The following is a 72,089-nucleotide window of genomic DNA, read 5'->3' as shown; positions in this document are numbered from 1 at the left end:
GTAGTTATTTTCACTTACCTTTGCTACCGGTTTGGGACTGTGAGCGTGCATTAGCGCATGCTCGCTTCGCTTGTGGTGCTTCTGAGCATGTGCAGTACCTTCTGTGCATGCGCAGCGCGTCCGTGATGACATCCGGGCGGGTGGGCAGAGCCTCCCACCTCCTCCCACTGCCACCACTACAGGTTTGCCTGAACCGGGGCGAACCAGTAGAAACCCACCACTGGCCTGAATGTTATGATAATATAATATAGTATACTATAATGTTAATATAATAATACAATACAAAATAAATTTTTGAGGATGTATTGGGAAATCCTCAGTAAGTTTAGCACACAAGGAACAAACGCACACTTTGTAAGCAGCAAAAGGAAACACAATGGCTACAAACTACGAGTCCAAGATCCGAATAACTGAGTGGGTGTTACTCTTAAGAACAGAATGCATGGGTAATTCCACCAGAAATGCATGTAATTCTAGACTAGTCCATAATGTCAACCTTGTAATTTTGTAGAAATGGAAGTTAAATAGCTTCTGAAAGCTATTTTAGCTTTTAGAAAACAACAAGTGTTGTTGTTGTTTTAAAAAGCATTTCTAAAAAGCTGCTTGCTTGTCTTCCAAGAGCTGTACAAGTTACGATATTTTATTTTATTTTATTTATTTTAATTTATTTTATTTATTTATTTATTTCATCAAGCATGTATTAGATAACAGATATAAGTATAAACATGACTATGTATGCATGAAATAGATATGAATCAAAGGGGACATTAGTACAGGGATGGTAGGCACATTGGTGCGCTTATGCACGCCCCTTACAGACCTCTTAGGAATGGGGTGAGGTCAACAGTAGACAGTTTAAGGTTAAAGTTTTGGGGGTTTGGGGAAGAAACCACTGAGTCAGGTAGTGCATTCCAGGCGCTGACCACTCTGTTACTGAAGTCATATTTTTTGCAATCGAATTTGGAACGGTTTACCTTGAGTTTGTATCTATTATTTGCTCGTGTATTGTTGTGGTTGAAGCTGAAGTAGTCATTGTAGCAGATAATTTTATGTACTACACTTAGGTCAGACTGAAGACGGTGTAGTTCTAAGTTGTCTAAGCCCAAAATTTCAAGTCTGGTGGCATAAAGGTATTCTGTTGCAAGTAGAGGAGTGGAGGACTCTTGTGTAATATCTCTGGACTCTCTCAATTGTATTAATTCTGATATGCAGTGCGGGTCCCAGACAGATGAGCTGTATTCGAGAATTGGTCTAACAAAGGTTTTGTATGCCCTAGTTTGCAGTGCATTATTACTGGAGAAGAAGCTACGCAAGATTAGGTTAACAACTCTTATTATCATAAAAATCTATGATATCTATGATATCAATGTACCAGAATCTTTTTTGCAGTTTTCCAAAGCTACAATCAGCAAGTCAAGGGGATTTTGGCAGCCTGTATGCAAGATTGCAACTCAAGGTTTTATCATGAATTTTTTTGCAATTAGGGTAGTCCAATGAAGCTTTTATTTTCTTCAGGAAGGCCCTCATGTCAGATATAAATTTCCAAGTATTACTTTGGAAAACAAATGGCAAAAGGGATCAATGTAATAAAAAGTGAAGTTTGATAAAAAAAAAAAAAGGAATGATTGATTTACAAAGTTACAGCCAAATGGAAATATTTCCAATTATCACATTTGCTGGTTTGCTCTTAATGTAGAAACATCAGGAAGAACAGGTAATCCACACTAAAGTTATAAGATGAATAGTATAATATACAATATTCAGAGAAACAGTTGAAGGGAAACAATAATAAGGATATGATAAATAATACTAGAATATGATATACTGGTATACTAGATTCTGTAACCATTAGGTTCCTGTAATACATATTATTCCTTTCTATTTGTATCTCCTGTTACAAACATATTGTTATTAGGCCTCTGTAATGTATCTGGTATTTGTCAAACATATGTCCCTGCCATTTGACCTGAACTCATATCAATCTATCTAAAAGCATGGTACGTGTCTCAGTTGAAGCTACAGCCATCAACAAAGGGATAATTTACACCTCAGCCCTAATTTATGTTTGATCTGGATAAACTCCTGTCTTCCAGAGCCAGGGGGCTAAGTGGCCAATTGAGTAAACAAAGAAATGCTCAAGATGACTAGTTGGGAAGTTTCTATTCCCCCTTGCAGGGCAACAAGGAATACACAAACCTAAATTAGGAGGCCAGAATTGGGTACTAAGCTGATGTCTCTGAGGGTATAAAACGACACCATACTTTCCCCAAGGTGTGGCTATCTCCTCGCATGCATTGTATCTGTATGTTCTGGATATAGTCCCACCCAGTATTTTGTTTTTGGCCATAAATAAAATCTGCTCAAGCCTCATCTTGAGTCTCTCTCTTTTGCATTCTGGTGACTCAAGTATATTTTGGGACCTTACACAGTGACTAATGTTGCCTTGACTGCAGCCTTGACTAAATGCTTCTGTGTGGTTGCATATATGTTAATGCCCAGATCTAATGATGACCCTGGTATTTTCCCCCAAGCCATGGTGCACTGAATATTTGTATGCAGGGCACTGATATCTGTATAGAAATTTTATCTGCATCCAAACAGACACATTTTTAAAAATGCCTCTTTGTGATTTTACACTGGAGTTCTTTGGGTAGATATGTTTTTTTTACATGTATCTAGTGCTTTATTTAGAAAGAATCAAGGGCGATTAAATACAATTAGAATTAGTTAAAAGGTGAAAGGAGGGCTTTCAGGATTAATCAGCCCCATAGCTGTATTCTCCTCCATGCAAGGTCACATGTTTTAACTCCTTTTTGGAAGGCCAGGAAAGCGGGGCCTACCTTACCTCCTGGAGAAGAATATTCTTCAAGTAGAGGCCACAGCAGAGAAAGCTCTCTTCCTAGATTCTACCAGTTGAAGTCCTTTAACTGACAGGATCTTCAACATACCTTCCCTATTTTTTTAAAATCATGTATTTGCTTCTAGTACCAGAATTCCCTTCAGTTTCTATGTCACTTTAGGAGTAGTTTAGTCTACAATAGAGGGGGAAAACATGCAAACACCAATTAGCCCAAAGAGTTAAATTAAGGGAAAATATTTGGGGATTTTTGGGGAAAAAAGTATTTCTGAGAAGGAATATGCTTCTTTTGCCTCCCTCGTATGATTGTGATTTGCTTCCTCGTTGATCAGATTTGTTTCTGTGCTCTCATATCAGGTGAACCTCATCTTCACTGGAAGATACTAACCTGGCGAATCAGTCAAGGGCAATAATTCAGTTCTTAGGAGTTTGATTGTCATAGTTATCCGTTCCTGAAAAAGATCTGATGGAAAGCTTAGCACAGAAGACAAGATAAAAGGATGTGACCCACATAGGAACAGACACACAAAGCTGCTCATAGCCACATTTTGAGATCAAAATAATTCTCCATGAAATTTAACCACATCTAGAGAAAGATGATAGTCTCTTTGGATGTTATATGAAACATACTTCATAGAATCCTCAGGTTAGAAGGACAAGCCCCAACCCCTTCTTTGTGCAGATGCAAATATCTATGTAGATATTTGTTTTCTGAGGTTTTCGCGGGTGTTTGTATGTAGGTCTTTGGTTATTCGGGTTTTCTCCCGCGTAGAATTGGAAGTGTCTTGGCGACGTTTCGACGAAGTCTCATTCGTCATCTTCAGACTGGTGTTTTCGGCTTCGTGCTTGTGCTCCTAGAAGCACGAAGCCGAAAACACCAGCCTGAAGATGACGAATGAGACTTCGTCAAAACGTCGCCAAGACACTTCCAATTTTACGCGGGAGAAAACCCGAATAACCAAAGACCTACACACACACACACACACACACACACACACACACACACACATACACACACTTGTTTTCTGAGGTTTTTGCGGGTGTTTGTATGTAGGTCTTTGGTTATTCTGGTTTTCTCCTGTGTAAAATTGGAGGTTTCTTGGCAACGTTCATGGTTCACCCCCCACTGGCAGTTAAAAGGAAGAAACAGCTGTGATCACACACATTGCTCCTAGAAGCACGAAGCCGAGAACACCAGCCTGAAGATGACGAATGAGACTTGGTCGAAACGTTGCGAAGAAACCTCCAATTTTACGAATAACCAAAGACCTACATATATACATACATACACACACACACACACACACACACACACACACACACACACATATATATGAAATTGACCAAATATATTGGCTCTGTGTTTGGTAGGTAGACTTTCATAATTAACTGTTGGCTATCCTGAATAGAGGCGAGTATGGATTTGGAAGAGAAGGTGGCTTGGACCATCCATTTCCATAAGATTTAGAGGGACTTACCAAAGATCTCCCGAAAGAGTTGTTAATTAGATAACCTGGACACTAAGACTTTATGCCTGTAAAGAAAGCACTTAGTAATTTCCTGTTCCCATCATTTACTGAATTAAAAGCAACTTGAGATGTCTCAAGCTTTAAAATTAAAAGCAACTTGAGATTTCTCAAGCTTTGTGCTAATTTCTAGAAAAGCTGAATGATTGCAGCCTGGAAAGTCACAAGGCTGTTGGCATTTTAATAGTGTTTACTTTTGTGCACTTTAAATCTCAGTGTATTTATGAAGCCCTGCTCTATCGCTTCTGAGTGATTTAAAAGTATCTGTACAGGATGTTTTTAAAAAAATTTTCTTTAGATCTATAGTATATTTTGTTTTGGTTGCACTGAATGAATAATTTTTTCCTCATACATAATTATCAGTTATTCGAATGGTAAGGAATTAATTATGGTACATTTTCTCTAAAGCGGGAGTGTCAAACTCAATTTCACTGAGGGCCGCATCAGGGTTGTATTTGACCTCGGTAGGGCCAGGGGCCGGGGTGAGTTCTATTTACTTTTACTACCGGTTTGCAACGGGAGCGCGCACGCTTCTGCACATGCACAGATTGTCATTTATGATGTCCGGGCGGGTGGGCGGAGCCTCCCACTGCTTTTATTACCGGTTCTAAAGAACCGGACAGAAACGGGAGCAACCCACCACTGGCCGGAGTGTGGGTGGCCAGCTCAGCGTAACTTGTGTCAGAGGCACCTGTTCTGGCTTGTGGGGATGTGATGGTCTCCTACAGCCATCTGCCAGTGAAAATGGAGCTCGGAAGGGAGGCCCTCCCAAGCTCTGTTTTTGCTGGCAGAGGCACCGTGGGCCGGTCCTTTCCTGTTTCCAGGGTGGCCCAGATCTAAGCACCCAACGGGCCGGATCTAGCCCACAGGCCTAGAGTTTGACTCCTCTGCTATAAAGAATTTGATTGAAAAATTAGAAATTACCAAGGTATTCTTCCTAGATAGAGAGGAAGAACATCTACATTAGAAAGCATCCAGCAGTTCCAGAGATTTATGTGGTATCAGTGGAGCTGTGGTGGCACAGTGGCTAGAATGCTGTATCGCATGCTAATTCTGCTGACTGCCAGGAGTTCGATTCTGGCCGGCTCAAGGTTGACTCAGCCTTCCATCCTTCTGAGGTTGGTAAAATGAGGATCCAGATTGTTGGGGGCAATATGCTGACTCTGTAAACCGCTTAGAGAGGGCTGTAAAGCACTAGGAAGCAGTATACAAGTCTAAGTGCTACTGCTATTGCTATCAAAGGCAATAGCATTGTAAGCCGCCCTGAATCTTCGGAGAAGGGCGGCATATAAATTAAAGCAAAAAAAAAAAAAAAAAAAAAGGCAATATGTTGTATGTGTCATTTATGATTTCATCTTTTAAAAATGTCTATTCCTCTTTCAGCATAAATTTGAAACAATGCTAACAATGCTTAAAATTCTATCTTTTTCTGTGACACACCCACACCCCTCCCCCACACAAAGTTTCCCTAAGAAATATAAGAACCAAGTCCCTAGCTCTAATTCTTACCTACCTTAGTTTTGGGGACATTGTGAAGAAAATGTGATTACCAACCATTTAACCATTGTGTCACCTTCACCCACCAAATTGTTATGCTGAAGAACAGAGGATGGATCACATGGTGTATTACTTTCTCTCTCTTTTCTGCTACTCTTATATACATAAAAAGGTTAAGATTAGAATAAGCAAAGGCCGCTCTCTTTGTGAGTGTCCATGCTAATTATCCACAGGACTGTTTCCAACTGCTCTGGAAAGTTCTGTGCCTTTTAATACAAAAAGGAGACAGACAGGTAATAAATTCTTGTTATTGAGTTTTCTGCTGCCTTATTATTTCCCTGTTGTTCCTGTGTCTTTCTCTTCTCCCTCCGTTTCCCTGGGTTTTTGTCCCATTTTACCAGTTAACTGCTTTTAATGTTTGCTAATGTTTAATAAATAAACCTCAAGCTATATTTTTTGCTAGCTGAACTGCTCGGATCTGAATAGAGGGACTGACTGGGTGAAAACTAAACTGGAAATTACCCTCACTAATTTTCCAACAATAAAAACGAACAAACATGTTATTTATAATGTATCCCTTGGGTTACAGTGCAACCATATATATATATATATATATTAAAAATCAACAAGAATAAAGCATCCGTTAAAATTGTAGGAAAGGAAATTGAAATTGTATGTTTAGATAATTTTAAAAAATCTATCCACCAGCTACCTTTACTACTTAGATCTATCGTATTTTCAGCTTTTTCTCATAAGCACCTGTGCACAACATTCTGCTTTACTGGGAAAATCTATATCGTACTAAATCTCCTGTTGTCATGACCTTTAAAGGACAAAATGGTGCATTATAGGACAACAAATTTTGAATTAAGGGACCTCAAATGGCCTAACTTACAAAATATGTTCAAAATCTGGAAACTAGGACTCCCAAGGGTTAGAGTGTCTAGAAGGTTTTAAATCCTTTTTAAATGTGTCCAAGGCCATTAAGAAAAGGTGGCTTATATAACGATTCACCTTCTGATGCTTCAGATATTTATTGTACTGCAGCTGCTAAAAAACCCAATGCAATCTTACGATACATCAATAGATGGATAGCACCGAGATCACAAGAAGAAATCGTACCACTCTATATTGCACTAGTAAGGCCACACTTGGAATAAAATGTTCAGTTCTGTTCACCACAATACAAAAAAGATGCCAGAAAGCGTACAGAGAAGAGTAACAACGATGATAAGAGATCTGGAGGCTAAATTCTTTGATGAACAGTTGAGGGAGCTAGGCATGTATAGCCTATCAAAGAGAAAGATTATGGGTGTCATGATAGGTATCTTCCAATACTTGAGGGGCTGTTACAGAGAAGAATGGAGTTGACTTATTCTCCAAAACACCTGAGGACAGGACAAGAAATAAGGGATAGAAGCTTGTTAAAGAGAGCTCCAACTAAGATCTAAAGAGAAATTTCCTAACAGTGAGAACAATCAATCAGTGGAACAGCTTGCCTCCAAAAGTTGTGAATGCTCTATCACTGGAGATTTTCAAGAAGTAATTGGGCAAACATTTGTCCAGAATGGTATAGGATGTCCTGCTTGAGCAGGGAGTTGGAACTAGAAGACTTCCAAGGTCCCTTCTATGTAGTTTACTGTATATTCTAACTCTGTTCAAAAATAGAATATCTCCAAATAAGCAATGCAGGTATTTGATTGGATGGATGCATCTTGGTATGCATGAGCTTCTGTGTGCTGTAACAGTTTACGTGCTGGATAGGTGTTTTTACCATAATCACAGTCTAGCAAAAAATTAGTATATAACAAAACTTGCAACCAGTTCAACAAGGAGAAACTTAGCTTTAAAATAAGACCAGACAAAACATTATAAAACCAGAACACAGTAAAAACAAGATTACATTAAATGCAATAACATAAAAGTAAAATTTAACAAGCTACATTATCAAGAGTAATAAAAATATAGAATATAAAAAAGGCAACCAGCTAGCTTAAATTTAGCAAATCACAACATTAGTCAGACTGGTATAAGGCAAAAAGACAAAATGCTAAAATTAATAACATCAAGTAGCAGATAACGTTAATGCTTATCGGTCTGCTCTGTTCAGGTTTTCGAAGCAATGTTGAGGTCTTGAACTAGGAATGGGGAGGCCAGAATTGCAGCTCATCCTCAGTCGTGCAAGCTGTCTGGCTTTAGAGGATATAAGGTATACCCTTGAAGAGCAGGGCCCACATGGCATTGGTTTCTTAGTCTGGTCTACTTTGTAGGGCTGACACTGGATTATTCTGGGCTAGTTGCTGTGATTCAGACCAAGAGGTAATGTGTTATAGTGGTTGAGCTGTTAAATTGGTAGTAAGGCAACCCTGTATCAAGGCTGATTCACCTACATTTTTGCTTCACTCACAGCTTGATAGTAACAGGGTGGGTGGATGGATGGAATGCAAGGGTGGGCAAATGGTATCTAAGCAACTGTTGGCTTCCGTGAGACATTGCTGGCATTTCAAGGACACACCAAGCAGATGTCCCAGCATGGCTGGATGTTTCCCATAACAAAATGAACAGAAGTGATTGGTAGATGTATTCAACAGTGGGTGGCCAATACGCAGGGAAAGGGGAGGAATTAATTATGCTTGCTTTTGTGCGGAAAACCCAGAGCTGGTTTTGCTTCTTCTGTGCCAATGTGGTTTTTTTTCAATAAAGCTTTATACTCTTGCTAAAATAATGTCCTAGGAGTTTCTTTTTCTGGATTCATCAACTGGACAGTTGGCATCCTGGTTCCAGTCCATATTCATTCATGGAAGCTTACTGTGTAGCTTAGGCCAGTTACTTTAGCACAATCTACCTTCTTGTTGTGAGGGAAACTAGGAGGAGGGAGTGCTATGTACATGGCTTTGAGCTCTTAGCAGAAAGGTAGAATCTAAACCTAAAGAATAAATAAATTGCCCTAACTTTTATGTAGCAAAATTGACTGCATTTTAGAGAAACAAAGAGATTTCAAATGAGTGTGGAGCAGTAGTGGGTTTCAATTTTGGCCGCTACCAGTTCGCTCTGCGCAGGTGGGCAGAGCCTCCTGCTGCTGCCGCTACCAGTTCACCTGAACCGGGGTGGACCAGTAGCAACCCACCACTGGTGTGGAGAGAATTCTATGTACTTCACATCCTCACATTACAAGCAACAGCATTCACAGCATTTCTCCTTTCTTTGGTTATCGTGCCAACAAGTCAACCAAGCCAGCTCTCCAACTTGCCTCCCTGAATTCGGTAAAGGTAAGACTGTGATGGAATCTGCACCTGGAGAAGCAGTGGAGGAGAGTCTTGGCAGCACAGAGTTGTCCGAGGGAGGAGGCAGTGCCTTCCACCAGAGAGAAACCCAAATTAAGAGATGGATCAGTCCTGAACTGAGTGGATGGGGGTGGGAGAGGTTCAAGGTATCCATGCCCTAGAACAGGGTGGTCAAACTCAAGGCCCGCAAGCCAAATCCGGCCCACATGGTGCTTAGATCTGGCCCGTGGGACCACCCCAGAAACGGCAAAGTGCTGCAGTGCTTCTGCCAGGGAAAATGGAGCTCACGAGGACTGCGGGAGGACCCCCTGAGCTCTGTTTTTTGCTGGCAGAGGATTGCAAAAGGCAGTTGCAGCCGAAAACGGTGCCTGGGAGCTTGTTTTCACTGGATGACCATTCGGGCCACCACTGGTGCCCCCAACATAAATGATGTCAATCTGGCCATGCCTACCCTGGCCACATCCACTCACTCTCCAAGGTCAGACACAACCTTGATGCGGCCCTCAATGAAATCGAGTTTGACATCCCTGCCCTAGAAACTCTCAGGATTTATCTATTAGGGTAGAAAGTTATAGCTTTAGTCTGGCAATATTCTGTCCATTAGGTCTAACCAAATAAAGGATTGGACTTGATTGGATTTCATTGTATCATCCTTGGACATGGGCTTTCTGAAGATGGACGCTGTAGAGTAATAGAAATGAAACAACTCCCTTTAAGGAAAATCTAAGATGAATATCAACCTCCTTGAAAATACTCTATATGACTCCAATGTTGGTTGTTACTATACTTAGCAGTCTAGCTTGTTCTCTTGACCTGCTGGAACGCACAAACCCCAAACGGGCTTAAAATACTATCAACAATCTCATCAAATACAGGGTGACTAATGATTGCTGACAGCTGACAGCATGATTCCACTGAGGAGAGATTGCTCAGCAGATTAGAGGTTCATATATCCTAAATACAACCCTTCTGTTTGGATAGGAGGTCATTTCTGGAGATGATTCATTGCCCATCTCATCAGATAGACCAGACAGGAATATAAGTTAATTCTACTTTATTGTAAAGCTATACTAACAGAATCTTTTAAGTCTGAAAGTATAATTCTCTCTCTTGTATAGTTTGCAAAACTAGGGAGGGTCTCTTCTGGGCCTCTTCCCAATCTGTTACCCAGCTACAGGCTATGCCGTCTCTTATTTGTTTGTTTTCAATTGAGCTCATGAAGATAGCTTACATAGATAATGCAAAGCAAACTGTATTTGCAACTTGGAATTTTCAAAGGTGTCCCCCTTTCATCCAGAGGTGGGTTTCACATACTTTTATGTGCTCCAAAAATGTGAGCGTGCCTTCCGCACATGCGCTTTGTTCACACGCGGCTTCCATGCATGCGTGCCAGTGGTGGGTTGCTACCGGTTTGTCCTGGATCAGGCGAACTGATGACAATGGCGGAGGGAAGCTCTGCCCACCTGCCCGGATGCTTCTGCGCAGGCCACGAGCAAACCAGTAGTGACGGGATTTGCAACCCACTACTGATGTGCGCAGCTTAGAAAATGTGGGTAAATAGGATGGCCTAGTGCTGGGGCGGGTGGGCGGGGCGCAGGTCAACATTACAGGTTCGCCCAAACCTGTCCAAACCGGCTGAATACCACCACTGCTTTCATCTCATGGTAAAGATGATGTTGTGTGTAGGGGAAGTCAGTGTGATGAGCTGTTGGTTCTGTCTCATTGTCTCCTGTTTCTGTATTTAATTTATAATATGCCCACTATATTTCTTCACACTTTCTCCTGGCCACATTAAGAATGTAAATTGGACCTATATCATTTATTCCATAATGAAATCAGTTATTTCAAGAGAATTTAAGATTCTTCTGCCCAATTTCAAAGCCAAGTCCAATATACACAGTCTCTGATTTTATTTTTCAGTTTAGCTATCTATTTTGGTTCAATAAGTATATGATTTCAATACCTACATGTCTCCCAGAAGAATAGTTAAAGTTGAGACTCTAGAAAGAGTGCAGAGAAGAGCAACAAAGATGATTAGGGGACTGGAGGCTAAAGCATATGAAGAACGGTGGCAGGAATTGGGTATGTCTAGTTTAATGAAAAGAAGGACTAGGGGAGACATAATAGCAATGTTTCAATATCTCAGGGGCTGCCACAAAGAAGAGGGAGTCAAACTATTTTTCAAAGCACCTGAGGGTAGAACAAGAAGCAATGGGTGGAAACTAATCAAGGAGAGAAACAACTTAGAACTAAGGAGAAATTTCCTGACAGTGAGAACAATTAATGAGTGGAACAACTTGCCTGCAGAAGTTGTGAATGCTCCAACACTAGAATTTTTTAAGAAGATGTTGGCTAACCATTTGTCTGAAGTGGTGTAGGGTTTCCTGCCTGGGCAGGGGGTTGGACTAGAAGACCTCCAAGGTTCCTTCCAACTCTTCTCTTCTCTTCTCTTCTCTTCTCTTCTCTTCTCTTCTCTTCTCTTCTCTTCTCTTCTCTTCTCTTCTCTTCTCTTCTCTTCCCTTCCCTTCCCTTCCCTTCCCTTCCCTTCCCTTCCCTTCCCTTAGAATTCATGTTCTCAAATGGAGATCTGCAAATGGAGATCTGCAATATATTCATGTTTAAATTTTCCAAATGAAAATCTTTGGATACTAAATCTCTTACGGCAAAGTGAAAAATTTCCATACCACCCTCATTTTGTCTAATACAGTCTGAAGCTCATCTCCACTTGTCTTCATTGCTGCTGAAGTCAATGGGCTAACAACAAGCAAAGAACAGCATAAAGCATTTGGTGCTTATCTCCAACTGACCATCCATAAATGTTCACTAATCAGAATTTGTCCCTCTGAGTTACCATAGATCCTGGACTTCTATCACAGCCCAAACAACCCCCCCCATCTCTTTTTCCAAAAGAAAAATAAACTTAATTGCTATCCAACCAGTGGTGGGTTGCTACCAGTTCGCCTTGGATCGGGCAAACTGGTAGCGGCAGCAGCGGGAGGCTCCGCCCACATGCCCGGATGCTTTTGTGCATGCGCAGAAGCATCGTGTGTGCGTGCACGTGTGAGCACCCACGAGCAAACCGGTAGTGACAGGTTTTGAAACCCGCTCCGTCTCCAACCCCTGAGTTTACACTATGTATGTTTGCCTAGTTATTTGCAGGAAAAAGAAAGGAAGTCTGTTGTTGCTATGGAAAAGGAGTTATGGAGATGGAAAAATAGCATGTAAATAGTTTTGCAATGAGGCATTTTTAATGCTTCTAACCGTTCACACAGCTACAGTGGCTGAGATGCAAAGGGTGGGGAAAATACATTTAAATGTTACTTCCAGACAGGCACAGAAACTCAGTGGTAGGAAAAAATAGAATCCTTGCCACTGGGAAAATTAATCCCCCACAAGCTCTACAGAGCTATATATTGCAAAATAAAAGTTCAGTGAGACTGAATAATCATTCCTCCTTCTCCTCTGCCAACAAAGGCATGAGAACTGGCCTGGAACTGATTCTGAACAGAATCAAACATCTCACATGGAAGTGCCCTTAGCATTGCAAACAGTAAGAGCATTTAATTTCACAACATATATATTTAACCATAGTTTCAATTGGGAAAATGTGACCATCTTAGACCAAACCAAATCCAAAAATGCCAGGGAATTTTAGAAGCTTGGCACTCTGACAAATCAGCCATCAACAGACACATAGACATTAACAACATTTACAGACTATGCAAAGGAGACAATCAACCAGCCCAAAAGACAAAAAGACTCCAGCATCTCTCCATCAATATTCAGCACTTGGATCAGCATAGATTAACTCCAGGATTAACATCAGACCAACAATCAAGTAAACTGTCAACTCGCAAAGCATCCTTGGCCTGCTCTCGAGTTGCCATAGGCAAGGGGGATGGGAAACCAACGAAGCAGCTGGCAGCCAAAGACAGGAATGCATTCCAGAATACCTTTCTCAAGGCTGCCTTCCAGGGTTACCCACAGTGGCTGGAGGGGAGTGGTTTCTACAACCAGTAAAATTGTTCCATTGATGACACATCCTGGGGGAAGGGGGGAAACAGGGTCATGATTAGGGCCATAAATTATGTGGGGTCAGAGTTGGCTTCATTTGGGAACATGCTGACATGGAGCTCCTAATAAATAACTGGATTTCTTTTGAAGCTTGGCTCGAGGCTCATGATTTAATTAGGGCATCTGTGGGAACCCTGACAGTAAACAATACCCCAATCAAGAAACTGCCAAAGAAACCAACCACAAACACCCAACTAAAGAACCTCTAAGACCACTCCCACCAACACTGACAGGCAAGCCACCAGAATATAAACTGAGAGCAAAGGCCATTCCTACCAACACTGATGATGTTATCTATTTTGGATAATGAAATGTCTGCAAGAAAGAAAAAAAGGAAGCTCAGAGAGCACCAAGGATCCCTCATATCAACCCTGAGCTACAAATATTCTCCTTTAGTAATCATCTTAACTAAGAACCAGTTAAAAGCCCTGGACTAGAAATAGGAGAGTGTGAGTTCTAATCCTGCCTTATGCATAAAGCCAGCTGGGTGATTTTGAGCCAGCCACTCTCTCTCAGCCTTAGAAAGCAGAATGGAAAACCACTTTTGAAATCTTGCCAAGAAAACTGCAGGGGCTTGTCAGGCAGTCACTAGGAGTCAAGAATAACTTGAAGGCAGAAAAACAAACAAATAAACAAATACAGGTAGTCCTCATCTTACAGTAGTTCATTTAGTGACCTTTCACGGTTACAACGTCACTGAAAAAAAGTGAGTTATGATCGTTTTTCATACTTACAACCTCGTCGTGGAGGATACGGCGCATATAATTTTTGAATGTAGGTTGTATGAGGAAGTAAGAAAACCAGTGGTGGGTTCCTCCCGGTTCGGTCCGGTTCGGCCGAGCCGGTAGCGGTGACGATATGACATCACTGAATCGGTTCTCCCCCCCGCCCTCCCACCCCCACCCCCCCACGTTATTCTTACTTTTTATTTGGTCCCACCCCCAATCCATTGCTGCCTCCTGAGTCCCAGCTGATGACTAGAGGGAAAAAAACTGTTTAAACTCTTGCCGCGGGGTTTCAAAGGGCCGCCCTACAGCTGATCAGTGTGAAAAGCAAACAAATGAGTCAAGGACTGGTTGTAAGTGCGAGGACCTTCCAGAAATGACTCTGACCAGCTACCCACGCCCACCTAGTCACATGACCTCCAAGCCACACCCACAAAATAAGCCACGCCCACAGAACCGGTAGTAAAAAAAGTTTAGAACCCACCCCTGAAGAAAACAATATCTGTCCCCAATTATAAATAAATTTCCCCACTGGAATGTAAGGCATAAATTATCATTTCTATTGAAGGTAGACTCTCCTCCCCTGGTAAGGGCTATCACTCGCTATCTTAAAAGGGTGACAGCAATACGAGCCAGTTATATCGAAAAGAACTTCATTGATTGTAAGAAAGATGAGCTGAGTTAGAGAGGAGCTATCTTATTTGGGTTATCTAGTTTTGGAAATTTAGTTATTGAACTTCAGTATTGTTAAATTTTAAATGTCATATATCATATATTTTTAGACTGTTATTTCTGTAACTGTTTGTTTTATCTTTATCTTTTTCTTTTTGAAAAGGCCTTCGGGCTATTCAATTAAAGTATCCTATCATACCTACAGCCACTGCATCATCCCCATGGTCACATGATCAAAATTCAGATGCTTGACAACTGACTCATATTTATGACAATTGCGGTGTCCTGAGGTCAAGTAAAACACCTTTGGGACCTTCGGACAAGCAAGCAAAGTCAATGGGGAAGCCAGATTCAATTCACTCATTTAACAGCTGCAGTGATTCGCTTAACAACCCTGGCAAGAAAGATTGTAAAAGGGGGCTAACTTCACTTAACGAATATCTCGCTTAGCAATGGAAATTTTGGTCTCAATTGTGGTCATAAGTCAAGGACCACTTTAGTCTGAGAGCTTGTTAATTGTCCGGAATGCATTGCCAAAAGCTTTGGTGTTTTTTGGTTGACTGAGACCACAGTACATGTACTATATTGCTTTGTAAAACACGTTTATTTTAAAATCAGTGGGACCAAAGGCATTGGGATTAAGAGCATTGTAAAATCTGGGGGAAAGGGAGAACTAATTTCAGAAATAGAGGTTGACATCTATTTCTTGAACTTTGGGAGAAAATATCTGGAAAAACCTGTGAAAAACTTTTTCCTTCTTAGATTTGGATTGTTAATAAATTAATACCAGGAATTACACCTGCAAATTATACCCGACTGCTCTTTAGAAGGCCAGATTCTGCAGATGAAACTCAAATACTTTGGCCACCTAATGTGAAGGAAGCACTCACTGGAGAAGAGCCTAATGCTGGGAAAGATTGAGGGCAAAAGAAGAAGGGGATGACAGAGAACGAGGTGGCTGGATGGAGTCACTGAAGCACTGAAGCAGTAGGTGTGAGCTTAAATGGACTCCACAGGATGGTAGAGGATAGGAAGGCCTGGAGGAACGTTGTCCATGGGGTCACGAGGGGTCAGACTCGATTTCACAACTAACAACTACACCTGCGAAAAGCACCTGCATTTTGCCATGATGACGAATGGCTTACCTCCAGCTGTTTCAGTTTCATAGCCCTGAACTATCTCTCGAAAAGAAGTAGAGCTGAGAACTAAGCGAATTTGTCCTTCAGAAATAGAATGACCTCCTGTTTTTCAAAACCACTTCTATGGAGCTCCGAAATATAGTCAATGTAAGGCGCTCCCTTTAAAAGCTTTGCACAACCCTGTTAGAGATGCGAGGCTCAACCTACATCTAGTCTATGACTAACATCCCGGATTATTTTTTTAAAAAAAATATTACTCCATTTGGTTAATATTAATACACGGAATAAAATTCAAATGACCAAGAAATTGACTTTTCTTGTTATTTGCAGAGATTTCCAGTGCAGGCAGTGTTGTTTTCTCCTGTGCTTGTTTCTTGTTTCAAATACTGGATATGTTTTCTTTCATAAATGTTTGAGTGGACTCTGTTTATGCCTGCCTCTTTGTGTTAATTCTCTTCCATTGAAGTCCTCCACACCGTTAAATAATATCCACATCAATGGTCACATCTGTTGCTGCTACCTCAAGAAACAGCTTTTCTTCCAAACCTCTCTGAAGATGAAGGTAGCTTTGGAGACTGTGAATCCTAACTAATAGTCTAATTAAGCTTTACTCTTCAGCCAAGGGTTGGCTTGGGCCTAGTAAATATTAGAAAACCAGGTTCAACAAGGGCCCTCTTAGATGCATTAGGCTGAAAATTGCCCATCTGTGCTGAAGTCCAACCAGATGTTTAAAAAGATAATGCAGTAGGTTTGACTCACTTCCAGTTCTGGGACAGACTTTTTCTTAGGATTTTAATGAGGTTGCAGCCTGGTTTATGATGTATGTGCATGAATATCTCTCTCTCTCTCTCTCTCTCTCTCCCCCCCCTCCAGAAAAATTAACTATATCCAGCAAATTGCAGGCTAACTTGAATCTTATAATGACTGTCATTTTTAATAGCACTTTTAATTTGCAAATTGCATTTCAGTTGTGGCCCCCAACCACTCGGTAAGGTACACTGATATTATTCACTAAGAAAACTGAAAATTGCTTTTCTTTGCTCTCTAATAATAATAATAATATGCTCCTGCTCTTCCATGCCCAGAGTATTTAAGGCAATATAGAGAGTTAATGGTCCCTCTTTCTTTGCTGAGTGGCAATAATAGCATGTCAAAATTAGAATACTGTAAAATGCTTTACTCCCTTTCTATTCATTGTTTTTTATCCATCATTCCCTCAAACTGTCCTTCAGATTTTCTACTATATATATATATAGTGTCTGCATTTATATATATATATATATATATATATATATATATATATATGTGTGTGTGTGTGTGTGTGTGTGTGTGTGTGTGTGTGTGTTCACCCCTCACATTTTGTAAATATTTAGGTATACCTTTTCATGTGACAACACTGAAGAAATGACACTTGGCTACAATGTAAAGTAGTGAGTATATAGCTTGTATAACAGTGTAAATGTGGTGTCCCCTCAAAATAATGCAACACACAGCCATTAATGTCTAAACTGCTGGCAACAAAAGTGAGTACACCTCTAAGTCAGTGGTGAAATCCAATTTTTTTTACTACTGGTTCTGTGGGTGTGGCTTGGTGGGCGTGGCAGGGGAAGGATACTGCAAAATTTCCATTCCCACCCTATTCCAGGGGAAGGATACTGCAAAATCTCCATTCCCACCCCACTCTGGGGCCAGCCAGAGATGGTATTTGCTCGTTCTCCGAACTACTCAAAATTTCCTCTACCAGTTCTCTGACCTACTCAAAATTTCCGCTACCAGTTCTCCAGAACCTGTCAGAACCTGCTGGATTTCACCCCTGCCCTAAGTGATAATGTTCAAATGTCCAAGTGGCTAGAGTACTGCAGGCTACTTCTGCTGACTGCCGGCTGCCTGCAATTTGGCAGTTCAAATTTCATCAGGCTCAAGGTTGACTCAGCCTTCCATCCTTCCGAGGTGGGTAAAATGAGGACCCAAATTGTTGGGGGCAATATGTGACTCTGTAAACCACTTAAGAGGGCTGTTAAGCACTGTAAAGAATCTAAGTGCTATTGCTATTGTGGGTGTGTTTGTGTATCAGTCTCCGAAGACATACAGAAGAATTCAAACTTTTTGGTACAATCAGATATAAAAATATGTAGACTATAACTGTGGTATATAATCCTGCTCACAACAATATTTATCCCTATAAAGTATAGTATGTTTTCTCTCTTCCTTTCTTTCAGATTTCCTGTTTTAATCAATATATTGATTAAAGAAATCTATTGCTGCTTTCTTTGAAATGCTACCTGTTTCAAAAATCGTGCCTTTATTGAATATTATATCTTGGGAATGGCATTTATGCAAGAATTATGACATCTAACTGATACTGTGGACCTTCTAAAAACTGAGGTTGGAGTTAGTTAATCACAAGACAGGAAACTACCAGGAATATAGAAAAGCCTAGGAATTTGAAGTCTTAGAAGAATGCAATGGCAAATGACTTCCATCTTGTTCAGGTGGTTCTAAGGATCTATGGACATTCTCAATCATCCAGATCATCGTTGTGCCAAAGGTGTTTTCTAAAAGGCAACTGGACTTTTTTTTTCCTTTGAAGACTTTTGCTTCTCATCCAAGAAGCTTCTTCAGTGAAGAAGTTTTTTGGATGAGAAGTGAAATGGTGAAAAAAACCCAAGTAAGTCCAGTTGCCTTTTGGAAAAGCATCTTTGGATCAGGGGTGAAATGGTCTGAAGTCTGGAACTGGTTCGCTGCACGGAGACATGCACGGTGCATGCCAAATGCGCGCTTTGCACACATGCACACCACAGGCGCTACCGCACAGCGCTGAAAAAGAAGGCTTAAGAAGCCTTTTCTAAGGTAAGTAGGATAGTGAGGAGGGGGCGGGAAACAGCTGTGCCACACAATTTAGATTTGCTAAAAAGCAGGATTTTCTGCTTTCTAGTGAATATAAATTGCGCGGATAGCTGATCGTCGGAAATACCCATTCGTCTGAACTGGTAGCATTTTTTTTAACTACTGGTTTGCCCAACCTGTTAGCTTTCATTACTATCAGTTCGGGCGAACCGGTCTGAACCGGTAGCATTTCACCCCTACTTTGGATGATTCTAAAGAGAAAAGCTTGATGTTTGGGGACACACTGCTTTTGAAACTTTTTTTTTTTTTTGGCTTGGGAATGTGCTTTATGTAAACCTGGGAGAGAATATTATAACAGTTTCAGGCTGGTTTTCTCTGGAGATGTTGAATTTCAACTCTCTGGTCAACTTCCCAGAGGGCTCCGAGTTCACTTTAATATTCAAACTATTCTTAAAACATTCTGGGCTTAGAAGCAAAGCTGTTCTCGTTACATAAAAATATACTTGTTTACATGTGCCACACTCATCTTCTGGAATAAAGTAAGAAGATGGCTATTAATGGACACTGTGATTAGGAGCTGACTGTTTTGGGGTTTTTTTTTTTGCTTCTAGCAATAAAATATACCTTGCTGATTCAGATTCCAGGCCTGCAGAAATGTATTAATTCTATATATCACTTGCTACAAAACCCATTTTTGTTCATTGTTAGATAAAATAATTCACGGGAGTAATTTAGCACTCTTATTTCTTAAATCCATGTGCATACAACACATTATAATGCTTTTCCCCCTGCTTTATGTTCACAATTAATAGAAAACAATATTTCTGCACTAAGAAAGCATATTGTTTATTAATAATATTATAATGTCCTAAAAGTGCATTTTTTGGTTTTCTATAGAGATTATCAACTACGCTGTTAATTTAAAAAAGAACCTATAATCATGAATAAATATAGGCCTTTGTTGAAAGCTTATAACCTATTGAAGATGAGACAGGCACAGATGAGACATTTTAAGGAGCAAAAAACAAAGAAAGAGCAAAAATCCAGTGCATGGGAACTATGGACATTCCTATTTTCTTCTTGGAGTCCTAGTGGACGATCACTTAAATATGAGCCAGCAGTGTGTGGCAGCAGCCAAAAAAGCTAATACAATCCTTGGTATAGGGATAGACTCAAAACCTAGTAGAAGTATTAGTACTGATTTACAAATCCTTAGTAAGACCACACCTGGAGTACTGCATCCAGTTTTGGTCACCGCGTTGCTAAAAAGATGTTGAGACTTTGGAAAAAGAGCAAAGAAGAGCAACTAAGATGATTAAAAGCCTGGAGACAAAAACATATGAAGAATGGTGGCAAGAATTGGATATGGTTAGTCTAGAGCTGTGATGGTGAACCTATGGCACATGTGCCACAGGTGGCATGTGGAGCCATATCTGTGGGCACGTGAGCGTTGCCTTAGCTCAGCTCCAGTGTGCATGCGCGTGCCGGCCAGCTGATTTTTGGGCCTTCCTGGCCCACCGGAAGTTGAGAAATGGGCTGTTTCCAGCGTCCGGAGGGCCTCTGGGGGGTTGGGAAAGGCTGTTTTCACTCTCCTCAGGCTCCTAGAAAGCCTCTGGAGCCTGGGGAGAGTGAAAAATGGGCCTTCTGGGCCTACTGGAAATTGGGAAAGGGGCAATTTCTGGCCTCCGGAGGGCCTCTGGGGGGTTGGGAAAGGCTGTTTTACTCTCCCCAGGCTCCTAGAAAGCCTCTGGAGCCTGGGGAGAGTGAAAAATGGGCCTTCTGGGCCTACTGGAAGTTAGGAAAGGGGCAATTTCTGACCTCTGGAGGGCCTCTGGGGGTGGGTGGGGAAGGCCATTTTCACCCTCCCCAGGCTCCAAGAAAGCCTCTGGAGCCTGGGGAGGGCGAAAAACAGGCCTACTGGGCCCACCGTGACATCATGTGCCAAAAGCAGAGGGAGCGCAGGGGTCGCACGTGCATGCGCAGGGGGGCGGGATGGCATTGAATTATGGGTGTGAGCATGTGCGCATGCGACCCCCGCACTTCCCCTGCTTTTGGCACACAACGGCAAAAAGGTTAGCCATCACTGGTCTAGAGAAAAGAAGGTCTAGGGGTGACATGATAGCAGCATTCCAGGATTTGAGGGGCTGCCAGAAAGAAGAGGGAATCAACTTATTTTCCAAAGCACCAGAAGGTAAGACAAGAAACAATGGATGGAAACTACTCAAGGAGAGAAACAATCTGGAATTAAGGTGAAAATTCCTAATAGTGAGAACAATTAACCAGTGGAACAGCTTGTCTTCAGAAGTTGTAGATGCTTCATCACTGGAGGTTTTTAAGAAAAGATTGGGTAGCCACCTGTCCGAAATGGTATTGGTCTCCTTGAGTTTGAGCAGGGGATTGGATTTAGAAGACCTCCAAGGTCCCTTCCAACTCTATTCTGATTCTATTCTGATACTGATGTTGCAAGGTGACAGTCAACATTGGGACCAAACCAGCTTATTATTTTGTTATTTATTTGTCAGGACCTTTGAGGTAACTGGCTTAAATTAGAAGCTGCAGAAGCTAGGACCTGACATAGGAGAAACAGCAGTATTGGTATGTTGGCTGAGCAAAGGAATAGCAATAACTTCCACACAGCTTTCCCAACTTCTGAGATTTAAACTGGGCCAATATAGGGACTTCTGAATGCTTGCTAATCATAGGGGGGAAAATTGCAATTCCTGAACAAAACTAGTCCAGCATAATCATGATTGTTCATTAGCTCCAATCTAAGCCTATTTGTTCTGAACTGAAACTCAAATCTAGCTTGATAACCACACTTCCCTTCCTGCCACCTGAACAACATTGCAAGAAATACTATTTAACATTCACTCCGTGCAGATTCTGTGAGGATACACCAAAGTTTGTTTTGATAGCATCGTGTCACATTGACACATTTTGCAATCTAAGATTAGCACTTTCAGTTTGTTATTATAGTGCATTGTGCTTGGGTTATTATGATTGTGTTTTGATTTCTGCAACTCAAAATACCTAGGTATGATGAGCAATACTGAAGCTTTAAAAGAGTAACAGTGGAAGCTTGTTAAGAGTTTAGATCAGTCTTTTTGAAGCTGTTCAATATATTTTTCAGGGGAATTAGAAAGATGCTAATAAAGAAAGCTGAATCACAGGGAGCTTTCATTTAAGGTTTATACACCACAGTTTCTATCATTATGTCTTGCATCCTTGTAATGCTGTGGCTAAGACACTGAGCTTGTCAGTCGAAAGGTCGGAAGTTCAGCGGTTCGAATCCCTAGTGCCGTGTAATGGGGTGAGCTCCCGTTACTTGTCCCAGCTTCTGCCAACCTAGCAGTTCGAAAGCACATAAAAAATGCAAGTAGAAAAATAGGGACCACCTATTGGTGGGAAGGTAACAGCGTTCCGTGCGCCTTTGGCATTTAGTCATGCTAGCCACATGACCATGGAGATGACTTCGGACAGTGCTGGCTCTTCAGCTTTAAAACGGAGATGAGCACCACCCCCTAGAGTCGGGAACGACTAGCACATATGTGCGAGGGGAACCTTTACCTTTAACAACTATTAGAAACACTTCCTACCATTGTGTAGTTTGTCCTTTGGAGAAATCAGTAAGACAAGAAGCCAGGGGGAGGGGTATGGGAGGAGCCAGGGGGAGAGGTGTGGGAAGAGAAGAGAGGCACCAGATCACTACTTCCATTAATTTTAGTTTGAATAGATTTATCAGTTCTGTTGGGTGGAAATAGTCTGTTTTACTTAAAATGCCTAGATTACCAAATTTAGATAATCACAGAATTTTAGTCACAGAACATCAGCAACACTGAACCATTCCTTTTGCTTACCTATAGAATTATCAATTTACAGGTACAGTATGTCAGTGAACAAGGTATTCACTGCACCTAGTTTTTTCATATATGCACATTTGCATATTTTCCAAAGTTCAACCATTGATTAGTAGTATGAAATCAAGTTTGATTTGTTCCAATCCCATAGATCCAGTTTATAAATTAAGAAATTACATAGGACCATGCAATAGTTTCAAACATAGTACCTCCTTTATGCTTGTCCTAAGATCGAGTCACGGACAGTGGCGGCATCTAGAACAAATGTTTCAAACTTTTTTAGGCCATGGAAGCTGCTAATTAAAGAAAACTCACAGAGCCTGGTGGCGCAGCAGACTAATAGCCTGTTATTAACATTCTGTTGCCTGCAATTACTGCAAGTTCGAATCTCCCCAGGCTCAAGGTTGACTCCGCCTTCCATCCTTTCTAAGGTAGGTAAATTGAGGACCCAGTTTGTGGGGGCAATAAGCTGACTTTGTATAAAATATACAAAAGAATGAAGGCTATTGCTTAATGCATTGTAAGCTGCCCTGAGTCTCCGGAGAAGGGCGGCATATAAATCAAATTAAAAAAAACCCAAAAACCCAGAATTCCTCAAAACATTAAGAGACGAGGTGGCGCAGTGGTTAGGGTGCAGTACTGCAGCTACTTCAGCTGACTGCTAGTTCAGCAGATCAGCGGATCAAATCTCACCGGCTCAAGGTTGACTCAGCCTTCCATCCTTCTGAGGTGGGTAAAATGAGGACCCAGATTGTTGGGGGCAATATGCTATTTAGTATACTGTCTTTGCTGTAAGCCACCCAGAGTCCTTGGAGAGTGGGCGGCATAGAAATATGAATAATAATAATAATAAAATAATAAAATAAATAATTGAGTTACTACAAGTACTTGTTTTTAATGGTCAGCTGATAAGCCCTGCCCTTTTTTATGTACCTTAGAAAATCGCTCATGGACACCTCTGCATTTTCTCCTTCAGTTTTCTCATGGAAACTCATCAAGTTTGCACAGAGTCCTAACGTCCTGTGGAACGTGGTTTGAAAAATCCTGAACAAGGTTTTCTTGGCTGTTCTTGGAAAAAATGAGTTAGACCTACCGTGTTTTCCCAAAAATAAGACCCTGTCTTATATTTTTTTGAACCCTGAAATAAGTGCTTGGCCTTATTGCGCTCAAAAGCCCGATTGGGCTTATTATCAGGGGGTGTCTTATTTTGGGGGAAACAGGGTAGTTGTTATTGGGATGAGAAATCAATAGGCAGCGGTGGTATTCAGCCAGTTCAGACCGGTTCAAGCGAACCGGTAGTGGCGATCTGCTGGTGGGCCCACCCACCAGTCCTGGCACTATGCCGTCCTATTTGCCACGTTTTCTAAGCCACACACATGTGTGCAAGCCACGCGCACAAGCAAAGCGCATGCACATGCTCACATTTTCAATGCGCAGTGAACCAGTGTTAAAATTATGCGAAATCCACCTCTGTCAATAGGGAATTCCTATTCTCTGTGTTAAACCTTTCTGGCAAAAGGTTGCAATGGCAAATCGTTTTTGTATTGTTCACAAAGAAAACTGCATGGAAGTTTGAATCAATATTTGCTAGTAAAGTTTGTCTTTCAAAACGACGGCAACCGTGTTCAGCATTTGTGCCAGTTTTAGGCAAACTCAAGAGTTTCCTTTTTAAAGACATCGCTAACAGAAAATGAGTAATTCCGAATGTTGCAAAAGCAGTCTCTGACAAAGTCCCTGTGTATATGTCCATGATGGCGAACCTATGGCACGTGTGCCACAGGTGGCACGTGGAGCCATATCTGTGGGCACGTGAGCATTGCCCTAGCTCAGCTCTAGCGCACATGTGTATGCCGGCCAGCTGATTTTCGGGCATTCGGGGTCCACCGGAAGTCGGGAAACAGGCTGTTTCTGGCCTCCGGAGGCCTCTGGTGGGATGAGGAAAGCCGTTTTCGCCCTCCCCAGGCTCCTAGAAAGCCTCTGGCGCCTGATGAGAGTGAAAAACAGGCCTTCCGGTCCCACCGGAAGTCGGGAAATGGGTCGTTTCCAGCCTCTGGAAGGCCTCCGTGGGGTGGGAAAGGCCGTTTTCACCCTCCCCTGGTTCCAAGAAAGCCTCTGGAGCCTGGGGAGGGCAAAAAATGGGCGTACCGGGCCCACTGTGCCATTGTGTGCCAAAACCGGGGGTCACATGGGGTGTCACACATACATGCACGGGGGGCGGGCGCATTGAATTATGGATGTGGGCACACATGCGTACGACCCCCCTGCTCTCCCCCCATTATTGGCACACGACGGCAAAAAGGTTAGCCATCACTGGTATATGTCATATAACATGTATTTGTTAGTGGATTTTTACATTTTAATTAGAAAATTTGCAGATTGCAAACTATGTGAATTGTCCCATTTCTATAAGAAAAAGAAGTTCTTATTGCACACCTTTTTTTTAACAAAAGCAGGTGTCTGGATTATAAAGGGAGATGCATTCATGAAGACATTCACATTTTATTCCTATATCCCTATATGAATGTATGGAAGAAAGAAAAAAGAGATGGCCAGATTGATTCAGTATGAATTTTCGGAAAGAATTGACATTCTACTATTCTTTAATGGATCTCCCATATATATATACTACCTAAAAAATGAACTGGACCTCCCTTTAAATATATTTATAGCAACATTGTTACAAATGTAAGTCTAAAAATTGGTTTCCAGATTAATAAATGACTTGGCGATAATTCCAGCTGCAAGTTTCAATGACTCACCTCTTTGCTGGATCACAGGGAGGCTGCTAGAAAGGAACTCCCTAAAATAATGCACATAGTGATAACTTGGTTATTAACTGAAAATAGTTTAGTTGCTGGAATTCTTCTAACCCCATCCTTTTTATTTCAATAGATTTTACTAAAGAGAATTGTATAAGAATCATGCTGGCAAATAAATTACTTTTAGCTTTAGGCAGCTTGAAAGTAAGGCTTTTTTTTTTATGTTGACTAGTAATTTGTGAATTCAGAATAACAATAACAGAGTTGGAAGGAACTTTGGAGATCTTCTGATCCAATCCCCTGCTCAAGTAGGAAACTCTATACCATTTCAGACAAATTGTTGTCCAATCTCTTCTTAAAAACCTCCAGTGTTGGACCATTCACAACTTCTGGAGGCAAGACCAGCTGCCTGCAATTACTGCAGGTTCAAATCTCGCCAGTCTCAAGGTTGACTCAGCCTTCCATCCTTTCTAAGGTAGGTAAATTGAGGACCCAGTTGTGGGGGCAATAAGCTGACTTTGTATAAATATACAAAAGGATGAAGGCTATTGCTTAGCACATTGTAAGCCGCCCTGAGTCTCCGGAGAAGGGCGGCATATAAATCAAATTAAAAAAAAAAAAGTTGTTCCACTCATTCATTGTTCTAACTGTCACAAATGTTTTCCTTAGTTCTAGGTTGCTTCTCTCCTTGCTTAGTGTCATTGCTTCTTGTCCTGCCTTCTGGGGTTTTGGAGAATAGGTTGACCTCCTCTTCCTTGTGGGGGTCAATTCAGTAGAGGAATTTGAATAGCTGTCTTCATGTCACCACAAAGACAACATTTTACTCATATTTGCATATCCCGTTGGCTTGATTTCTATTATCTTACATTTTAATTAAAAACTATAAAGGTATGAATTTGTCTTTTTGGACATTCTTCAGGTTATCTTCCACACACATTTTCAGAAAAAAAAAGAAATCCTTGAGCAGCTTAACCAGAATCTAACATGTTTCTCACAATTCTTTTCTAGAAGATTCTACATGGATGATGAACTGGTTCTTGGCCTCTGCTATTCCTTATTTAAATTGCCAGTAAAGGCAATAATATGCAGTTGCTGAAAACAGACAACCAGAAAGGAGGGAAGGTATTGCAATTATACAAAATTAATATTTTGTACATTTTCCCATCCTTACAGAGGACGATGTTTTGACATATTTGCAGTTTTTCAAGCAGAGGGTCAAATTTTGGTGGAATGTGTGCAAGTACATGTTTACACACCAAATATAGAGTGAATCTAGAGCAGGGGTGTCAGACTCAAGGCCCGTGGGTCGAATCTGGCATGTGAGGTGCTTAGATCTGGCCCGTGGGGCCGTCCTGAAAACAGTGAAGGATTGGCCCGCGGTGCCTCTGCCAGTGAAAGTGGAGCTTGGGAGGGCCACAAGCGGCCCTCTCGAGCTCCGTTTTCACTGGCAGAGGTTTGCAGGAGGCCATCAGGGCCGAAAATGGAGCTTGGGAGTCCCTTTTCACTGGCAGAGTGCTTAACCCGCCACAGGCACCCCCAACATGAGTGATGTTGAGCTGGCCATGCCCATCAGAGCCATAACCTGGCCCCCGAGGTCAAACCCAACCCTGATGCGGCCCTCAATGAAATCGAGTTACCCTGATCTAGGGTATAACGGTACCTCCTTCAAAGTTAACATCAGCCAATAAAAGGTGCTGAGTTTAAAAGTGGGGTGTATTTTCTATGACTAGACACAGTATAGAAAATTGTGATATGTTCTGCAATAATTTGTAGCTTTGCGACACCCTAGGAAGACTAGGAGGCTAGCAAACTGAGATAAGAAGCAATTTGAAACAGGAAAACCCTCATTTGGAAGAGACAATGGAAAAGCAGAGGTATAAGTTCCCCCTACAGAAGGTGAGATAATAAAAGCAACAAGCCACAAAGGGACCGAAATATTGAAGAATTTGAAGTAGTGAAACTTTATCAAAGTAATAGTACAGGTAGTCCTCGACTTACAACAGTTTGCTTACTGACGGTTCAAAGTTACAATGGCACTGAAAAAAAGTGACTTATGAGCATTTTTCACAGTTACAATCTTTGCAGCATCTCCATGATTGCGTGATCAAAATTCAGATGCTTGGCAACGGGTTCATGCTTACGACCGTTGCAGCATCCCAGGGTCATGTGATCACTTTTTGCAACCCAATGAGGAAGGCAGATTCACTTAACAACCATGTTACTAACTTATCAACTGCAGTGATTCACTTAAGAACTGTGGCAAGAAATGTCCTAAAATGGGGAAAGCTCACTTAACAAATTCTCACTTGACAATATAAATTTGGGGCTCACTTGGGTTCGTAAGCCAAGGACTATCTGTAGTAACTATTATTGGCTATGAATTAGACATTATTAGCACTGTAATAATACACATTACGGGTCCCTAATGTATGAACTTGCCAAAGGTGTGCTACTTAGTTATGTGATGAAGATGTGGACATTGCTATTAACCCTTTCCCCCCTGATTCAAAAGAACTTTTAAATGTGACTGAGCTACAAATTAGACAAGGGCAGTAATCATAAACCCTTTGGGCTTGGCATGTCAAAAATTCAGAAAATGCCTACCTTGATTTTGCTGGTCCCACTGATTCTCACCCAGGGGTGAAATGTTCCTGGTTCGGACCGAATTGCCTGATCCGGTAGTGATGGCAGCGGGTGGTTCGGAGAACTGGTAGCAAAAATCCCTGCCCCCTCCCCCTCCATGCCCAGCTGAGCCATGCAATCATCAGAGGCTTTTTTTTTTACTTTTAAAAGCATTTTTTCTTCGGCCGAAAAAATCCTTTTAGAAGTAAAAAAAAAAGCCTCTGATGATCGCACGGCTCAGCTGGGATTGTCAGAGCCTTTTAAAAGCATTTTTTCTACAACCTGTTCGGCCAAAGAGGTTGTAGAAAAAATGTTTTTAAAAGCCTCTGATGATCCCAGCTGAGTTGCCTGATCGTCAGAGCCTTTTAAAAGCATTTTTTACAACCTTTTCAGCCAAAGAGAGAGCCAAGGTGGTGCAGTGGTTAGAGTACAGTACTGCAGCTACTTCAGCTGACTGCTAGTTCAGCAGATCAGCAAATCAAATCTACCAGCTCAAGGTTGACTCAGCCTTCCATCCTTCCGAGGTGGGTAAAATGAGGACCCAGATTGTTGGGGGCAATATGCTATTTAGTATACTGTCTTTGGTGTAAGCCGCCAAAAGAGTCCTCGGAGAGTGGGCGGCATAGAAATATGACTAATAAAAATAAAAATAAATAAATAAAAAAAGAGGTTGTAGAAAAAATGCTTTTAAAAGTAAAAAAAAAAAAGTGGGCCACGCCCATCCAGTCACATTACACCCCCCGCACCAAGTCATGCCCACAGAACCAGTAGTAACAAATTTTACATTTCACCACTGCTCTCACCTACAAACAAGTGCACACAGGAGGAAAGAGAAACAATTCATAACAGAGAGTAATGAATTAAATTTAAATTTATTGTTTAATTAACAAATACTTACAATGGGTTTTTTTTGAAAGACCTATGCAGGATAGTTCCGGGTCTCACAAGGTGTGGAAACTTTGGAAAATGCTCTTGCTCAGCCTTGCAGCCTCTGAAAAGAGCAGGACAGCATACTTCTGTGATGACCAGGGACAAGGCTGAGAGTTCAAACTCCCCTTTAATGCTCCAAATTTGCCCCCAAATGCTCCCACATTCTTGGCAAGTCCCAGAGCAAAGTGTGTACGCACACACATACACAGCAGCCTCTGGCTGCTCCCAGTCCAGCAAAACAAAGGAACATGGAAATGAATCCACGAAACAAGGAACAAACAACGAGTCCATGAACCAAGGAACAAAGAATAAGTCCACAAAGTAAGGAACAAGACACTGAGTCCACGAAATAAGGAAGCAAGCAAGCAGCCCTGCAAACTCCAAATCAGAGGTGGGTTTCAGCAGGTTCTGACCAGTTATGGAGAACTGGTAGCGGAAATTTTGAGTAGTTCGGAGAACCACTAAATACCACCTCTGACTGGCCCCGCCCCCATCTATTCTCTGCCTCCTGAGTCCCAGTTGATCAGGAGGAAATGGGGATTTTGCAGTATCCTTCCCCTACCATGCCCACCAAACCATGCCCACCAAAGCATGCCACGCCCACCAAGCTATGCCCACAGAACCGGTAGTAAAAAAATTTGAAACCCACCACTGCTCCAAATATCTGTACTGGCACACGAAACTCTAACAATTCACCATTTGTTCCCAACAAATGCCCCTTCCCACAGTGTCTCCTTAAATCTCAGTCCCCAGGTGTGCCTTGTGAAGAGGGGTGGGGCACTCTCCTCCTGAGTTGTCAGGTCGGCTTGCGCTGTTCCTGCCTTCTCTCCACTCTCCGTGATCGGAGATCAAGAGGGGAAGGTCTTTGCTCATCACCTGAGCTCCGTCATCCTGCCCCCATTCCTCCCTGCTAATAAGCCTTCCCAATTCTGAGGAGCCCTGGGCTGTCTCGGCTGCTCGTCCCCACATTCCAACGAAGCTGCCCCCTCAATCTCCATCGGCTCCAGCTCTGGCTCATCCTCCTCTGCAGATTCAGGCTCCGACAGGGCGTGACACTCCATTCCCACTTGATTTTTGGAAGCTCCAGAGGCCACACGAGAGCAGAGCCCCCTTGCATGACTTCCAGGGGGTTCAGAGGCTTGGTGTGTTACCAAAAATGACATGTCATCTCACCTGTGACACATGTATCACACATACATTCTCTCTCGCTGTAGTAGGATAATTCTCTCTGAAGGATTGCTAGAGGTTATTAAAGGTTCACCCTCATTTTAGGAGGATAATTCTCGCTGAAGCCTTCCTAGAGATGATTAAAGGTTCTAAAATCTCAGTGGATAGTGAATGCCAGCTTTAGTCATTCTTCCCCTCAACCTTCCTTATGTTCTTCTACTGCTACAGCCTCCTCTTGCTCCTTTATTCCTCTGCTGCCTGCCTGGGGAAAACTAATAAAGCTCTCACAGCCACTTGTATCTCATTATCATTCCTCATGAAAAAGTTGCTCCTAAAGGGAATCTGAATTATTCAGCACTGTGCAACTCTGCATAGACAATGCTTTTGTGAATGATTCAGGTAGTATTTATACTCCATTGGCTTGTACTGCCAGTGGCACTCTTATGGGGATAGTTCTCAAGCCCTAGAAAACAGCTCTGGAATTACTCAATTCTGCAGCTAAAGGAAACTGGTGAAACACATAGGTGTCCCTCTTTATTTCTGGACATCATTTCTCTTCATTTCTGGGGGAAGAAATGGGAAGCTGAAGATGGTTCTGGCAAATGTGGAGCCACCGAGCGCAATGGAATGAGGAGCTGGTGAGTACCGTATTTTTCAGAGTATAAGATGCATCGGAGTATAAGACGCACCTTAGTTTTTGGGGAGGAAAATAAGAAAAAAGCTGATTGGCAGGTGGATCGGCTTCCCGGAATACCCCCAATCAGCTGTTCCCAGAGGTGAATTTTAGCAACAGGTTCCTTGGTTGTGAGCTCTGTGCTTGCTTTTTTTGCTTTTGCTTACTTCTGAAACTCTGTTTCAGAAAAAACTTTTTTTCTTGCCTCTGAAAGCCTCCGAAATAGTGCTTCAGAAAAAAAAAGCCTCTGAAGCTTTTTTGGGGCTTTTGGGGGCTTTTTTTCTGAAGCTCTGTTTGGAGGTTTCTTTTCTGAAGCTTTGTTTCTGATGCTTTTTTCAGCCTCTGAAACTTCTGTTTGAGTAGCCGGGCGGGGCTACATTCGGAGTATAAGACACACCCAGATTTTTATCCTCTTTTTTTGGGGAAAAAGGTGCATCTTATACTCTGAAAAATACGGTAAATCTGCTCTTTGCAATTCCTCTCAGGTTTTTAGTCTTCTGAGAAATGAAGGAATAGACAATTAGACATCTTGCTCCAACCCTGGTCAGCACCTTTAAGGACATTGGGTTCCCTTGCTTCCTTTTTTAATCACTTTTGGAAATTACTTGTTAAATGCTTTTCAGATATAAAGAAGCTTTGGATGGACAGGTTTTACAGCATTGGGGTAAGTTTCCTTCAATCCTTAATGAAAGAAGTTTTAAATGTAAGTTTAAGGACTTTATTTTTTTTCCTGAATTAAACAGCAAAATAATAATTAGCACAAGTTGATTGGATTGGCCTCCCGACTCTCAGCTGTTTTGCTCTCAGCTGTTTTGCGGGGACCTCTGCTGCTTGCTGTAAGGACAAAAATTGCTGGAGCAGATTTTTTCCCCCTTGTGCCAATCAAGCTATGCTGAAAACGAAAATGAAAGTAAAGCAGGCTGTTTGCTGTTTGCTGCAATGAGGCAAAATTGCTCAGAGGCAGAGGCAGAGGGAGATTTCCTTTTCTTCTTTTCCTCACCAAAAAAGGTAGGTGCGTCTTATAATCCAGTCCGTTTTATACTCCGAAAAATACGGTATGTTTAAAAGATGATATGGAACAGGAACATGTTTTATCAGAGAAAGACTGGGACTAATCTGAAAGTGAATTTAATGACAAGCTACAACAATGATATGAAAAAAGATGCGGGACAATACAAAAGAAATCAGCTGTTGTCTTAATAATCAAAAGGAATATCACAAACCAAGAGAGTGTCCTAAATCATTTTCCTATATTGAATCTAAAAAAGAGACTTGTTAAAGCTTTGAAGAATTTTGTGAGGGCAAGGAAAAAAGAAAATAACTCAAGTTCTAAGACTGTTTGAAGGGACTAAAGATCAAGATTATAAAAAAAAGGAAGGAATATAAAGTTAATTTATTTGATCATGCTTAAAATAAGTACGTTCTTTTCTCTTGTAATCCTTACTGAATTTTAGCTGATTTTTTTCTTTACCACATTCTTATTTTTCTTCTTATCTATTTTTCCTCTATTTTCATTTTTTCCTGAACCTTCTATTTTAGTTTAATTAGTTTACTTGTATTCATTTTTTAAAATCATTGCAGTTGTATTTTTTTTTTTTAAAAAAATAAAATTAATAGTTTTTTAAAAAGGAATACTCTGCTGGTCAAAACATGTTGGTCAAAACATATCCCATTTTCTCATGATCATAGCTGCTGGTTGAATTTTTCTGGAACTCAGAAATTGCTATTTATTGAAAGGTTGCACTGCTTATCTTTGAATGAAATGTCTTCAGGAACCTTGTAGTGTCATGGAATGTTGTTCATTTTGTTACACATGTGGTTCCTCTTGGTAACATAGATCTCTTTTAACTGGCATTTTCCCCCAACAGATTTAGGATATTTGTTGTCTTCCTTGTTCTTAGGCTCCTTGTGAGAAATTATATGTTTGTATACCTGTGTGTATAAATAATTATACTACTTTTATTTTGTGTCTCAGAGGCTATTTATTTACAGATGTATACATCTATCTACTATTTATAGAATACATGTATTCTATGTATCCATGTAACACCTCTCCTGCGCGAGCTGCACTGGCTCCCGGTGGTCTTCCGGGTGCGCTTCAAGGTTTTGGTTACCACCTTTAAAGCGCTCCATGGCTTAGGACCTGGTTATCTACGGGACCGCCTACTACCACCAATAGCCTCCCACCGGCCAGTACGCTCTCATAGAGAGGGACTCCTCCGGGTGCCGTCAGCCAAACAGTGTTGACTGGCGGCCCCTAGGGGGAGAGCCTTCTCTGTGGGGGCACCTACCATCTGGAATGAGCTCCCCCCAGAGATACAGAGGATCCCGGATCTGCGCACCTTCCGCCGCGCTGTGAAGACCTTTTTATTCCATCAGGCGGGCTTGGCCTAATCTCTTCCCTTTTTTAAATATGTAAATTTTAATCTGTTTTTAAATTATTGGGGTGTTTTAATCTGTCCGGGCCAAAATGATTTAATTTGATTTTATCTGGTTTTTAAATTTTTTATATCTATGTATTTTATTGTTTGGCTGTTCACCGCTCTGAGTCCTTCGGGAGTAGGGCGGTATACAAATCAAATAAACTAACTAACTAAACTAACAATAGATTAGAATTCTTTATTGGTCAAGTGTGATTGGACACACAAGGAATTTGTCTTTGGTGCATAGGCTCTCAGTCTACATAAAGAGACAAGATACGTTTGTCAAGAATCATAAGGTACAACACTTAGTGATAGTCATAGGGTACAAATAAGCAATCAGGAAACAATCAATATCAATATAAATCGTAAGGATACAAGCAACAAAGTTGCACTCATACAGTCATAACTGGGAGGAGATGAGTGACAGGAACAATGAGAAGATTAATAGTAATAGTAATGCATAGCAATGACAGTGTTGAGGGAATTATTTGTTTAGCAGAGTGATGGCGTTTGGGAAAAAACTGTTCTTGTGTCTAGTTGTTCTGGTGTGCAGTGCTCTATAGCGTCGTTTTGACGGTAGGAGTTGAAATAATTTATGTCCAGGATGCGAGAGCTCTGTAAATATTTTCACAGCCTATCTATCTATCTATCTATCTATCTATCTATCTATCTATCTATCATCTATCTATCTATCTATCTATCTATCTATCTATCTATCTATCTATTCATCCATCCATCCATCCATCCATCCAATCCATCATCTCTCTCTCTCCCTCCCTCCCTCTCTCCCTCCCTCCCTCCCTCCCTCTGTCATCTAGCCTATGAAAGTTATATCATTAGAAAAGCTGATTTAAAAAAAAATCCCTGAAGTGTAGTGGTTGAGCAAACTTTTGAGACTACCTTAGATTGTTAAAAAATAAAGGAGAAAAAAAAATGAGATAATACTAGATGACCAGACCAGACAGTTCACTGGAAGCATTAATAATGAAGCTAATGCTTAAACACTTTGGCAACATAATGGGAAGACAAAAATCACTGGAAGAGATTTTGATGCTTGGAACAAACGAGGACAATTGGGAGAGGGGAAAAAAAAGGCCAACAGAAGAGAAGGTGGCTAAATGTCATCACTTATGACATCAACATTAGCCTGAGGGTATCTGCCTGATGTATGAAGCAGGGTAAGGTGTGACGGGAGGCTCCAACTCCATTCTTTCAAATATAATCTAGCAAGATCTAGCAAGAAGCATGTCTTCTTACTAGTAGCCCTGCCCTGTGGAAAACCCTTCCCCCACTTCCTAGCCTTCCAGAAGGCCATAAAAAGCTGGAGTACAGTATTAGAATAGGGAGAAGCTGGAGTACAGTGAGTGTGATTTTTAATGTACTGTTTTTGGGACTCTCGGAAATGGGTTTCACTGGTTTTGAGAGATGGTGTTTGCATTGTTTCTTTGCATTCTTATCATTGTTGCTGTGAACTGTCCCCTGTTATAGCACCTAAGATGGGTGGCCACATCAGTTTCATAAATAAATAACTACAGAAGAGGGATGCGTGACTCAGTGGCTAAGACGCTGAGCTTGTCGATCGAAAGATCGGCAGTTCAGCGGTTCGAATCTCTAGTGTCGCGTAATGGGGTGAGCTCCTGTTACTTGTCCCAGCTTCTGCCAACCTAGCAGTTCGAAAGCATGTAATAAATGCAAGTAGAAAAATAGGGGCCACCTTTGGTGGGAAGATAACAGCATTCCGTGTGCCACTGGCCTTTAGTCATGCCGGCCACATGACCACGGAGATGTCTTCGGACAGTGCTGGCTCTTCAGCTTTGAAACGGAGATGAGCACCGCCCCCTAGAGTCGGGAATGACTAGCACATATGTGCGAGGGGAACCTTCACCTTTACCTTACAGAAACAGAAGAAACAGTTTCAGACCACCCTAAAAAACCAAGAATCTAATAGATTCAGCAGTTTGGTCCAAACATTTTCTACTATAATTTGATGAGCTCTTGGACTGAGCTATCTTCTTTATCTCTATGGTGCCAAGACTCTTGAACAAATATAGCTGAGGTGGCAAATATTGGACAATTGACAAGGCTAGGTCCACAAGACGCATTATTAAGTCTTTCTATAGAACATTTTGCTACATTATTAATCGGTACTCTTTTCTAGAGTAAAGCCTGCTCTAAGTTAAACAAATCAGGATCAGAGGATTTTCTAGTTCCCAGTGATAGACATTTCAGATCAAAAAGTCAGTGCTCACTGCATTGAATTTGTGTGTGAGGGAGGAAGCTACTTGGATTTGAGGTTAGTCTAGTTTTCTTCATTACAACTTTTGTTTTGGGCACAATAGACTTGTCTGCAGACTCCCTGAAATGATAGGGATTATGGGGAGGGTGGGTGGGGGGAATCTGATGGTACATCATTGAGTTCATACATTACAGTAACACTTTTTGGTTCAGTCAAGTATCTGAATCTGTCCGAACAATGTGGCAAACAATGTTTAAATAACTGAACATTTGAAGGATCATTGGCTGTTATATTAGATTTCTGAAGGCACATTCACACACCATTTCACTAGGACACTGCACTGTAACCAAATGATGAACTTTCATGTGTGAACAAACCCTATTCATTGCCTTGTTGTAAATGGATGTGGAACATAAAGAAAATTCTGCCAAACGGGATGGATGAGGTTTAATTGTGCTTACAGCAGGGCAATTAAAATCAATGAAACAAGCTAACCAGAAATAATTTAGCACCCATTGATTTCAACAGAGCCACTTGAAACACGACTCAGCTTGGATTCAATTTAATGCTGGTCAAAACATACCCCGTTTTCTCATCATAGCTGCTGGTTGAATTCTTCTGGAATTCAGAATTTGCTATTTATTGAACAGTTGTGATGCTTATCTTTGAGTGAAATGTCTTCAGAAACCTTGTAGTGTCATGGAATGTTGTCCATTTTGTGATGTGTGTGGTTTATTATCATTGGCATCCTTCAGTTTCAAGAGACTATGGTATCGTGCTCTGGAAAGAGGTCCTAAAACAGCATCTAGTGTGACTAAAAAGGCCAATTCGAGAGTGGCAATCCCTTCCACACTGAGGGCAGATACATTCTGTCCCCTGCCCAGCCCCCAGATTTCACTGGTTCCGGGACTGCCTCTTTGCCTCAGCCTGCCGAACAAGTGTCTCTTCGAATTGGAGAAGGCCATGCTGTGTTTTTAGCCTCCAAGCTGAACAATTGGAGGTCAAGGATTCCCAGTTGTTAATGTCCATTCCCAGGGCCTTTAGGTCCCTCTTGCAGATATCCTTATATCGCAGCTGTGGTCTCCCTCTGAGGCACTTTCCCTGCACTAATTCTCCATACAGGAGATCTTTCGGAATCCGACCATCAGCCATTCTCAGCCAGCATAGACGTTGCTGTTTCCTGAAACAGTGAACAGGTTTATTATATTTCAAAGTTATTCCAAATGACCACAGAAAGGGATCTTGTGCCCGCCCACATCCAGAATCACTTTCTTGGTGACTCTACATATGCAGATGTCTGTAGAGATTCTCAGTCATCCAGGTCATGGTTGTCCCAAAGGTGCTTTTTTGGGAGACGACTGGACTTTCTTGTTTTTTTTTCTTTTGAAAAAATGAAAAGCACTTGGAGCACTTGAAGCACCAGGTGCTTCAATGACCCTCTAAAAGGATGCAAATGACCAGCTGTCTGCAAGGAATATCAATCCTTCCTTTCCCACTATCATGTCAGAGCTGAAGAAGCTTCTTGGATGAGAGGTGAAATATCTTCAAAAGAAAAAAAACAAGGATGTCCAGTTGCTTCCTGAAAAAGCACCTTTGGGACTGCTTATGCAGATGTTTTAGTGACATTATAGAAATGGAAAATACGCAGAAAAATGCAAGACTTGGCCCTCTTGATCTTAGCAATGAAATTAATCTGAATTTAAATTGGATTCTTGGGTCACTATGATACAAAACAGGTGTTGAAACTCTGGAAAGATGACATGATAGCATCATCTGTCACAAAGCTGTCACAAAGAAGAGGTAGCAATCTTCCAATATTTGAGAGGCTGTCACAAAGAAGAGGGGGACAAGTTATTGTCCAAAGTACCTGAGGACAACACAAGAAGTAATGGATGGAAACTTATCAAAGAGAGATCCAACCTAGAATTGAGAGAAGTTGCCTGACCGGGAGAACAATTAATCAGTGGAACATCTTGCCTCCAGAAGTTGTGAGTGCCCCATCACTGCAGGTTTTAAGAAGAGATGGTTGCTGAATATGCTATTAAGGAAAGATAAACTTGCATATGTTGAGTTGAATGTTTGATCCTTGAATCCCAATTAAAATATTTTAAGTAAACTTTTTTTACTGAGCTGTATTAGTTGAAAAGAAATCTGGCAACAGCAGGATAGATAAAGGAGAGTGTGAAAAATTAGGCAGTGGCACAGAATATTTGTAGAAATCATGCCTCCATTTGTAATTATAATCTGTCACTGGAAAACTGAAGGTGAAAACTGAATTTACCCAGTCAGCTTAATGTCTGTGTTTGGGCAGGTGAATTAGTGCAGTTCATATTGCTAGCCTTGGATATACACAAAATGTCACTTGGGCTTTCCACAGATCAAGTCTTCAAGGAGGAAGGAAGGCAGCAGAAAATAAAACATTAAACTCAAGAGAATGAATTCCTGATTTTGCCTTGTTTCATCACATAAGATGATAATATAACTCCATGTTTTCTTTCTAGAAAATCAAGAATGAGTTGTAGATGAGTTAAAATTATACGTACCGTATTTTCCAGCGTATAAGACGACTGGGCGTATAAGACGACCCCCAACTTTTCCTGTTAAAATATAGGGTTTGGGCTATACTCATCATATAAGACTACCCCTCTTCCAATGCACACCAAATAAAAATTAAAAAACATCAGATTTGATTTCAATATGGTAATTTTAATTCAAATGCTTATGACATGCAGGTACTTAGCAGGAAAACTGTCACTTATAAACATAAGGTTGTTTGTCATCAAACATGTAAACATAAAACAGTGCAATTGGATTAAACTTTTCCTAATTCACTCTAAAGCTGAAAGGAAGGATAAAACAATAAACCCATGCGAGTTGCCATGCTGTTTGTTTTCTAAGCTGTCAACCAAACTGGAACTGATGATGATAGGAGGAAGATAACAAACAATAGAGAGAGAGCAAGTGCCGGGCAAGTCCCTGACACTTTACACACACACAACACAACACAACTGGCTCACCCACAATGTAAAAGCAGCTGTGCTAGACCCAAAATGGCCCCTGCAACAAGCAGGAACCTCACACAGCCACAAAAAGCCCAAAAAAACCAACTTTCACACTTTACACACACAAAATTCCACATACAGCTTTGTGAGATTTTATGTGTTTGTGTAGTTAGAGTGAAACACTACAGAAACACACTAAATCTCAGAAAGCTGCACAAATATTATTTTATTTTATTTTATTTTTATTTTTATATGAAAGCAGCTAAATTTAAAACTTCCTAAACTTTAAATGGCTAGGTCTAAAAAAAGAACAACTAAAAAAAACCCCAATTAACTATCTTTTTTAAAGCTCCCAAAGGGGAAAAAAACTTACCCAATAGAACAGGGGTCTCCAACCTTGGCAACTTTAAGATTTGTAGACGTCAACTCCCAGAATTCCTCAGCCTTTTCTGCTGAGGAATTCTGGGAGTTGAAGTCCACAACTCCCTGCCTGCTTGATTGCAGGCAGGGAGATTCAGTTGCTTGCTGATGCAATGGATTGCAGGCAAGCGAAGCAAGGCAAATGTTGCGACAAGCAGCTAAGGTAAGCAAGCTGGAGCGGGGGGATTTTAAATGGCTTTTTTCTTTAAATGATTTTTAAATGGCTCTGACGATCCAAGCTGAGTTGCCTGATTAGCAGGCAACTCAGCTGGGATGGTCAGAGCTTGGCTCGTCAGAGCCTTTCGAGCTGGTCTGCCTGGTTACAGGAGAATAACACCCGGCGTATAAGACGACCCCCGAATTTGAGAAGATTTTCATGTGTTAAAAAGTCGTCTTATACGTCGGAAAATACGGTAAATATACTTATACGTCACTAAATGACAATGACACTCCATTGATTTAAAATATCTTGCACCCTCACTATTAATAGCTTCTTACTCATATAGCAAATCATTCATTTCTACCCACTGTTTCGCCTCAAAGAAAGCAAATGTTCAGTTATATGCGGGCAAATAACACTGATAGATTCCATTCTTCTATATCAGGGGTGTCAAACTCAAGGCCTGCGGGCCTGATCCAGCCTGCAAGGTGCTTAGATCTGGCCCATGGGGCTGCCTGGAAACAGCAAAGGACCAGCCCACAGTGCTTCTGCCAATGAAAAAGAAAAGCACTGTGGGCTGCATATCAGTGGTGAAATCCAAATATTTTTACTACCGGTTCTGTGGGCGTGGCTTGGTGGGCTTGGTGTGGCTTGGTGGACGTGGCTTGGTGGGCACGGCAGGGGAAGGATATTATAAAATCTCCATTCTCACCCCACTCCAGGGGAAGGATACTGCAAAATCCCCATTCCCTCTCCACTCCTGGGGGAAGGATATTGCAAAATCTCCATTCCCACCTCACTTTGGGGCCAGCCAGAGGTGGTATTTGCCGGTTCTCTGAACTACTCAAAATTTCTGCTACCGATTCTCCAGAACCTGTCAGAACCTGTTGGATTTCACCCTGCCGCACATGGCCCATCCAAGCTCCGTTTTCAGCTGCAATGGCCTCCTGCAGCCCTCTGTCAGTGAAAATGGAGCTTGCTCTGTTTTCGCTGGCAGAGCGCTCGGGCCACCACAGGTGCCTCTGACTCAAGTGATATCAAGCTGGTCATGCCCACCTTGGCCATGCCCACCTTGGCCACACACCCCGGCCCCCTGAGGTCCCAGATGCGGCCCTCAATTAAATCGAGTTTGACACCCCTGTTCTATATAGTATCCTTCTACAGCCTGATTGGTGTGTGTGTGTGTGTGTGTGTGTGTGTGTGTGTGTGTGTGTGTGAGCTGGTTTAGGGTGAGGTGAATAGTTGTCCAATACATCTCGAGGGTGCCAACTTTAGGGTCTAAGACATTATGCTAGCTGGAAAAATTTCTCTAGGCATTAGAGTTCTAGACTGAGAAAGTAAATAAGCAAGCAAATCTTGGTATTTTGGCATTGCCTGATTTTTTAAAAATTCAATACTGTCTGTGATGTGCTGCTGGTTTATGAAGTAGTACAAATGTATAACTTATTTATTTATACCAATTTGCATGCAGCCTACTCATCAGTTCTCATATTTCACTGATGAAAGGATCTTATTAAATTGCAAATGTGCAGCCAGCTTCACTTTCCATGCTATATATGGTGTTTGGAAGTACAGTAATTCAATCGTTATACATTGAATTATATCTTAGAGATGGTTTTGTTCAAGAATATGATTGGCAAGAGGTGGTTCCTAAACTGATAAAGATTCAGGAAACTAACTGCACACTTATCTATTGTCAGTGAAAAAAAACTCACCTCCACATTGTATGAACAGAAAGAAGAGTGAAAATTCCTGCCCTAATTTAACTTATAAGATATTGATTCTAAATGGGAGACAGTCCAGTTGTTGGAACTCTTTTGAATGTCATCATTTTCTTCTCCATCTTGCTGAACACAAGAGAGATTTCTCCAGTAATTCTTTTAAATACCGTATTTTTTAGAGTATAAGACGCACCTTTCCCCCCCAAAAAAGAGAGTGAAAATCTGGGTGTGTCTTATACTCCAAATGTAGCCCCGCCCAGCCTCGCAAACGGAGGTTTCAGAGGCTGAAAGAAGCTTCTTTCAGAGTATTCCGCGAGGCCGATCCACCCACCAATCAGCTTTTTTCTTATTTTCCTCCCCAAAAACTAAGGTGTGTCTTATACTCCGGTGCGTCCTATACTCTGAAAAATACGGTATTTCAGATACTCCCTTTGTGTTCATGTAGGAACTTGCACAGACGTTGACTTGCATATTCTTTTTAAAAAGTAAAAGATTATGATTGGCGAAAAAAATATATAATACATTAGAAGAAATATGGATGTGGATGAGTGTGTATATGTGCATGGAACAAGGTAGTCACCAGACTAGCTCTTTATTTATTCTAATTAATCCGCAGGGCATCTTAGACATGAATTGTCCAACGTATCTTAACAGCAATCACAGGAAGTCCTTGTTTAGTGACTGCCTCGTATAATGATTGTTTGCAGTTACGATGTTGATGAAAAAGTAACTATGTTATAGGTGGCATTTACTACCGGCAAGACTAGCAAAAATGTTTAAAAATATGTCCATCAAGTGTTGGAAATGTAATAAAAAACCGGGCACATACTACCACCTGTGGTGGACGTGCCCAAAAGCAAAAAGATTTTGGCCAAAAATGCATATGTGGTTAGAAAAAATGTTAAAACAGCATATAGATTTTAAGCCAGAACTATTTTTGTTAGGCATAATACCAGAAAAATATGACAAAGAGAATGTACTGTATATTTGATATTACATGTTTTAACAGCAGCAAGAATTGTATTTGCACAACACTGCAAAAGCGAGGAAACACCTACAGAAGATGTAATTAACAAAAATATTGGACTGTTCAGAAATGGACAGATTAACAATGAAGATAAAAGAAAAATAAGACACAGAATACTTTTGAATTTGGGACTTATTTTATCAATGGTTGGACAGTAGAGGTAGAAATTAGGAGTTTAAGATGTAAACGAATTGACCCAGATATTACACTGTTCTTTAAGCATATATTGTATGCAAAGAAAAAACCAATCATTTACAACCTTTGCAGGTCTGTAAAGCAAAGAAAAACTGAAGGAAGTTCATAAACCCGGTCACTGTTTCACTCAGTGACCACTTCAATTAATAGGATCCCCAATTCAGCTGGAATTGATTATGACTTTGGCTATCGCTCGCAGGCACTCCAAACCTGGTATCTGGCACTTCTGTTTATTTCTTTGCTCCTGCACTTGAGACTGATGGCACTGTAAAGGGTTCAGAGCAGGGGTGGGCTGCTGGGGGTTCGCAGGGGTTTGGGAGAACCTCTAGCTAAGATTCTGTGCAGTTTGGAGAACCCCCGAATCCCACTCCTGGCTGGGCCCTTCCACCCTGCCCCTCCCAGGAGTCCTCACACGGCCCGTTTTGGATGCAGGTAAGTGCAGGGCGCATGCAGAGACTCAGGGAGGGCGAAAAACGGGCCTACCAGACGTTCAGGAAGTCTGGCCTCCAGAGGGCCTCCAGAGCCTGGGTAGGCCATTTTTGCCTACTGGAGGCTTGAGGAAAGCCTCCGGAGCCTGGGGAGGGCAAAAATGCCCCCCCCCCATGGTGCAGGAGGCCGACTAGGCCATGCCCAACATGGCCACGCCCACCCAGCAACTGGGCAGAGAAACCCTTGTTAAAATTTTTGAAGCCCACCCCTGGTTCAGAGCTATACAGTATGAATATGTCTTAGAGACTATGCTTCACCTTAAAGATCAGAGACCCCATCACAACAGGCAACCGAGGCTTCTCATTGCCTTCCTCTGTTTTAAAAATCCAAGGCAGTCATTAAACAGTTTTCATCCAAAGGGACAACAGAACCTGCAAGAATAGGACAACTGAATCTTTGTAGGGGAAAGAGGAAGGAAGAAATGGTTGGAGCCCAAGAACTTGCAAAACTTTAGCAGGACCTTCCTTATAAAATCTGAAAATATTTCAATGTAGAAAGAAAAGAGAGTTCAGTACGATACATTTTCCAATAATCCCGAATAAAATAGAATAGAATAAAAAAATCAATTAACACAACCTTTGTAAACAGATGACATCTTGAGAACAAATGGATCAAAAGCTCATTTTAAAGAATATTTTTTGTGCCAGATTGAATGATGAAATAGTGTACAGTTTGTTGCCTATAAACTCTTCCTTATTTGAAACCGGCTTTTAATATATAATTTATTAAAGTAGTGTATATAGTACTGTGTAAATTATATACTAGGGACGCGGTGGCTCAGTGGCTAAGATGCTGAGCTTGTCGATCAAAAGGTCGGCAGTTCAGCAGTTCAAATCCCTAGTGCCGCGTAATGGGGTAAGCTCCCGTTACTTGTCCCAGCTTCTGCCAACCTAGTAGTTCGAAAGCACATAAAAAATGCAAGTAGAAAAATAGGGACCACTTTAGTGGACTATGCCTTTGGCATTTAGTCATGCCAGCCACATGACCACGGTGATGTCTTTGGACAGCGCTGGCTCTTTGGCTTTGAAACGGAGATGAGCATCACCCCTAGAGTCGGGAACGACTAGCACATATATGTGAGGGGAACCGTTACCTTTACCTAATAATTGCTGGATTCAGTCATGTGAAATGGTATTCGTTGATCCAAAAAGCAGATCCTGCCCCTGTGGGAAAACACTAGAAGAAGAATCAGTATTTTAACTGGATCCACTTCGTTATCTTTACGTATGGACTGTGGGTGTTTCTAATGTTGCAATCCCAAGCAATTTTATTTGCTTCAGCTGATCAGAATCCTGTTCTGGATGAGCTTCTTGCTTAATTCCATCAGCTATTATACTCTTTCAATGCAAATAACCCATTAATATTTGGGATAACTCACCTTTTCAACCTTGGACGGTTCAGTGGGAATGCATGGAGCTAGGGAACTGTAAGGTAATTTATTTCTAATCATTTACAAGTCAGCAGCAGCAAGAATCTATATTTCAAGCTCCATAATTATATTATTAAAGGATTAGACAATATTGTGCATTAAAACCCCTTCTAATTATATATTGCATTAACTGATGTCAGTGTCTGCTGAAACAGAGCAATTCTAATTTATTTTACTGAGAAAGTATTTAATTAATACTGAAACATGCATTTTTTTTTTGATAATTTTGGGGATGTTGTTCATGAGAAAAAATTGGTACCTGAGCAGATTGAACGGGTGTGCCACCAAATGTAGAAATGTCTATAGTCTTAAGAGGCTTAATATATTAATAATATATCGTGTCTAATACAGTAAGTGCATAATACACTAATACCTATCTTTTTGAAGTACAATTAACTTCACTGATTATTATAGAAAGATCATAAGTGTAAGGAAGCACATAGATATCTTAATGTCTTACTACAGAGGTGTTGTTTGTCATATCAAGTTAATCTTCTTGTATGGTATTCAGCTCTTGAAAAATGTAAAATGATAAATTAAATTAGGGGCTCACTCAGTTCTTAATATCGTATTTTTAGTACCTGTACTACTGATAATAATTTTCAGTACAGGTAGTCCTCAACTTATGACCACGATTGAGCCCAAAATTTCTGTTGTTAAGTGAGACGTTTATTAAGTGAGTTTTTGCCCGAATTTTTATGACCTTTCTTGCCGCAGTTGTTAAGTGAATCACTGCAGATAATAAATTAGTAACCCGGTTGTTAAGTGAATCTGTCTTCCCCATTGACTTTGCTTGTCAAAAGGTCACAAAAGGGACACAGCAATGGTCATAAGAAGTATGAACCAGTTGCCAAGCATCTGAATTTTGATCACATGATCATGGGGATGCTACAAAAGTTGTGAAAAATGGTTATAAGTCACTTTTTTCATTGACATAACTTTGAACAATCACTAAATGAACTGTTGTAAATTGAGGACTACCTTTACTTTAATACAACAAATCCAACAGGACCAAAAAAAAAAAAAAATGCTCCAAGAAATAATTTTTAAGCCAAGTTTCCATCGACAGTAGAATATTCATAGTTTAACAGATTAACAGAGTTGGAAGGCACCTTGTAGGTCATCTAGTCCAATGTTTCTCAACCTTGGTAGCTTGAAGATGGGTGGACTTCAACTCCCAGAATCCCCCAGCCAGCAGTGCTGGCTGGGGGATTCCGGGAGTTGAAGTCCACCCATCTTCAAGCTTCCAAGGTTGAGAAACACTGATCTAGTCCAACACCCTGCCCAAGCAGGAGACGCTTCACCATTTATGGCAGTCTAGTCTCTTCTTGAAAGCTTCCAGTCATGAAGCACCCACAACTTCCGAAGGCAGCTTCTGTTCCATGGGTTGATTGTTCTCACTGTCAGAAAATGCCACCTAATTTTCAGGTTGAATCTCTCCTTGTTCAGTTTCCATCCATTATTCCTTGTCTGGCCTTCGGGTGCTTTGGCAAATAGTTTGACCCAGGGGTGGGCTCAGTGGTGGGATTCAGCCAGTTCTCACCACTTCAGGAGAACTGGTTGTTAACTTTCTGAGCAGTTTGGCAAACTAGTTGTTGGAAGAAATCATTAGAGCAGAGAACCGGTTGTTAAATTACTTGAATCCCACCACTTGGTTGGCTTTAAAAAACGGTTCTCTGCCCAGTTGCTGGGTGGGCGTGGCCATGGTGGACGTGGCCTAGTTGGCCTCCTGCACTATGGTGGTGATGGGGCAAAAATGACCCCCAGGCTCTGGAGGCCTTCCCGAACTTCTGATAGGCCCATTTTTCACCTTCCCTGAGCCTGCGTGCAGGCCCTGCACTTACCTGCATTCAAAACGGGCCATGTGGGGACTCCTGGGCAGGGCAGGGTGGGGTGGGCGGTGCCAGCCAAGAGTGGGATTTGGAGATTCTCTGAACAGCACAGAATCTTAGTTAGAGGTTCTCCCGAACCCCTTCGAACCCCCAGCAGCCCACCTTTGGTTTGACTTCCTCCTCTCTGTGGCAGCCCCTCAAATATTGGAACACTGCTATCATGTCTCCTCTGGTCCTTCTCTTTACTAGACTAGCCATGCCCAGTTCCTGCAACTGTTCATCGTAGTTATTACAAAGCAATCTCAGAACAACAGTTTCTGTAGAGGGGCTACTGTTTACAATAGCATGTCTTCTGCTCTAGCGAAGAGATGGCTTCGCTAGAATGGCTAAAATAGGTCACTCTTAATCACATCCCCAACTTTTTCTGAATCAGTGATGTGAAACATAAAAATAGTGTGAGAAGCCAAATGCGCCCACTTTCTATGCTCCAGGCAGACGACTGGGCTATTCTCTCTCTTGTTCATCTGTCAGAATAGACTTTCCTTGCATTTGAGATCCAGTTCTCAAGTCATGTCCATCTGAATGGTTCTATTAAGAAACGGAGATGGAGGTCTTTGGAACATACTTACAAATATATTTCTGTTCTTAGATTTTTTCAGATGTGTTTCTTGTCAATAGATTTCTTCACAAGAAGAAGATTACGATAATTCTATGTCAGGATTGGTAAACAAATCAATCCAAATTGGAAAATTTTGGCCTACAGTGGAGATCAGTGCACAATTCTCCACTGTTCACTTTTCAGAATTTTAGCTGATTTAAATTATTAGATCATATTTTTCTTTGAATATAAGAACAGGTTAGAGAGAGATATGAAAAACAGAATTTATTCTAAATTTTTTAAGCTGGGCCAGAAAATATATAGATCCAATGTAATGAATACTAAAATAATACTACTAATAATAAATAATACAACAGTAAATACTAAAAAATATTAAATAGTACTAAACATAAATTACGGTACCTGTATTTATTTATTTATTTATTTTCTTTCTTTCTTTCTTTCTTTCTTTCTTTCTTTCTTTCTTTCTTTCTTTCTTTCTTTCTTTCTCCCTCCCTCCCTCCCTCCCTCCCTCCCTCCCTCCCTTCCTTCCTTCCTTCCTTCCTTTTTTAAGACATTAGCTTCATGAGAATAACATACATATGAATATTTGACTTGTTATGTAATTTAAACTTCTTTGGATTAGATTAAATTGATTGTCTTTTGATTCTGTATGGCATTGTAAACTTGGTTGACAATTATTTTGCTAGAATGTTTTCCTATATTGTAAAAATATTACGGTAGGCACATATTCCAAGAAAGGAGTTCCCAAACTGATTTTGTCTTATAAAATATCCATTATTTGTGGTTTCCACTAATTCCTCTCTCCTAAAACTTTTGACATGGATGGAGAATTGAGAGAAATGAAACCTCACTTGATATAGAACTGTGATGGCAAACCTATGGCATGCGTGCCACAAGTTGCACACGTAGCCATATCAGTGGGCACGCAAACTGGCCATTTTCGTCCTCTGGAGGGCCTCCGGGAGAGGGAGGCCATTTTCACCCTCCCCAGACTCCTAGAAAGGCTCTGGAGGCTGGGAAGAGCAAAAAACGAGCCTACCATGCCATCATGTGCTGGGAGCGTGGGGAGCAGGGGTGTGTGTGTCATGCATGCATGCACAAGGGCAGGGCGCATAGAATTATGGGTGTGGGCATTAGCATGCATGACCCCCCCCTGCTCCTGGCATGAGATGGCAAAAAGATTAGCCATTACTGATCTAGAAGGTTGGGACTAATGCCATTCTTTCTATCAATGGGAACTCCAAGATACAGTTCTATTGGTTGGCCGTCCATATCTTCCAGGCCAATAACTGATAAACGTATCCAGTATCCAACAGAGGGACAACTATTGAAGGGAAAATACTTAAAATGGCAGGAAGGCCATTAAGCTACCTTTTCAATAGATTAAAAGCACTGAACTCATTCTAAAAGCATTGCATGGAAGAAGAACTAGAAGAAAGAACAAAAATAGAATCAAATATTTGCAGGAAAAAAAAACCCTCTCCCTGTATGTTTCTTTTATTATGTTGACAATAGAAGGAATTATGAATACATATGAAGAACAGATCCCACCAGTTTCTCACGTGAATGGCTCAATAAATATAAATAGGACATGGCAGAGGCATTAAAACCATATAAATTCCTTAAGCCACCTTGATCCAAGGCTGGTGCAGTTTTATTTGAGTTCAGCAAGCGGGATTATTCTGACAGGCTAAAGTCTATTTCTAAACGGAGGCGCTGCATAATATAATACATCAGCCAGCTTAAGCAATGTGTCTTGGCACTTTGGATAAATAAATACAGAAAGCCATGTGCTTAATGGGCAGGTAGTAAAAGGTAATAAGCCATGCATTTCCCAGGTGGTGGAAGCCCAGAAGTCCCTTTCGGGTTCTCTAAAGAGGTTCATCCTTTGGGAAAGTGGGGCAGCAGAAATGGGGGATTGACATGATATCCCCTATTGAAAATAGCCAGCTGGATTTGATTCCAATTTCCAGGGAGGCTGTGAGCCTAGATGCAGATGTGGTGCAATTCAGATGCAAAGGTGTTTGGCTCAATCTCTGTACAAGCTGTGCCATGTGAATAGAATAGAATAGAATAGAATAGAATAGAATAGAATAGAGTAGAGTAGAGTAGAGTAGAGTAGAGTAGAGTAGAGTAGAGTAGAACAGAACAGAACAGAACAGAACAGAACTTTTTTGTCACTTTAAATGTACACTAATCAGCATACATTAAAATTAAATTTTGTTGCATTCAGCTCTCAGAGGATAACCATTATGCATGGGTGGGCTGTTGGGTGGGTTCTGGGGGTTCGCAGGGGTTCGGGAGAACCTCTAGCTAAGATTCTGTGCAGTTCAGAGAAAACCCAAATCTCACTCCTGGCTGGCCCCTCCCATCCCACCCCACCCCTCCCCTCCCACATGGCCCATTTTGGATGCAAGTAAGTGCAGGGCGCACGCGGAGGCTTGGGGAGGGCAAAAAACAGGCCTACCGGAAGTTCTGGAAGACTGGAAACGGGCCCGTTTCCTGCCTCCAGAGGGCCTCTGGAGCCTGGGGAGGCCATTTTCACCCTCCTGGAGGCTCGAGGAAAGACTCCGGAGCCCAGGGAGGGCAAAAACGCCCCCCTGCCGTTGTGCAGGAGGCCGACTAGGCCACGCCCACCATGGCCACGCCCACCCAGCAACCAGGCAGAGAACCCTTTGCTAAAATTTTTGAACCACACCATGTGCATATACCCACATTCACGGACATCTGTGACACAGATAAACATCACACTCTAGTTCAAATGCATACCTATACATGGTGGGGGAAAAAAGAATCCTGCGAATTTACAAGACAGATGGCATAAGGAGCAAAGCTGTTACAGAATGTAGTAGTCCTGCTATAAATACTTTGAAAACTCCTCCCAGAGGAGAGCAACAGAAACCAACCGTATGTGGGGGGTCTCTAAAAATGCTTTGAGCAGTAAGCACATAGCGCTTATAAGCAGTATCCTGAATAATGGGAAGCGAGCTTCCTATAATCTTCTCAGCTGTCCTTACCACTCTCTGTTTGGACTTTCTATCTGAGGCACTACTACCACACAGAGATTCAATTTGTTAAAACTCTCTTAATCGTGCCTCTGTAAAAAGTGCCCAAGACATAGGGAGAAGGTTGTGATCTCCTCATCTGATGCAGGAAATGCAAACACTGGTTTGCAAGCTTCATTAAAGATAACTTATGAAAAGACCAAGTCGGTGAAAAGGGCCTTAAACTGAAATGATTGGAACTATCTTTCTTTTTTTTTCTTTTTGGATAAATATATTACGTTTATGCTGAGCTACAAGGCGAGAGAGCTATGGATTTGGGGCACGCAGACGATCTGGCTGTTACCCTATTACGGTGGTTGGAATTAATTATTTGGATAAAAGACACCTCTATAGACACTATATGGAATACAAATATAAAGTCACTCGGGTGGTTGTTGGTTTTTTGTTTTTTTTTTGAAGATATTCGCTATTGATGGGGGCAGATGGTAATCGAAGATACCGAACATACTGTTGGAATTAGGATGTGATGTTACCCTAACATGGGTGATGGAGTCAACAATCCAGCTGAAAGACATTACAGAAGATATCATATGGACTACAAGCTTAAAGTCTTTTTTAAGAGGATTTTATTTACATAAGGGAATATTTTTTAGTGGTGTAGGCAGAAGAATAAAGATATTACGAATTATTAAGTATGGTAGTCTTGTAGGAAAGTGGGTGGAGACAGGTTAGTTTATTGATTGTTTAGTTTAAGAAAAGGGATATCACGTTTAGATATGAATATATGTAAAATATTTGAGTTAAGAGACATATCGATGGGGGTGAAGGAAATGGGTAGACTATGAATTGAATAAATGTTAAATTAGGATTTATTATATAGTTTTATAGCGGAAGGTTGCTTTGAAATGTTATATTAATATACATAAAAGATTTGATTTAAGAGATATATGTATGGGGGGATAGAAAAAGGGTAGATTATGAGCAGAAATAGCTAAACTGGGAGATATAATAATATTATTATGCTAAATTAGGAGTTATTAAATGTTATAGTAGAATGTCATTTTGAAATGTATAATATAAGGGGGATATAATAATATTATTAGAAAGAAAGGGTCAGTATATGGGGATGGAGTAAGGGGATGGTAAAGTATTATATAATCTGTTATGAATTTGGGTTTTACTATGAAGAAGCCACAGGGGGGAGGGGATGGTGAGGGGGGGTTAGGGAGGAGGGGGGAAAAAAAGGGGGAAAAATTTGTATTTGAAAAACTTTTTCAATAAAAAAAAATCATGTAATTTGGTTCTAGAATACTGAAATGTTAATTAATACTCAGCTTTCAAAGATGAGGTTTTGGGCAGTAGTGATGTAAATAAAAGCTCTTTAACTATTATGGTGGGAAAAAAAAAAAAGACCAAGTCAGATTGTTAAGTTATCTACACCCCCAGATACCTAATACTGTTGACCACCTCTATAGCTGCATCCTTGATACAAAGTGGAGTATGACTATGCTGACTCTTTCTAAAATCAATAGTGATCTCCTTTGTTTTATTAACAATCAAAACCAGGTTATTTTCGTTGCACCAGTCCACCAAAGCCTTCCCCTCCTCCCTATAAGAATCTTCATTGTCATCCTGGATAAGACCCACCGCTGCCGTGTCATCTGCATTCTTCACAATATGATTTGGAGTAGGGGTGGTATTCACTTACCTTCACTACCAGTTTGCAAATGGGACTGTACATGGCATCTCTGTGCATGTGCAAGACCTTCTGCACATGTGCAGGGCATCAAAAATGGACGTGATGACATCCGGGTGGGTGGGCGGAGCTTCCCACAGCCGCCACTACCAGTTTGCCTGAACCGGATAGAACTGACTGAATAACACTGCTGATTTGGAGCCTGTGAGCCTTTCCCTTTCTGGACTACTACTCACTTTTAACTCTGACATGAACTGGACTTTATGCTTGTTGAAGATAGCCCCAACAGCTACAGCTTTGATATACCAATTAAATGTTAATTTGTTTATTGTCATTACGATTGATAGACTGATTGATTGCACTGGGCTTAGACTCTGCACCAGCTGCAAATGATTGCGAATGGTGGATAATTCAACCACACTTAATCTGGGTTTTAAACAGAAGTACAATAAAAAGCAAAGCATATCATCATCACAATCTATTCAAACTCATGTAATTCTGTTCCACTTGGCACTGATTTGGACAAGTTCTTTGCCTTATAATGGATTTGTGATTTAGCAGGGGATGAAAGATTGCCATGGTTAAACCTTTCTATTTCCAAAATATTCAAGTAGATTATTGCAATCTTCAAATGACTACCACTATTATAAACCCACAATAGTATCATGTTTTGTGTGTGTGTGTGGGGGGGGGGAATCTCTGTATTTCATTGATTGACAATCTGACAAAATGTTGTTCAGGTTACCCATTACTTTTCATGCAACTCTCTAGAGTTATTTCAAAAGTACTCTGGTTGTACTATTTTAAAAAAATGTACAATGTATTATATCTTTAAGGAAGCACAGATTCTGGTATTTTTGTTGGCTCCAACCCAAACATAGAATATATGAAGCCTTCAAATAATAGTCAAGGGAAGTTGTAGCATGATACACAGTAGTGGTAAAAATTGTGGAAACCTTTTGGAAAAAGTGTATTTTTGAGGTTTGATGGCTAATAACACTGCTTTTTTTTTGGGAGGGGAGTTTCAGGATAATCCTATTCCACTGCTAGAATGGCCTGGGAATAGCCCAGACCTTAACCCAATTGAAAATCTATGGAGCCGACTAAAGAAACTTGTTAGTCAGAAGCGACCGAGCAATAAATCCCAGTTAATAGAAGCCATCATTCAATCTTGGTTTCACATTATAACAGCTGCAGAACTAAAAGACTTGGTTCACTCCATGGGAAGACGTTGTAAGGCCGTCATTCATGCTAAAGGTTACCCAACTAAGTATTAACTGACATAATAACTTTTGTATATCTTGTTTTTTCCTATGGTGATAATTTTTTGTATCTCATTTTTCCTATGTGTTTCACTTTTCTTCTTTATACTATAACTCCTATTCCAATAGTAAATCCTTCATAAAAGTTATTGCATTACATTCTTGATTATATTATCTTTCCATTGATATATAATTTTATGGTACTACTCCAAAAAAAAAAAAAAAAGGGGTGTTATTAGCTGGTTTTAGAAAATACACTTTTCCCAAAAGGTTTCCACAATTGTGGCCTCTACTGTATCTTGTTTATGGTGGCAAACAGACATTTCTCCAGAAGGAAATGTCCTACTGATATTTTGCATGATATTCTTTTGGATCTCCATCAAGATGGGACTGAACAAGACAGAAATGGAAGTCCTTCTTTCTATGTGAAAGATATTCCTCTCCCTCCCCCCCAGAACAATATTGCAGTATAGAAAATATGCCAATATACCCAGTTCTTCACTTATGACCAAAGGTGAGCCCAAAATTTATGCTACTAAGCAAGGCAGTTACTAAGTAGGTCATGTCCCATTTTACAACCTTTTTTGCTATGGTTGTTAAGTGAATAACTAGAGTTGTCATGTGAATCATGCAGTCATTAAGTGAATTTGGCTCACCCTCATTGACTTTGGTTGTCTAAAGCTCTCTAGGAAAGTTGCAAATGACAATCACAGCACCTCGGAACACTGCAATCGTTCTAAATATATGGTGGTTGCCAAGAACCCCAAATCTGATCATATAACTCTGGAGATACTGCAATGGTTATAAATGTGAGGACTGGTCATATTGGTCATGAAACGACTGGACTTTAAGTGAATGGTTGTAAATCAAGGACTATCTGCAATCATTTATAATCTGCTTGTAAATTCAAAATATACTGTAATATTGTGGGTGGCTTTGGGATAAATGCAAACAGTGGCACACCTGTTAATGTTCAATCCGATGCTTTGAGAATATCTTCCCATAACAATCTTCAATTGATTTTACCCAGTGGTGAAATCTAAAATTTGTTACTACCGGATCTGTGGGCGTGGCTTGGTGGTGGTGGTGGGTAATATGACTGGGTGGGCGTGGCCAATTTTTTTTTAACCTTTAAAACCATTTTTCTACAACCTCTTCAGCAAAGAGGTTGTAAAAAAAATGCTTTCAAAAGGCTCTGACGATCCCAGCTGAGTTGCCTGATCGTCAGAGGCTTTTTTTTTCTTTTAAATGCCTCTGACGATCAGCAACTCAGCTGGGATCGTCAGGCATCGTCTTGGATGGTCAGCTTGGATTGTCAAACTCAGCTTGACGATCAGGCAATTCAGCTTGGATTGTCAGAGGTGACGATCCAAGCTGAGTTGCCTAATCATCAGAGGCTTTTTTCCTTTTAAATGCCTCTGACGATCCAAGCTGAGTTGCCTGATCGGCAGAGGCTTTTTAAAAAAAGGCAACTCAGCTTGGATCGTCAGAGGCATTTAAAAGAAAAAAAAGCCTCTGATGATTGTGTGGCTCAGCTGGGCATGGGAGGGGGGGCAGGGGTTTTTGCTACTGGTTCTCCGAACCACCCACCTCCATTGCTACCGGATCGGACGATCCGGTCCGAACCGGGAGCATTTCACCCCTGATTTTACCACTATTGAACTTTAATTAAATGCATTTCTAGTCTTTCCTCTGGCTCCATGATAATCTCTCTTCTGTATTCATACCAATGAAATAACATGTTCCTGATAGGGTGCGTTAATGAGTAGCCTCTCTTCTTCTTTCAAATATGCAGGAGTCATTTGCCACTGCTGCTTTTTTCCATCATCAGAACGAGTTTTTCTTTTGCCAGAGCCAAGAAATCTTCTGGGCTTCTTTTCATCAGAAGTTACAAGGATGGATAGCAGAGGAGAGGACTGCCTGATGTAAGATTGTAAGTGCACCATGAGCAAATCTCAATAGCTTTTCTTTTTTTCCTACCCATTCCCTTTTCTGTCTTCATTATCCTTCTTACGCTTGTGTTCAGACTTCGTCAGTGTCATTTCTGCAGAGATTATCCTTCTCAATTTGCAGAGGCCATCTCTTTTTGAAAGAGGAGGGGGACTGCTGTTTGACTTTCATTTTGCTCAGAATCCATCCTATTTGCATTTCAGCATTTGCCCATCCCAGAATTTACGAATGTAATTAGCTGTCAGTGTGTGCACAGTGTTACAACATGAGACACCCCAGGAGAAATAACCTCAAACAGAGTTTTGTAAGAAATAGTGGCTTTATCTACAAAAGAATATATACTATACAGTGGTGGGTTGCCCCTGGTTCGCACCGGTTCTATAGAACTGGTAGTAAAACCGGCAGGAGGCTCCGCCCACCGACCCTGACGTCATCAAAATGCGCAGAAGAGCACGCGCGTGGCCTCGCTGCGAACCGGTAGTAAAGGTAAGTAGAACCCACCCAATACTATACATACACATGCTTTAAGCCAAACAATCAGTGAACACACAGGGAGAGGTGGACAGGGGGGAGAGGGGAGAGGGGGAAAGGGAGAGGGAGAGAGAGGAAGGGAGAGAGAAGGGGGGAACACCTTAACAGGGCCTCTTCTTATTATATAGGCTCTTAAAGGGATAACAGTAGATATCTACAGCTTTGAGAACTGTATGCAATGTAATTTAATTTTAATGTATGCCGATTAGTGTACATTCAAAGTGACAATAAAGTATTCTATTCTATTCTATTCTATTCTATTCTATTCTATTCTATTCTATTCTATTCTATTCTATTCTATTCTATTCTATTCTATTCTATTCTATGGTGAAATCTACTTACCTTCCCTACCGGTTCGGAAGTGCACGCTCCGTGTGTGCTCACTCAAAATATAGCAATATATAGTAATATATAGTAATAGTAATATGGTAATAGTAATATATAGCAATAGTAATAGGTCAAATCAATAGTAAAAGAGCCGTAGTGACGCAGTGGTTAGAATGTAGTACTGCAGGCTACTTCTGTTGACTGCCGGCTGCCTCCAATTTGGCAGTTCGAATCTCACCAGGCTCAAGATTGATTCAGCCTTCCATCCTTCTGAGGTGGGTAAAATGAGGACCCAGATTTTTGGGGGCAATAGGCTGACTCTGTAAAACTGCTTAGAGAGGACTGTAAAGCACTGTAAAGCGGGATATAAGTCTAAGTGCTATTGCTAAAAGAAAAAATAGTGATAGTGATCATCAAAATTTATTTATTTATTTATTTATTTTATTTCTATACCGCCCTTCTCCCGAAGGACTCAGGGCGGTGAACAGCCTGATTAAAAGCACAAAGACAGACAAAATTTAAAAATAATTAAAATTATTAAATAATTGGCTCAATTATAAAACCCCCAAATTTAAAATCCCATATTTAAAACCAATTAAAATCTTTACATTGATAGCCTGGCCTGGCGGAACAACAAGGTTTTGAGGGCACAGCGAAATACACGGAGATCGGAGATCTTACGCATTTCTGGGGGCAGTTCATTCCAAAGGGCAGGGGCTCCCACAGAGAAGGCCCTCCCCCTGGGTGTCGCCAGCCGACATAATTTGGCTGATAGCACTCTGAGGAGACCCTCTCTGTGGGAGTGGACTGGCTAGTGGGAGGCTACTGGTGGCAGAAGATGGTCTCGAAGGTACCCAGGTCCAATGCCATGGAGCGCTTTAAAGGTGGTAACCAACACCTTGAATTGCACCCGGAAGACCACTGGGAGCCAGTGCAACTCGCGCAGGAGGGGTGTCACGTGGGCACAAAATGATATCACCAGTGTTTTTAAATTCTACTGCCAAATGTTAGATGCAAGTCCTCTACTGCGGCATATCCATATAATTTAACCCTTAGCAAATATACCAGTAGATAGTCCTTTTTCAGAACCCGCTGATGACCTCCCTTCAGCATGGAAGATTGGCGAGAAGATTTCATGGAAATCCTTATTTACTCACAAGCTTTGCCTTTGAAGATCCATGCACATAGAGAAACTCTTGCCCATGTCCTCATATGGTATCCTTTTTATGATACCCCCCAGATCTGCTTTGATCTCCCCAGCCATTTCTAATTTTGAGTTTCATACTGATACATTTTATGTTTATTATTTTTTAAGGGATGCTAACTCTAACCACATACCATGTGGCCAAACATATTCATCCAGTCATAGAATTGCCCCCCAAATTAATTAGATGTGCTGTTTTATTATCTTATTGTTTTCTTCTGCTCCCTGATAATGAATTGCTGTAGCAACTATTTCCCTTTTCTTATTGTGGAGGCTTATCAAAGACTGTAATAAAGACATTGCATTTTAAAAATCTAAATATGTTTAGCCAGGCATGTGATACAAAAGTTGATGTGGGAATTATCAAATATTTGAATGGTTATACAGTTGATAAAGCACCTATTTTTAAATTGTAATGTTTTACGGTGTATAGGGCTTAAACCAATGTGAATCAATAAACAAATTTATAAAGGATTTTAATAATGTATTAGGAAGAATTGCCTGAAAATGAAATAGAGACGTGTGTACATAATTCAGCGATCCCAATCTATTATTACCTCTGGGGAAATTGTTGAAATTCTGTCGTTACAACAATAGAATGTGAATTTGGGGATGGGGAAGTTGACTACATATGTAGTTATTACTACATTATAATTAAAATAACCAAATGAAAAGTCATAAAATGTTAAAATTCACATAACACAAGCAAAAGGTTCTTAGATGAAATATGAAACAGTCAACATTAAACTTAGCCATAATGTGCTATAATTTTTAATTGTGTGCCTTTTAGAAACAAAATAGCATTTTGGTAGTTTACACAATTATTGTTAATTGGTCTTTGTTTTAGAAACATAAGTGAAATTATATTTAGCAATCGTATGATTTATCCTAAGTGATTTTATATTTCTTTGTAAAACTCTTAAATGAACATAATAATGCTGTAAATTCTTGAGAAAGGATAAAATTATGCTAGCAGGCTTTGAATTAACTAACTCAAATCCCTATGACTTCAAAAGAATAGAGAATCCATTTTTATATTCCTGACATTTGTCATATTTTATTGACACCATAGGACCATCTCTTCCATGTGCATTGTATCCAGTGTTAGAATTATAATATTTAGAGAAGAGTAAAAAAATGTCCAACTTCTTCATGAACCAGAAGAATATTTGAACCCTTTTTAAAACACATTATTCAAGACAATTTTTTATTACTTTGTATTATTTGTGTAAGTGCACATTTGTACCAAAATAAATTGCTTGTACATTGTATGTAAAAGGGACGTGGTGGCTCAGTGGCTAAGATGCTGAGCTTGTCAATTGAAAGGTTGGCAGTTCAGCGGTTCAAATCCCTAGTGCCGCATAACAGGATGAGCTCCCGTTACTTGTCCCAGCTTCTGCCAACCTAGCAGTTCGAAAGCACGTAAAAAATGCAAGTAGAAAAATAGGGACCACCTTTGGTGGGAAGGTAACAGTGTTCCGTGCGCCTTTGGTGTTTAGTCATGCTGGCCTCATGACCATGGAAACATCTTTGGAGCGCTGGCTCTTCGGCTTTGAAACGGAGATGAGCACCGCCCCCTAGAGTCAGGAACGACTAGCACATATGTGCGAGGGGAACCTTTCCCTTTACCTTTTTTATATTATATGTGGTTCAATATACTACGGTTTTAATTTATAAAGGGTATTCAGTTTAAATCTTTTGATATTTGTTTTAAATCAGCCCTACTGGACTCACTTGGCAAAGCCTATTGACATAGTTGTTCATCAGATAATTTTATCACTGTTGGATAGATCATCCCTGATCATAAAATTGCTCCTTTCGTAGTGTAGATTAGAAGAGGGTTCATCCTAGGTTTTATTTTCCATCTCTGTTCTGGTACATAAAATATACATAAAATGCCAGAGGTTGGTTTCAGCTGGTTCTGACCAGTTATGGAGAACCGGTAGCAGAAATTTTGAGGAGTTCAGAGAACCGGTAGTAAAAATTCTGACTGGCCCAACCCCCATCTATTCTTTGCCTCCGGAGTCCCAGCTGATCAGGAGGAAATGGGGATTTTTTAGTAACCTTCCCCTGGAGTGGGGAGGGAATGGAGATTTTACAGTATCCTTCCCCTGCCATGCCCACCAAGCCATGCCCACCAAGCCACGCCCACCAAGCCACACCCACAGAACCGGTAGTAACAATTTTTGAAACCCACTCCTGATAAAATGGTTAAAGATGGAATAACCAAAGTTCACTTCCTTTAGGACTGTCCAGGTTAATTATCCTCCCAACTGTTTCCAGTGTCCCTGGAAAATTCTATCTCTTTTTGTGGGAGAGAGGAGTTTCTTGGAGTCAATCTCAGGTGTGCCTAGGGCTGCGTTGTTGTTTCATTTTTTGGAACAACTTCTTCTTGGAAATTTGGATGATGTCCTCTCTTCTTGATTCAGGAGGACCATAATGTGGAAATATTTTTTAGTTTTTAATTTGTGAGAGTTGTTACAGGTGATTATGGATGCTAGGCAGGGGTGGGTTCTACTTACTTTTACTGCCAGTTCGCAACGGTGCAGATGCGCAGATCGCTGATGATGACATCCGGGGTGGTGGGTGGGGCCTCCTACCGGTTTTACTACCAGTTCTTGCAAACCAGTCCGAACCAGGGGCAACCCACCAGTGATGCTAGGTAGTGATGGTAGATGCTATTTGTTTCTTTATGTTTTAGTAATATTAGTAATATTTTAAGTTACTAGATATTGGGAATAACTAAAAGTGTGGTGAGATATAAAATGACCAATAAATAAAAACATACCTGTTGATAAACTGCTATTATAAAAGTTTAACTAATTATAATACAATTGTTTTGTGTAGGCAGAAGACAGAATATATACCTTCTCTGTCCCATTCACCTCTGTACATAAATACTAGAGTTATCTCTTATAGTATTAAGTAAAAGAGCTGACAACATCAGTTCAAATATCAATACAAGAACTCTATATTTATTATTTAAGAGTAAAGGAGTATTAATTTTTTATTTATCCTCCCAAATGTATTAATTTATCCTCCCCAAAGTATTAATTATTGATTTATCCTCCCAAATGAGCTTCCAAGATTCTACTTTTGTACAAGACCTTCCGTTGTTACCAAAACTTTAGCTAAGATGCAGTCCACCCAATAGAGACAACATGGACAGGAAATTTATGGATAAAATATATAAAGAAGAAACTGAGAAATGTGCAACTTTTTGAAAGGGAAATCATTACCCAGAATCACAATGGCTGAAGCACAAACCTGAATAATCCTATCATACGTGTTTGTGTCGTACCATGCAAAGTTCCTTGCTGTAATTGTCCTATGGAAGGAGTTGAGTTTCAGTTTCAAAAGAGAAATAGGCAATGTCAGAGATAAACTGCCAGCACTAGCACTCCCTCTCCTGCCCCCATATATAATTATCTTTATATGGTGCCCAGTTGTGATTAATTTCAGGGCAAGGAGTAATATATTCATGAAATATATTTGCTAATGATATTTTTAAAATTGTTTTGATATTTAATCAAAGTCACACTGGTAATCTGATAAAAACCAGTCAATTGTTTACATTCAAAGATCACTAGAGTAGAAATCAGCTTTGTCTGCTGGTATAGAAAAGGTGCTTTGTGCCTCCCTTTAAATTAATTTATTCAATGCAGAGAGGCAATTTTGAAATTGAAACAGCAGGAAAGCTTAGTTTTTTCCTTTCAATATCTGAATGTGGAGGAAGGTACAATAAAGATGCAATTGACTGCCTACCAGTTTTTTTGTTAGCTGACCTAGCTGGAATTGCCTACTTTAAAAAATGTTTATGAATAAAACAACTTATTTATATTATCTATATTATGCCTGGCAACAAATACAGCTGTTAATTTTTTAAAATCTATTTATTTTTAAAATCTATTTATTGTTGGGAGAAAAAGCTAGGCAGAACAGGATTCTGAATAAAATATTAATGTTACTAATATCTCTTCACTTAGCAGTTTATGGTAAAATTCCTCCAAATAGTCACATCTATTAATTGAATGGGAACAGGTTCAACTCCTAATGATTTCACAAATTCATAGCTGGTTTCTTGGCATTCATATCATTATATTCTCTTTTTTCCTGACTATTAATCTGAAGAACAATTCTGATTAAATGATTGCTTCACATGGCAAGTATAATTTTTCAGCAAAAAACACCCCCTTTATTTTCTGCATGTTGCTGCATACACAGGACAACTAATGAAATAATGAAAATCAGTGAAATACTAGAAATGATTATAGCCTTTTGCAGAACTGTAAAAAAAAATGGACATAAACAATTCGAAGTATTCCAGATGAACAATTTGAATCAAGTTGATTTAGATCAAATTCACCCTCTTTGAACCTATTATCAGCTTCAGAAGGATCTGGAACAGATCCTAAATGGAACTTCAAAAAGAGAACAGCTTCCTTCTCATATTAGTGGTAAAAAAAAAAAAAATTCAGAAAGCATCTCAAAAGGAAGGTGTAAAACTCAGAGTGATTGAAGTTCATAAAGAAACCTTGGCACAGATCAAAAGAGAAATCAGAATTTCAAATCACCTCTCCTACAAAGTAACTAATTAAAACACAATTACAAACGTTAAAACTTCTTCCAGATACTGCTTCTCCTTTAAAAATAATCTATACTTTAAACTTCAGGTATCTGAAGCATCAGTCTTGCTTCCTTCTTCTCTGAAAACCTGCAAATAGAAAAGATTTAGGCTGTGTGGCTGAAATCATTATTTTTCAATGGGATTATCTCAGAGAAAAGTTGTTTAAAGAGCACAGACTAGACTAGACTAGACTAGACTAGACTAGACTAGACTAGACTAGACTAGACTAGACTAGACTAGACTTCTTTATTGGCCAGGTGTAATTGGCCAAGGAATTTGTCTCTGTTGAATAAGCTCTCAGTGTATATACTGTACAAGCAACAAGTGATAAAGCTTGATCATAATCATCATAAAAATACATTCATTGTAAATCATAAGATACAACACTTATTCATAAGATACTAAATAAGCAGCAACATAAATCATACTAGGATACTAAATAAAACAATATAGATTGTAAGATATAATTACTGAATTGTGAATGACTGAATGACTACAGACCAGTTATTAACTACATCCGTAGTTATGAAAACGTATGAAAGGCTGGTGCTGGCCCAGCTGAAAACCATCACAGATCCGCTGTTAGACCTTTTGCAATTTGCCTACTGAGCAAATAGATCGGCAGATGATGCTGTTAATATGGCTTTGCTCTACAACATCTTGAAACTCCAAGGACCTATGCAAGGGTCCTTTTTGAAAACTTCAGTTCGGCATTCAATACCATCATTTCAGATATTCTTCTAACTAAACTGATTCAGCTAGCTGTGCCTGACCACACCTGTAAGTGGATCATAAACTTTCTAACAGACAGGAAACAGCAGGTAAAGTTAGGCAAAATCACATCAGATATCTGTACAATTAGCACAGCTCTCCTCCTCCCCAGGGCTGTGTGGTCTCTCCACTTCTCTTCTCTATATATACCAATGACTGCATCTCAAAGGATCTCTCTGTTAAAGTATTGATGTTTGCATATGATACAACAGTGACTGGTCTCATTTGAGACAATGACAAATCTGCATACAGATAGGAAGTTGAATCACTAGCCTTGTGGTGCGGCTGGAACAAACTTGAACTGAACACACTCAAAACTGTAGAAATGATAGTAGATTTTAAGAGAAACCTTCTTATCCTACCACCTCTTACAATACTAGACAACATAGTATCAACAGTAGACACCTTCAGGTTTCTAGATTCTATAATATCTCAGGATTTAAAATGGTTACCTAACATAAAAAACGTCATTAAAAAAAAGCACAACAAAGAATGTTCTTTCTGCACCAACTCAGAAAGCTTAGACTGCCCAAGGAGCTGGTGATACAGTTATACAAAGGAAGTATTGAGTCTGTCATCTGCACCTCTATAACTGTCTGGTTTGACTCTATAACCCAACAAGACAGACACAGACTTCAATGGATAATTAGAACTGCAGAAAAAACAATGGCTACCAACCTGCCTTCCATTGAGGACCTGTATAGTGCACAAGTCAAAAAGAGGGCTGTGAAAATATCTACAGACCCCTCACATCCTGGACATAAACTGTTTCAACTCCTACCCTCAAAAAGACACTATAGAGCATGTTAGGATATGGTTTGAGCCTAACTAGTTGTCCAGGCAATATATGTGTTTTGTGACTTTAATATGAATATGTATTGTGTGACTTTAAAGTTTTCCTGCTGATTCATTGTAATGCTGAGTCATGCTGTAATTAGTTGTAAATGTATTTAAGAAAGGTACTGTAACGTATTCAGTTGATGATAAGCTACCATAGTGCGTGGAGTTGCTAACCATTGTGCTATCATCATTGGATGGATCTGCTACCATCGTGGTTTGTGAACCAGAGTGAGTTTGTTATTCTAACCAACTACTGTTTGTGTGGTAAGAAGATTTTTGTATCACTGGACTGATTTAACTGGCAAAGACTTGGATTGATTTAAAGACTATGAGATTGTTTTTTCACTATAAAGTAAACTTTTGATAAACCAGTTTGCACATCTCTTATTCATTGCTCTCTGCAACGTTTCTCTGTGCTCTACACTCTGCTGGTTGGTAACACAACAACAATATCCTTAACAGAGCACTGCACACCAAAACAACTAGACACAAAGACAGTTTTTCCCCCATGCCATCACTCTACTACTAGCAACTAATTCCCACAACACTGTCAAACTACCTAGTAGGGCTGTATTACTATTATTCTTCATCTTTCCTATTGCCTATCTCCTTATCTTCTTATGACTGTAACTTTGTTGCTTGTATCTTACAACGTATATTGTTTTATTTAGTTTCCTAGTATGATTTATGTTGATTGCTTATTTAGTATCTTATGAATAAGTGTTGTATCTTATGATTTACAATGAATGTATTTTTATAATGATTATGATCATGATTTATCACTTGTTGCTTGTATATACATTGAGAGCTTATCCGACAGAGACAAATTCCTGGTGAGTCTAATCACACTTGGCCAATAAAGAATTCTATTCTATTCTATTCTATTCTATTCTATTCTATTCTATTCTATTCTATTCTATTCTATTCTATTCTATTCTATTCTATTCTATTCTATTCTATTCTATTCCATTCTATTCCATTCCATTCCATTCCATTCCATTCTTATTTAGAAGAAGCAAAGATAATGGACAGCTATCTCTTTACTCTGTAGTACACAGATTCTTCTTTAAAAAGAAAAAGGATGTAAGCCTGGAAAAATAGTAATGGGAAGAAGATAGAGAGAAAAGACATGGATGGGAAACTCGGGGGTATTTAACAAACTATGAGCTAGTCAATGTTACTTCCTGGAATAATAGCCAATTGAAATTATTGAGCACTGTTAGTATTATTAATGAAATTGTAAGGGTCTTCTGCTGAAGCTATTTTTGAAGTATATTAGTCTCTCATTCTCTATTTCCATTCACAGATTTACAAAATTCATGTATACATGTTGGGATCTGGGACTTTATTTAAACTTTTGCAATATGTAGCTGTTTCTTACTGTGATTATCATCTGGAGGAGAATAATGACAATTTCCTGCACAGACACAGTCATGTGTAGGCATCGCTAACACTTGCAACCTTATCCTCTGTACTGAGCTTAAACTTGAAGAAGAACAAATAGAATTGTAGGCTCACTTGGTTTATAGCAGCCTTTGAGATTTGTAAAACTGTTTATAGCTGGATGCAAATGAGACAACACCCATTAGAATAAGAAACAATCATCGCACACTCATAATCATATGATTAAATATTTGCTAAATGGAAACTATACTTTTATTGTGGGATTTCAACAATGGAGTCCCTCTCTTTACTATACCACAGATAGTGCTGCTGGCATTACACCATCATCTGAAGTTGCCAATTCTACAACACCATCACAATGCCCTGTTTCTTTAAGACAAAATAAAGGATTAACAAAATGCAGCCTGCCTGCTCCCTATTTTTGTACGCTATCATCACATTTGTATTTGACTTGGGCAACTGGTCGTTTTTTATATATATATATATATATATATAAAATTATATATATATATATATATATATATATATATATATATATATATATATATATATAATTTTATTTATTTATTTATTTACAACAAAATATTTATTCACACACAGATCGTGACGGGAGCTTTACACAATATATTAACTTCAGTCAAGATATACAAATAAAAAATAAAATCTACACTAACCTTATCCTTTTTTTATTCTATTATTCAACCAAGTATACCATTGTTCCCAACATTGAAAATATACAGAGTCCTTTTGATCTCTCAAAATTTTTGTTAACCTGTCAGCTTCCGCATATTCGATAATTTTTCCCAGAATCAAATCTTCAGCCTGTAGGTCTTTCCCCTTCCAATATTGAGCAAAACATATTCTTGCTGCAGTTGTGATGTATGTAATCAGACACCATATATTCATGCCTATCTTATCTGGCCTAATATTTAATAGATAGTATTCTGGTTTCAATTGTAGTTTATATCCCGTGATTTCTAATAGCCACCTCTGTATAAATGTCCAAAATTCGATTGCCTTAGGGCAGGTCCACCATACATGATAATAAGTACCTATCTCCCCACACTTCCAACAATTTGGGGAGAGTCCTGAAAACATTTTGGCTAATCGAGCAGGAGGGAGATGCCATCTATACACCATCTTATACAAGTTTTCTTTGTAAGTGGTTGCCATCAGAAATTTCAATTGTTTCGTCCAAATTTCTTCCCATTTTATCAATTCAATTGAGTAACCAATATTTCTCCCCCAGGCAATCATTGAATCTTTAACAATCTCATCCCCTATCCAATAAGTTATTAAGAATTTATAGATCTTAGATAATATTCTTTCCTCCTTTCCTCCCTGGTCGTTTTTGAAGGTGGATTTAATATTCTTATAACGTGACCCTCTTGATCAAAAAGTTATATGAAGTTTTCAAACTTTGCAAGGAGGCGCTATTGGAGCCAAGCAGTTAATGGGTGGAATGGAACTTGAATGAGTTTGTTACTGGTCTGATAAAAAGGGCTTGGAACATTTTACATCTGTAACATTTTGCAGAGCTCTGATATGTTTAGTAGGTGTGTGGAATCTGACACAGATGTGCTGCATCCTTAACGCACTAAGGGCCATTATCAAGCATCAAAAGTCCTGTTAAAGAAGCAAAGAGTTTAAACCTTCAGACAAATACCTTTGCTCTTTAAATGCAAATACATAGCTGGAGAATGTTAGAAAATAAGAAAGTAGAAAGTCTTACACATTTTTATTTCTAGTCTTACTCAATGTTTGTGTAATTTTATTGATGTAAGGTAAATCCTCTTCTAACCACTGAAATTTCCCTATAATTTTCTGGGCAAAATGTGAAGACTGCTTGCCAGGAAGTAGATAACTGAACTATTTGAAGGTGCTATGGCTCCCCTGTAAGAACACTGATTAAAGGAATAAGTCAAATGGATGTTGCTGAAATAATGACACTATCACTGAAATGGCAACTGAAGATGAGTTATTAGTAGTGATGTTGACAGGATCAAGGATGACCTACTCAGAGCATTGTAATTTCAAATCCAGCTCAATATTTGATAACTTCACTGGCAACTTCCTTCAGTGGTTTTCTTGGCAGCAATACAGAGGATGTTTAACATTTTTTTCCTAGAATTTTTTTTTTTTTTTAAAAGCTTCAATCTAGTATATTGTTTTGGAATCTCCCATCTGGCCCATTATTGAACTTTTTGTGATAATCCAACTTCAATTAGATCAGGAGTGTCAAACACAAGGCCCACGGGGTGCTTAGATCTGGCCCGCGGGGCTGCCCTAGAAACAGCAATGGACCGGCCCACAGTGCCTCTGCCAGCAAAAATGGATCTTGGGAGCGCCATGTGCGGCCATTTTCACTGGCAGAGGGTTGCAGGAGGCCATTGCAGCTGAAAGTGGAGCTTGGGAACCCATTTTGCTGGCAGAGCACTCCGGACACCACAGGTGCCCCGACACGAATGACATTGAGCTGGCCACACCCACCCTGGCCATGCCCCCCCAGCCGCCCCCCCAAGGTCATACATACTCCCTGATGCGGCCCTTGATGAAATCGAGTTTGACACCTCTGAATTAGATGATGCCTTCTGTTGATATGACATCCATATTTCATATTCTCTCTCCCTCCCTCTCTCTCTCCCTCTCTCTCTGTATATGTATACACACACACACTCTCTAAATATATATACAATATAAATATATATACAATAAATCACTTCCCATATCACATGTATGACACTAATACCACATATATATAGGACTAAGAAGTCCTATATGTGATCTTTAAAAATGTGATCTTCAACAGTAAACACATGAAGGAATATTTCTTGTCACTTATTTATTAGTGCAGTGCTTACAACTTTTAAAAAACTCACCACTGCACTTAACAAAACATATTGCTAGTTAACAAGGATTTTTTCTTGTTATGCAAAGCTTCTCCTGCCATTCTTAACTTACACCCTTTCTATACCTCATAAAATAAATTTATTCAGTTAAAAAATACAATTTTATTTGCTTGTCACATTTAGTATCATTTATTTTTCCTCCTCCTTTTAAAACAAAAACTTACTCCTTCCACCTCCTGCTACTTTCTCTGTAGGTAAGACTAAATTTTTATTTATATCAGTATATAAACTAAGTCAGATAATACTGAAATGATTGTGTTCAATATAAATCTTTAAGTGGAGAAACTGAAGCCGAAGAAAGCTAATTCTAAGTGACAGTAACCTTAAATAGGATAAAGAAAGCCATTTCAATCATTTACAGAGGGATATGATAACATTAATCTCAGTTAGGTTTGAAACAGATTCTCTTTGTTTTTTTCCTATCTAATCCTAAACCTTTGTTAACCAGCAATTATTCACACAAATCTTTATTTGACAGTTGCTAACAGCCAAGACCATATAACGTCAATCTCAACATGGTAAAACAGCATTTTTGTTAGAATTTCTTATGCTATTACCATCACTCTTGTTTTACTTGATTACCACAGGAAAGTTTTGCAAATTGCACCAAGAAGGAAAAAAAAAAAAACTACACATCTGAGAAAAAAATATTGAAAGCACAGAAATCTGTGGCTATGGTCAATTTTCTACTTCTTTATGCAGTGTTATATTTCTACCACTGAATTGTCAGAGTTTTGTTTAAAAAGAAAGGAAATATTGTTTGTGGTGGGCAGGAGTGAAATCCAGCAGGTTCTGACAGGTTCTGGAGAACCGGTAGCGGAAATTTTGAGCAGTTCGAAGATCCGGCCAATACCACCTCTGGCAGAGTGGGGTGGGAATGGAGATTTTGCAATATCCTTCCCCCAGGAGTGGGGTGGGAATGGAGATTTTGCAGTATCCTTCCCCTGCCACTCCCATCAAGCCACACCACGCTCACCAAGCCACGCCCACAGAACCGGGAGTAAAAAAAATTGGATTTCACCACTGGTGGTGGGCATTGGTAAACCCTGGAAAACCCTTCCCCTTTATGAGAAAAATCATAATTTTAGTACCAGGAAAGAATTAGAGACTTGTGTATCCATTTCTGTAATTTGATGACAGAAATATTGCTGCATATAGAAATTGCAATAGAATTTAGTGAGACTGTCACTATCCCATTCACACTGATCACTAAACTCCATGGACCACGGGTAGGCATCACATACTGTAACAAATAGTTCACCTGGAACTGAAAATGTGAGCATGCGAACGGCATGGAAAAACCGGCTATTATATAGGACGTGATACAGTAGTGGGTTCCACTTACCTTCACTACCAGTTTGGAGCTGTGAGCAGACGTGCTTGCTTTGCTCATGTGCAGCACTTTTGCGCATGTACACAACCTTCTGCGTATGAGCAGAGCATCCATGATGACATCTGGATGGGTGGGCAGAGCCTCCCGCAGCCACTACCGGTTCGTCCAAACTGGGGCGAACCGGTAGAAACCCACCACTGATGTGATAGCCTCAGGGCACGTGGGCGGGTCCAGCCGCTGGTTGGAACTACTGGTTCTCCTGATCTGATCTGAACCGGCAGCAGCCCAGCCCACCACTGCATGGACCTGAGGGAAAAGGAAGAGAAGATAAAAGAAGACCACTTTTTCCTCCTTTTTCTTGCACTATTTTTTTTTCTTTTTTGTGGTTGTTAGGGTTGAATGTATGTTTCTGTTTTGTTTCATTTTGTTTGCTTGTTTTACTGTTTTGTATTTTATTTTCTATCATAAAACAATACATTTAAAATAAAAAAGCCACAGGTCCAGAGAAATGACAGTTCAGTCTTCTGTCCCCAGTGCAAGTCACCTTCTAAGGTGACCAATTATATTCTGATGTCCAAATCATCGTTCTTCAAAATTGTTCTCCAAGTGACTATAGAAGAGGGCTGTCAAACTCTTGGCCCATGGGCCAGATGCGTCATATATGGCGATGCCCATGTCCAGTTTAGCGAAGTGGAAAAAAGTCCCAATACATCATGTGACGCCACTGTGACGACGTGAGTTTGACACCCCTGCTTTAGAGCAAGGAAGTCATAGTGTCCCAATCAAAAACATCTAGGACTAAGGGAATGCTAAGTTAGCTATTATCAGTAATCCATATGGATGCCAACATGAGCCTCAAATGTTGCCCCAAAAGCAGAAATAATTTGAGTTCCTCGTTGTGTGAATAGCTCAGGAACTGTCAAATTTCAAATACTATCATCTAAAATAATGTGTGATCCTTTGCATGTACATCACAGACTTAATGTATCCATGTACTTGTGATAGGAAAGTGGAACAGATAATAAGTCTCCATAGAATTATGTATGTTAAGATATATTTCTTATAGTCTCACATTGTCTACTATCTTACTACTCGGTCTGAACAGAGATGAAAAAGGGCAGACGTTAACTCATGCACTCCCAGCTGCCATCTTGACTTCCTTTAAAAAAATATCCATATGCATGTTGTCAGGTACACAACTGAGAGACAAGATGTGATTGTGGTTCAGCCAGAAACTGACAGCTTACAATGGAAAGTTAGCTCTTTTTTTCTGTATGAAGAGTAGTCTTGCGTTGCTATCATTCAAGCATGGAGTGTTCAAAGCTCTTCCGTAACAGAGTGTAAAGAAAGTTTTTCCTCATAAAATTCAAATCTCAAAGCTTTTCTTTTCACAGACACAAAATGCTGGTAAGGATCTACTCCTGAGCTGTGAATTCGTATTACTGTACAATAATTAGCTAATTAGAAAAAATACTTTTCATTTGAAGCATGTGTGAAATACTTATAAAGGTTGTGAGTTTGCAATTTGTTTTTCAAATGCTTTCTTCTTTCTTTCTTTCTTTCTTTCTTTCTTTCTTTCTTTCTTTCTTTCTTTCTTTCTTTCTTTCTTTCTTTCTTTCTTTTTCTTTCAGAATAGAATAGAATTCTTTATTGGCCAAGTGTGATTGGACACACAAATAATTTATCTTAAGTGTATATGCTCTCAGTGTACATAAGGAGAATAAAATACATACATCAAGAATAAAAAGATACAACACTTAGTGATAGTCAAGGTTACTAATAAGCTATCAAATCATACTAGGAAACAAATAAAAACAATATAATTGAAAGATACAAGCAACATGGTTACAGTAATAAGTGGGAAGAGATAGTAGATACTATTAAGGAAGAGAAGAATAATAGTAATACAGTTTTAGTAAATTATTTGACAGTGTTGTGGGAATTAGTTGTTAAGCAGAGTGATGGCATTCGGGAAAAAACTGTCCTTGTGTTTAGTTGTTCTGGTGTGCAGTGCCTTGTAACGTCATTTTGAGGGTAGAAGTTGAAACAATTTATGTCCAGGATGTGAGGGGTCTGTAGATATTTTCACAGCCCTCTTTTTGACTCATGCAGTTTACATGTCCTCAGTGGAAGGCAGGTTGGTAGTATTTATTTTTTTCCTGCAGTTCTAATTATCCTCTTAAGTGTGTCTGTGTTGTTGGGTTGCAGAACCAAACCAGACAGTTATGGAGGTGCAGATGACTGACTCAATAATTCCTCTGTAGAACTGAATCAGCTGAATTTTTCTTTCATGAATACATTTGAAGAAAAAAATACCACTATATTCTATTTACACTAAAGGACATCATTCTCATATTATTTTAGTAAAAAGCTAGAACGTACAGTCAGATAGGCTGTTGCTCCCCCCTCACCCAGTAGAATTAATCATCAGCTTGAAATGAAATATATTTGAAAAGAGCCTTTAAAACTAAATGATTTAAATGGGCATTTTTGAAAATCGCACTTCTGACAAGTCCTTTCACCCATATAGATAGATAGTTTAGAGGAAACAGTGGAACTTTACAGGAAATGAATGATTTCTCAGCTCATTTTCCAAGTGAAGTTCAAGAAATCAAGTATTTAACTAAAACTACTAAAATGCTTTATTGATACTTTTGGGTTTGTTAAGGAGATTAATTTATATATATAAAAGTGAAAACCATTCACGCCATAATCATGAAATCTCCAGAACCGTAAAGCCTACAAACTTGAAATTTGCCACGTATGTTCCTCTTGGCTTCTAGGTGCTCATAAGAAAGGATTTTTCGAAATGACCATCAGAGCATTAATATTTCCTATATATAACATGATCTGATGCTAAGGAGTTCTACTCCCCCTCCCCACCTGAAAAGAAATCTGTTCCAAATGCAAAACACAAGCAGAGGAGAGGAGTTTCACTTTCAGTTTTACTTTCACAGCAGGAAGCAGCTTTAATACAGAACACTTGAACTAAACCACGGCCAGGCTCCTTCCTGTCTCCTTCTTGCTCACAAAGCAAATACTGTTTGAGTTTCCAAACACCCCTCAACTCTCTCACACACTGACAGGGTGCTAGTCAGATGAATACCAATGGATGCTGCAGGCTGGGTCATTTTAGTCCCCTTCCCCCTCTGTTCCAACTGCCAGTTACAGTACATTATATTAACACACACTGATGCTATAGAGTTACACATTCTATATTAAGTTTCAGGCTGTAGGTGTCAATTTATCAAGCCCGAGCATAGTTTTGTAGCGAAGCATGGGCATCCAGCTAGTATCAATATATTAATATCAATACAACAAGGAGAACATTTTCTCTAGTGGTTCTCTGTAATTCTCTTCCCAGAGAGTTCGACTGGCAACTACACTAGCTTTGTTTCAGTGCCAGGTGAAGTTCAGTGCCTTTCAATTTTCTCAGCCTTTTAAATTGTATTTTAATTTATAATGTTTTAATCTTTGAGTGATTGCCTTATACACTGCCTGGTTTATATGGTGGTGGTGTTTTGCATTTTATTGTGTGTTTTTATTTAGACTGGTTTTGTTTAGTGTGTTCTATTGTAAACTTCTTGGAGAGTTTTGGCTTCTGGCTGGTTTTAAACAAATAAAGAATATATATTTAGTTTTTGGATTCAGTTGGATAGTTTCAACAGAATGCTGGGACCGCAATCCAAAGGGTAACCATATTTTAATAGCGAGGTGGTGCAGTGGTTAGAATGAAGTACTGCAGGTTACTTCAGCTGACTGCTAGCTGCAAATCTCACCGGCTCAAGTTTGACTCAGCCTTCCACCCTTCCGAGGTGGGTAAAATGAGGACCCAGATTGTTGAGGGCAATATGCTGATTCTGTAAACTGCTTAGAGAGGGCTGTAAAAGCACTGTGAAGTGGTATATAAGTCCAAGTGCTATTGCTATTAATGGGTTATATCTGATTATTGTTACATTTTGAACTCAGCCTTGAAGTAGAGTTCTATCTTGTCTCTTCTAGAAGAAAATCTTCAAATCATAGGATAGATGCAGGTTTCAATTAC

The sequence above is a fragment of the Pantherophis guttatus genome, chromosome 7 (assembly GCF_059756535.1).
Source record: "Pantherophis guttatus breed Tessera chromosome 7, ASM5975653v1, whole genome shotgun sequence".
In the NCBI taxonomy this organism is placed as follows: Eukaryota; Metazoa; Chordata; class Lepidosauria; order Squamata; family Colubridae; genus Pantherophis; species Pantherophis guttatus.
This window is presented reverse-complemented; position numbering follows the sequence as displayed.